We start from the raw sequence: 63,607 nt of genomic DNA on the forward strand, positions 1-63,607 counted from the left end.
TGTTTGCCTGTGAGTCTGTGTAGGGTAGGGTGAGCTGGGTTAGTGATTGGAAAATTGCAAGGACATTTCTGAAGCTGTTTTGTGCATGGACGCGCAGTCTTTGGCCTGATGCTGCTTTGCAGGCGGCTTTAATCTACTCAGAAGAACAGAAGAATGGGACAGTGATTTTCTCCAATCACTTGAGTGGGACGTTGCTCTTCCTACCTGTAGCAGTTAAAAAGTGTCCAAGGCTAAAATCTGAAGAGGAATAGTCTCGATGGGGTGGGGGTTGTGAACTCAATTTGAACAGATTGTGTCTTGTAATTCGTTGTGACACAAATATTGAGGAAGGAGAGAAGAACATGCCCAAACTACATGGCATATATTTAACAGCCAAGAGCAACTGCTCTTACATTTGTATTTCGTGTATAAGATATTGGTTCATGTTTTGAAACACTGGATCATCAAACATTGCTTTTCTCCACTTGGTGTTGAACCATTAGTGGAAGGAACTATTTACAGCTTTTTTAAATTGCTAACAAACGTCGGTGAATACTGAAGCCACTTTTTCAAAACTCTCCATACACTCTGCATTACCAACATACATCTTGGCCAAACAATTAATCTCACCTCCAAAACTCACTCAAACCACCAAAACACTTCATATATGTCTAAAAATAGGGTCGCTCAACCATAGCACTGACAGCAATTCCCTCTCAGAAAGCATATACTGTCACTCATAACACACTGACCTAAAAACACTAAGAACAGGGAGCATTACATAAATGATGAACTTTTATCTTTGAAGTTTGAATGATTTTTCACATAAATCAGTACAGAATAAGACCCTTTCAGTTTTTTGACTGTATTAAAGTATATGTAACAAGAATGAATCAGAAATGCAGCAATTTGTTTCAATATCCTTTATTTTTTTCTATATATTTGTGTATAGGCATTTACTTGTGAAAAAGTAAAGTTGAAGCAAATTCCTGAAATTCCAGCAATAATTCCTGCAATAATAATTACAAAAATGAAAAAAAAAAAACAGTGATTCATGCTGTACAGTACTGTCAGGGTTCATACGATCCAATTCTGTTTGAACCAGTTACACACTGCTGTACTCAACCTAAAACACTTTTAACATTTTTGCTTTTCTAATGATACATTCTAGGTTTGATTTTACATTTTTTTACGATTGCTTAAGCATGATTTTGAAAACAGGGCTCATTTTGTCAAGACACTACACTCAATTCACACAACCACACACACAAGTGGCAGAACACCTCAGATCTTTTGCAGAATGAAACAGTTCATTCAAAACTATGCAATAATTTATAAAAAAAACCCCGGTTTTATCACCGTATGGAACACACATGGTTCATACGATCCGATTCTCTTTGAGCCAGTTACACACTGCTGTGCTCAATCTAAAACACTTTTAACAAATTTTACTTTTCTAATGATATAGCCTGGGTTTCATTCTTTTCAGAGATATTGTTAGAGTAAAGTACATGAATATATTGACCAAACACAACAAACAAGACCAGTACTGCACACTGATGGAAATATTTATTTTTCTCCACATTGAAAATCAGTCAATTCAGCCATGTATTTCCAAAGGTTGCCTTTTGCACTGAAAATCAGAACAGGACATATTTTAAATAGGATATAGTACATACCATAAACACGGCAAAAACATTTGTGGAGACAAAAAAGAAAGCATGACTTGAAAAGAAAAAGAAAACAAAAACCCTAAGCATCATCTCTTCACCTAGCTGGATCTGGCCATAGCACTTCATCCACATCACAGGCTATACCCTCTCTCGCCTCTCTCAGTGTCAGCCCATGGTTTACAACATGGTCAACCAATGTTGCTCGAATCTCATCTGATAAACTTGGTCCTCATGGTCTTTGTCCACATCCTCCTCCAGGTCTACATCTACCCCCCCCCCCCCCCCCCCATCACTCTTCCTCCACAGGCTCCCCCTCTCATCCTCACTCTCCCTCTTCCTCTTACTGCCACGTAGCCTTCCGTTTTTGTTGAAGACAGTACTCACCTGTTGCCTTTTTTATAGTGCTTACGCCTGTCTGGTGAGTTTACAATAAGCACCTAAGTGTCTGCACACCTGAAGGCTGTGTTCAATCAATTGGTTCATAGGTGTGGTATTTTGAAAGGCAGTGCCTTGACATGGCAAAGCAGTGACATCATGTTGGATTTCTGTGTCTAATGTAGAAAGGTGTGGGTAGTGTTTTGCAAAACGCTGTGTGTAGTGTTTTGTGTGAAAGCAATGGAAAATTATTCACAGTTTGGTCCACATAGACTTCTGTGAATTTACCAGACAGAAAAATTGACTGACAATAATATTTGCATGTGATCTCAGAACAAATTCTGCTTTGTGTGTTTTCTTTGAGTGATGGTTATTAGGGCTGAAAGGGATGTTGGTAGTGTATGTGTATTGCTAAAAATACCTGTTGCAGACACAGGGAGTGATGATAATTATGGTGGACTATTTCTCTCTCTCCAATTGTGAGTGTGCGTGTGTTTGCTTGCGCGCGCATGTGTGTCTATGTGTGCGTGTGTGTGTGTGATTATAATTGGAAGGCCAAGAAGAGTGACACAAGGGCCTTGTCAACGGTCCTCCTTCAGTGCTAATGTCAATTAAGGCCTTTAAGGCCTGACTGATTGACCTAGTGTGTGTGTGTGTGTGTGTGTGTGTGTGTAGGGAAAGTTCAAGTATGCACATGAGTGAGTGAAGTAAGAAACGCAGATTTTGACAGAAAGAGAGAGAGAGAGAGAGAGAGAGAGGGAGAGAGAGAGAGAGAGAGAGAGTGAGAGAAAGAGAGTGGGAGATTTTTTTCCTCACAAATCTCCATTCACAAACATTCAACATGATCGGACTACTGAAGGAAGAAAGGGGATAAAAGAAAAAAAAATGAAAACCATCCGTTTCCCTTTGAGAGGACCTGTTTTACATTCTTTACATGTGCGTATGGTATGTATATCTGTTAACTGTTTGTATGGTTTAAGTGCGTGTTCATTTATGCATGACATCTTAGATAAGTCAGGAAGAGACTTTGCAGAGAGCATAGCCATGCTTTTCTCTACCCTTCAGTCTCTCTATTCTTTTTATTCTTTCTTTCCTTCTCTTTTGTTTTATCCCTCCTCACTTTCTCTCCTCCCACCGTTTCTTTATTGCCTTGCATTTCTCTCTCTAGCTCTCTCTCTCTCTCTCTCTCTCTCTCCGTTGGCCCTCTGCCTGCTCTTCCGCTAACCCCTATGTTCGCAAATCACTTCTTCCTGTGTCAGCAGGTAAATTGTTTTGTCCTTTCATTCCCCGATTTCATTACCTTGTGTAAATTAAGCGATATGTCGTCCATCGGTGCGAGCCACAGCCTCTCCCGGCACTGGCACGCCAAAATCATGAGATTTGGCATAATAAATGAAGACAAACTGGTGCGGGGTACTGTGCTCTCTCTCTCTCTCTCTCTCTCTCTCTCTTTCTCTCTTTTTCTCTCTCTCTCTCTTGTTCCACACTGCCTTGTTTTCATTATTCGCTTAACTTGCTGGAGAAAATGACTTAACCCTGACCCATGCATTACGTCTCATATTCACTCCAGATAAAAGCCTTTTTACAGCGAGCCTCCCCTTCCTCCCACATGCAGTTATATATATATATATATATATATATATATATATATATATATATATATATATATATATATATATATATATATATAGCCGAAGAGGCTGCTTCTCTCTTTCTGTCACTTTTCCAATCTCAGGCCACCCTCACCACACGTCATTAAACATGTCGCGCCTTCCTGTATTTGTCCATCCGTCCTTCCGTTTACATAAAAGCTGGCAGCATTATTCTGGGCTTTGATGGCGTCCACTCATTTTTCCCCCCCTATAGAGGGTTTGATTGGAAGAAATATTGCCAGATTGCTGGCCCTATCTCCTCTCTTCTCTTTTACTCTCTCTCTCTCTTTCTCACTCTCTCTCTCTCCCTCTCTCTTTCTCTCTCTCTCTCTCCCTCCTCTTGTGGAATCACGCAGGCAGTCGATGAAATAGTGTTCCCCCAGCAAGAATAATAAAAACAGACTTGTGCATTACAGGACCCTCTCAATCTGCCAGCCTAAGCGAGACCCTACCCCCCTCCTCTCTCATCCTCACCCCACAAACACCCCTCCTTCACAGGCCCCTCTTTCTCTCCCCACCCTGACAGATTTTTATAGTTATCCCAACAGATAAATGGAAAATGGTGACCAGGTTGGGTGGGGGGTTTGGGGAAACACTGCACAGGGCACAGGCAGAGCCATTATCACCTGGTTGGGTGCTCACAGATGTAGTGGTGGAAAAAAAAAGAACCTAATTCACTGTCAGTCTCAGCAAATCACACAAAACACACAAAGAACAAAACACATAAAACACAGTGGAGCAAACCATGAAGTACACCAAACAAAGCAGAGAATAACACAAAAACTACACAAAGAAAATGAAGCGCATAAAATCCATAAGAGTAAAAGACACAAAACAAATAAAATACATTAAACATAAAGTGATGTGGACACACAAACTCTCACAATTATTTTTTTTTTTAAACTGCATGCACACACACAAACACACACACATGCACACATACAGACAGACACATGCACACGCACCCGCACACCAACACACACACACGCGCGCGCACACACACACACACGCGCGCACACACACCACTGAATTAACAGATCAAACCTGTTTTTCTTAGACCAGCGTTGACATCTCTCCCAGGCCTCCTGGCCCAAAACAATGCGCTAGGTGTCTCCAGGCAGTTTAGATCAAACACAAGCACGGTATCATCTCTTTGACAACAACAACAAAAATGAGACAATAACACCCTGGCCTCATTCAGAGCAGGCCTTTGTTTGTTCATTATTGTGTTGCTGTCTGCTGATGTCCACAGGGAGCTAGAAAGCCCAGTCTTGTGAATCCTGATGTCAGAGCAAACATCCCTGTATTTCCTCCTAAATATCTAAAGCCAGTGGACTCTTTTGGTGGTTTCACATACCAAACAAATTCTTCAGTGTTCATTCAACACTTAAAAGTTTTCTATTGTCTCTTACTATTCATACTATCAGTGTAAGACACTAGTAACACTCTCAGAACAAATTTACTGCTGGAATATTAAAATCAAAATGGCTCCAGCTTTTGTGGTACTTACTTGTGTGTGTGTGTGTGTGTGTGTGTACTTCATTAGTCAATGTCCTCACACACCCTGGAGTTGGAAGAAGGCAAAGAAAAACTCATCAGAAAACTTTTAATTTCAGGCTGTTGATATTTCAATTGTCCACTCTGGACCTATCATATCAGCGCTACCACCCTGTCCTGCTGTAAACATGAAAGAATTAACTGTGCAAACAGTGAAAACAACCAGCAAGACAATTCAGAACGAGAGTTTAGTGCAAAAGAATTTAAAAAGGAAAAAAATAGCCACATATTCGCCTCATTTTTTTTACAGTACAAAAGTTTTGCAAGGTCGTTGGAAGAGTCATATATAGCAACACAATACCCGCATACCAATATGCCCCACTCGCTTTCACTAGTCGCGGCACTGCAGCTCTTTAAAAGCTATCATTATTACCATACAAATAGACAGATCTATTTAACAACCAGCTCTTTTATCGCATAACACTCATTCTTTAGTGTTGCGTCTTGAAAGGCATTGAAATGCGCCGGCTCCTTTTCTTGCTAGGGAACGTCTCAGAATTGATAAAGGCTCCCGAAGCAATAGATGGAGCAAGGCTGACATCTTCTTAAGAGCCGATAGGAGAGCCAAATCAAATGGGATGGAGCAGTCACTCTGTGTGCAGATAGGTAGTTCATTTCTGCCGGCTGTGCGTTGCCATCCCCTGTGACTCCCTGCCCGGGGAAGATAGCTCACTCGGACTTCATTCATTATTCCAATCCCCGGCTCTCTGCTCGCTTCTAAATGCTCCCTTTTTTGTTTTACGCCATACTGCATTTCCGTTCCATTTTGATGAGAATCTTTAAATTTTGGCTTTCAAGACCAATGCGCATTATCGCTTGTCTTTTTTTTTGTGTGTGTATTGGAGAGGTGAAAATCAATTATTTTTTTGTGAAATCCTAATTGATTGCAGATGAATGGGTTAGAGTTGTGGTTTGAAACAATGGATCCCGGGTTAGCTCAGTTAAATGTTTTTCTCCCCCCTTGAGGTAAGACGTGTGGTTTGGGTTCTAATATTTTTTTTTTTTTCAGCCAAGAACTTTGACTACACTTGCTGCTTCATTAATGTGTGCCACACCCAGAGTACTCACACTCACAACAGTAACTGGTGTGGAACCTGCTCATATGTCAAAAACGCATATAATTCAAACCTACTTAATATCAAAATATTAGGCGATGAGGGTTTGGCCAGGTGACCACTTGTAGGTGAAGAAGAATTCTTAACTTTCACAAATCTCATAAAATCATGGACTGTGAGCAGTTAATAGCCTGATGTGAAATGCTAATAATTCATGTGAAATATTTTTGATGTAGTTTTAACATTTTAGTTGGTGTATTTGTGTACATTTTTGTATGACTCAGCCACAGAGAAAAGAAAACACAGTGACTCTACTAGAAATTAAACCCACATTCCTCAGAATTCTCATTAAACAGGATAAGAGTATAAAAAGAATCACCTGAGACATCAGGTTTTTTATTTTAACTGATTCATTCATCACGCTTCCATTTTAGTTTTCCATCTGGAAGTGAGGAGAAAACCACTTTACCTTGCCATGTTACACAAATTCTAATCAAAACTATTTGTACAATATTTACTTTTTTTGTGGAGGGCTTGATGAACAGAAGAATTACATGGAAAATACAGGGAAAACCCTTTATCATCAGTTAAGAGACAGATAATGTGGAATAAAGAAAGTAGTGCAACCATAGAAACAATTAGTGATACTCTGAACAGCCCTGCCAGAATAAATTTAAACATACATCTTATGAGGTTTTCAAATGACTGATTATAGCCCTTGAAAAAGAACTGTTCTTTTTTTTTTTTTAATTTTTAAAATACGTTTTATTCTATATTCTATATGTGTTGTGTTTTATATATATGTATATATACTTTTATATATATATATATATATGTTTTCAGTTTCAGTCAGTTCCCTCTCTCTGGATGCCCTGACTTGCATAGAACAATAGGGGCCCAGGAGCCTGTGTGTCCCTGGGGCCTAAGTGAGCTGAAGCCTTGGGGCCTGAGTGCTGGGAGAGGCACACAGCACAGCGAAATGTGGAGGGGACAGATAAGAGTTCAGTGGCTCACTGAGGCCCACTCCCTGGAGCCTGAAGGGAAAATTTGCAGTTATTAAGAGGAGGAAGATGAGAAAGATTAAAATGGCTTTTGTGTTAGCTTTCAGTGGGCTCCCATTTTCTCTTTTTTTTTCTGTTTTTGGGCCTACTTCATCTCTGTGATGAAAGAAGCTACAAATTACTTTTCCTTCCTGTTCTACAGACAGACAGATGGGTATATTTCTGTCAGTTCATACACTAGAACTCTGAAACCAAGAGAAAGCAGTGTTAATACATCTGAAATTGATAGTATTGTGCATTAGAGGAAAGATTAATCTGACAAATGCTGGTTTTGAATGTGTTTGAAATGAAACATTTAAAAAATAAAAGCCTTAGGTTTGAATCTAACCAATGATTTCTTGAGAGGTCATCTGCTTCTGTTTCCTATTTCTGCAGGTGATCTGGTGAGAATATCTTTTTACAGGTCTAAGGTATTTGAGGCCATACTGCAAACTGCTCCGTTTCCTCGTTTCTTTTCTTTTTTTTTTTTTTTTTGATACCGAGAGGGGCGGATGTCAAGACCGTTGCGGGGCGGAAGTGCTTCCTGTGTTTTCACAGGCGAAACCTGAAATAAAAGCAAGAACTGCGACTGGTGAGTGGAGATAACAGTTACAATGTGCTAACTTAATATGAACTTGAACATCCTATTTCGAACAGGGAACATGATTCTGAGAGCATTTTCATTAAGCCAACTGAACTGTTTTTGATTTTATGACATTGTTTTGACCCACTGTACGGATATACAGGTGATACTTTGTTGTTGCATTCATGTCTGTGCACGTTGTTCTCGGATCAAAGCGTGCGTTACTTTTATCAGAGACAAAACGAATGCGTTTACAAATGGAGCGTCTTTTGGATCACGTCGTGCTAATGTACATGAACTTGTCACGTTTCGAGATCTTGTTTTTCCCCATGATGTTTGCATCTAATAGTCACGCCTGTCCTGCTTAAGTCGACTTATATGACATATATTTCGAGTGTACTTTTCATAATGTGACGTTTTAGCGAACGTTTACTTGCGTGCAGCATATCTAGTTACGGTTCTTGAAGGGCAAGTAGGTTATGTAATCCTGATGCGGCGTGCCTGCTATTGTTTTGCTCTCTGGTTGGGGACCAGTGACGTCATTTTCAGATGACGATCACAAGGCTGCAAGCCCATTGCAATTCGTGTACAGCAGTTTGTTATTGAGGGTAATAACAAAAACTGTGAATGACGAATAACAGTTAATACCATACTTTACGTTTTCCCTCTATATTCAACTGGACATGAATAAAAATGGAAACCCAAGGTTATGTGAGCCCCAAACAGCAAATACAACTCAAACTGAAGGCAGCTGTATTATCTCACTTTATGATGATCAGTTTGAGAATGTGATGTAAGTTATGTATGATATATTTAAGATGATACATTTAAGATTTAGGTATTTATCTGCATTACCTGTCCTCACTTGGACTCTGTGACTGTCTGGTGGTCAAGATATGCTAACATTTGTCTAACCGAACAGTATGGGTATCCATAGATTCACTGTCCCTTACTTGAAGTATAAGTCTTTCCTTATCCTTTTCAGCAGTTCTATCCAGGATTCAGAGAGGGGTGTGCTAAGCAGCTGGATTTTTCATTAATGTGGTTGGCATCAAATCAGTTGTCAGTTTTGTACAATTTAAACATTCCCACCACTTTCTCCTTCTGGGCAGTTTTATCCAACTATCTAGAAAATCATGCTTTGTGGTGTGCTTCTCAGATGAGTGAGGAAGAAAATGGTAACAAATTAGCAAATAATAATAATTTTCAAGTTGATTTGATGACAAGGCTGTCAGAGTTGAGGTAATCCCCTTTTGCCTATTCCACCCCCTGCTCTCCCCAGTCCCAGTGTTCCAGAGATGGAGGAACTGGTTCAGGACTTGGTGTCAGCCCTGGAGCAAACCTCAGAGCATGCACCGCTAGATCAGCTGTGGGAGGAGATGATCCTGAGCCCCCTGCAACAGCGCAGGCAGATTCGACGCAGGAGGGGCCGCAAACGCCACTGTGACTTCTCCCTTCACCTCCCCAAACACCCGCATTGCCTCAGCGAAGCCTCTGAATCTAGTCTGGATGAGACTGCTGGCAGGAACCACTCCAAAAGCACAGCTGCCACATGTAACTACAGTGATTCGGATGACATGGTGATAACCAAGGGCTGGCCTTCAGCAGCAGTGTCTTTTCGATCGAGGCAGCATTCGTGGCCAGAGTCAGATTCATTCACAGAAAACACAGCAGGCAGGCCCTTGCGTAGACGACGTAGAGTAAAACGTATGACCTCGGATATGACAGTTCGCCTTCAGAGGAAGCTGAGAGTGTCTGGGATGCAGCGAGGTGGACACTCCAATAACCACGAACATTATCAGCATCCACATCATCATCACCATACTCATCATTATTATCATCATCATCATCATCATCATCATCAGAGGCCATCTAAGAAGCAAAGGCTTTACAGGATGAAGAGGCGATCGGCAGGCTGCGTGAGGGAGGCTGAGGGGTTAGCGTTAGCCAGTGTTGGAATGAAAGGATGGAAAAATGGAACTGTGACAGAGGAGGGCTGGAAAGACAGGATTTTGCAACAGGCCAAGGAACACAGAGTGGCATCAGATGACAACATGTCAGAATGGTAACAATGTTTTTGTTTCTCAAGTCTCTCATGGCTAGACTTTGGTTTTCAGGGCCTTGTACACTCTGTCATTCTGGACAGCAGACAGCTGAAGTTTTGCTGATCCATCTGAAAATATAAAGCCAGTAATTTTTTTTGTAAAAGTTTGGGTTTCATATTCACTGATGCGTTGCTCTCCTCAATTACTAAGACCACAGTCAATCAGTTTTTAAACAGAGAAACTGCCAGCCATCAAAAGTTTATTCCTCGTAAACCGGCAAGGCCTCCAAAAACAGAGAATTCAATGTCTGGCCATGCAAGACCTTTTTAATTAACTCTCCAAAAAAGCTTATCTGCAAGTAATTTTATTTCTGTACAGATATGAGGCTGTCATTTTGTAAGTAAATATTTATAACACTCTTTTCACGGTTGAGTAAAACTGACCCATGTTCAAATGAATCTATTAACAATTGTTCTTACTGCTGTATTCCAAGTCTTACACTGAGAGATGTTTTAATCTGCCTCGTGAATTCTCTCACTCAGTGAACTGCTGAATGGTCTTCCTCAGTAGTTCTGCAGCCTGTGATATGAAAGATACAGTCATAACTACTCTCCGACAGAAACTGTTAACACAAATGACTTTCTAGATGAATTACATAGCTCACCTAAATCTGGTTGTCAATACTCATTGTAGCTCATAATAAAGTAATTCGTATTCATGGATAGTTCAGGTATTGGTTTGATATGAAAAAGAAAAAAAAAAAACCAAATGAACAAGACCTCTTATGATATTCACTGTTGCTGTGGTAATGGAAAATCTTGATGTACTTGTTACCTCTAGGTATCAATCAGCCCATTATGTCGCCTTTCAGAAATTATAAATAGTAAGTTTGGCCGCTGTATTGATTGCTGGGAAATGAAGCTCGATTCAGTCCCAAGTCAATTTAATTTAGCAGTTTCCCAGCAGCATGGTGAGCATCCACTCCCTCACATGACGTGTGTGTCACACAGACCTGTGAAAAGTGACAATAGCATGGTAAATGACTGCCGTGTCAGTGCAGCCAACGATTTACTTAACTTTGTGTGTGACACTTCCATTCAGAAACTTCAACAACGATGCCACATCCCATCTCTCACTGAGAAGTCTGTTCACACCAGATAATGTAAACAGTTACTTAAAAAAGGGCTCCTATTTTAATGTGACGAACTGTAATTAGGACAGACACATGTCTCATAATAATTTCATGGCTGAGTACCAGTATATTTCCGTTATAAAAGATGTACTGAAATCAACATGGTAATGTGAGTTTTTAAAGCAACATTAGACATGTGATCAAGCAACAAAATTATTTAGTGCCTCAAGAGAAGGTATTCTCCTAACTGTTAAAATATTAGTGCATGTGATATGGTCAGGGCAGACACCTTGTGGAATTCACCGGGTCTGCGCTTGACTTTGGGGGTAAAATTACAAACATGAAGGATACAGAAATTTTAGGCAAGCAGATCAACTTAATGGTGCTAACATGCTTACTCAAGAGATTTCAATTTGGCAAGACAATAAAGTGTCCATACACAGCAAACAGATAGGTGAACTCAAGAATGATTTTAAGAACATCATAATGAAGTCAGACACCCTTCGTGGCCGTCCTGATCACCAGCTCAAAACATCAGTGAATCTAGACAAGCAGTTCTTGAATCTAGACTGGGAGGTATATTTCAATCTCTTTCATATCTCAAATATAACAGAGAGAGGGGCTAAGAAAGGCCCAAGCTGTCCTGAACGCGATGGTGCGTCCATCCCCTTAAGTTTAAAACATATTCACATAATGTCTGGTGCTTCTATCAGTTGTTTTACATCTTGCACATCAGTGTCTCTTTGTATTGTATGTCTTTGTGAGGAGAGGAAATGACTGGTTTGGTATGTAAAGCTATGTATTCCTTTTGATAAAACATGAAACATCCCTTCAGAACAAACTGTTTAGGAAAGTTGGCCTTTTGTTCTCTTCTTCAAATTATTCTTGTGGTTTTATTATTTAGCCATGACAGTTTATGTAACGTAAAACGTTTGCTCACTGAAAACTCTCCAGAATAGTCACATATATGTAACTCCATTAAAATCTAGTCAGAGCTCCAAACTCTCTCAGCCATACCACTCCCCCTACCTTCCGAATCCTTTGCTTCCCAATTCCATGATGATCAAATTATCTGTTGGAGGGTAGAAAGGAGGGAGTGTGGGTTATTGTGAACAGCAGCCAATAATGGGGCAACAGCGGGCTATACGTCTCTTTGCTTTAATTTGCGATGACCTCGCGTGGCCCCTCAACGGTACTTGTTTTCTTACTTTATGGAAAAATCAATAGGCTTCCTGACAGAAAACAGCTCCAGAGAAGAAATAAATGGGAACACTGTGGCGTGCTGTCAGTCATTTCTCACTTATGCTTGTGGTGCCCTTTGTGTCTGATTGCTGCATGGATGGATTGGATAAAATTGCTACAGTATAGGAAGTCACAATTCTTAGGGAGTTTTTACTGAATAGTGTTGAATGGAATGGAACAGTGTGCAGAGTCAATGCTGACTTGAGCGCTAGGATGGCTCATTGAGGTCATTGAGACTACTCAGAATGGCTCTGCCTTGAGGATTTTACCCCATATATCGAGGCCAGAGGTTTATTTAACTAGTCTACTCATGTGAGTTACATCCTACATTCTCTCCCAACTCATCTGTGCAGACTCTGCCCAGGTTTTCCTAAAGCCAACCCAAATGTGTGCTAGGCAGCTGTCAGCAGCTACAGCTGGGCTGCTCATCCTTCATTAGTTCTGAAATGGGCCGGTTGTTGAGAGACAGCCTGGAGCTCATGCTGTTGTTTGCTAAGACACCCTGACCTGTGGGTACGTACCCTTCTTTCACTGGTGTCTGACTAGAGACCTCAGATCTTACTCGTTAATACCGTCTCACCTGTCTGTACCACAAAGCAGAGCTGTGCTTTGTTCTTACAAGAACCAAATTATTAGAGCGAAATCTTAATGTTAAGTCTTGTTAGCCCCCACCTTTTTTTTTTTTTTTTTTTAATTTTGACTTTGTTCTACAATTGAAAGGGCTCTGCTGTAGCCTTTATAAGCAAACTGAAAAAAAGACAAACCACTGCATTCTACTAATAGGGAGTTAGATTTTGCCACTTTAACCCTTCTCAATTTTGTAATTTTCTTTTTGGGGAAACTAAGCGAGGAGTTTAGGAGGGTATTCCAACTTGCCCTAGTTCGCTTCCATAAATCCCTGGGACTAATCCAATTACTGGGCTCAGGGAGTCTGGAACAACCTTTTAATCGGACACCCATGGAAGAGGCTGAGGACTTTGGAATGGTGATCTTCACTATCACTGAAATGCCCCCCTGATTTCCTCTCAGCCCCCTTTGTTCCCAAGTTTGGATTAAGACAGAGCTCAATAACTCTCCCTCATGTAGTAATCTGACCATAAACTGGCCCACTGCTCCCAGGGGAGTGGGATTATATCCTAATGATTAGGTCCTGTCTCAGAAGTGTGTTTTGGGTTTACCTCTCTGGAATGGGTGTTGACAATAGGGACAAGGAGGAAAGCAGATTAGCTTGTCCAGTTAAGTGCCAGAGGAGGATGAACTATGGAGAGATCTGCTCTGCACAAGAATTCAGTTATTATTTCCATGAAGTTTCTTTCATAATTGAGTGCCACCGCAGATTTTTAGGTTATTAATATGACTGTTTACTGGTGACTGTATGATGCCCTTGTGTAGAGAACAGGACAATAGATGTAAGGGTACAATAGATGTAAGGGGAAATTTAAAGTGAATTAAAAAGTGAGTGAAGTGACACTGAAGTACAGCCTCTATTTTTGAAGTCTCAGTGATTTGTGCCTTTCATAAAAACTTCCATTAAGATTAAAGATTAGATTTACTTACATCATTTGTAAATGTTTATGTGGAAATGGTTCGAGGGAAATCAATAACATGACCAATGATAGATGTCTAAACCTATGAATCACTATGCATGTCGCTGATTTTATATGAAGAAAAAAGAAATGCACACATGGATCAAGCTTTTTGTGTCTTAGGTATTTAGGATTGAATAGATTACAGGTTCATTGTGGTCTACAGGTAATTTCCCAAAAGAAGTAGCAGAAAACAGAATTTTAATAAAGGTTTCTGTCACTGAACGTTAGATTGTGGAAAAATGTGTTTTTGACATGTCGGAAGACAAATACTAGCACCAGTAGTAATGTATGACATTAATTAGGGAGTACTTAATTGAAACAGTTTCATTCTGGCCATGTCTTTTAAAATAGCACCACATTACACCACCAGTGGGATTAATCCTTAATGTGTGGCTCCTATGAGCTGTTGATTTCCCATCTATTATTCTTTTTCAAACTTCACCAACAGTCTTCCTTCATTCAAGACTCTTCACCAACAGTCTTCCCTCATTCAAGACTAAGACATATTCATCATTTTTGAGGATACCTCCGTCCATCACTTCCCTGTGGCTCCATGCGATACATTTTTGGCTTTACTCCGTTTAGCTTCTCTTGGGATTCACTCTGTCTTTGTCGGTCCACTCTTAAAACAGTAACCAAGTGCTTACAGAGCTTCTAATCAGCAATCTTAAGGAGCAGTGAGATGTTATCAGTCATTTGACTGTGCAGAATGCACATGGTAAGACTACAGATGTGTCAGAGAAGGTGATAGCAGCTAGAACGAGAGTCAGGTCAGTTAGACTGAGCAGGCATTAGACTGTGGCGGTACATGCCCGCCGTTCTTTCAGCACGATTAGCACTCATTATAATACTTCAACTGCCAAGAGGAGCCAGTGCTGCAGTCTGTTGACACATACGGGCCCATCAAATGGTCCAGATGCACAGCCTTCCTTTCCAGAGGCAGGATAGCAGCTGTGGAGTGTCTGTGTGGGTCTGCATATATATGTGTGTGTGTATGTTTGTCTGTTCAAGAATGCTGGGCTAAGTTTGACTATTCCCTTGAGACACCAGAATCCCCTGCCTCCCGCCCCCACCCGACAACATCTGCTTTTTGGGTATGTGAGGGTTCGGCTGCGTGGGGGCCATCTGGAGAGGGAGGTGGGCTGAGGGTCGGCAGACTGGGCCGCCCGTCACCCAATATGGTGAAACCCTGCATCAGCGTGTGTCTGACCCTCCTGATCTCATGTCTCTCTGAAATCCAAGGTCATCTCTGATCACCACAAGGCAAACTGCAGTGCAGACAGGACTGCCTGTCTCAAGAGCTCCACATGGAGACATGGCCTTCCAGGGCTTTAGACCCACCCAACACATCTGCATGATCAGCTGACATGTGACGCAAGATAATTCGAGATTGGCACAGTTTATGTTAGTTGCTTAACTGGTAACCGTCGGCAAAAAAAAAAAAAAAAATCCTTCGTGGAGACAGTTTTTTTTTTTTACTGCCAATGTGGCCAATGTGAGAATAAGTATCCTCTGGATTTTTGAAAAATGTCTCAAAATTGAAATGATCCCAAATATGAAGGCTTTGTTGGAGTTATGAGCTCAGCTCCTATGATATAGCCTAACTCTAAGCTGTATTATTATTGTAAATTAATGTGCAACTACATTTCTCTAGACCTCCAACACTTTAGGTGGGATTGAGTGAGTCCCACTGATTGGGACATCAGCTGGGAGGGGGGCATCACTTAAATCCCTAAGGGAGCAGGTGCTCCAGGCAAGACTGGCACACAGAGCAGATGCGAGACAGTTGTTGTGCAGGGCCGCATCCTGGGGGCCCTGTCCACTCCATATCCAGAGACCAAACACTCCCAACAGACGGAGAAGAAGGGAGGGAGGAGTCTGCAGTGTCCCTGTCATCCTTAGAAAACGGCAGGCAGATTAGATTGGAGCTGACAGGGGGGGATATTCAATTAGATTGGGCATGTCACTCACAAGCTTCGATCCGCATATGTACTAGGGCCCTCCACAATGCCTTTGTGTTTGTAATCGTGAAAAGTGACTTGGGGAAAGAAAAGCCTTGTGTGTTTGTCTTGTTTTAGTTCTTTTGACCTCTGCTTTTACAGACTTTTAGGATTTTCACAAATTTTGTCAAAAAACACCATTGGAAGTTGTCTGATCCTCCACTTATGGCAGTACTTCTGAGGTTTTTGTCCAATATGACATTACCTTAAAAGTGCATATTGCTGTAAAATTTTAACAGAGAGACACCAGTCTGCCCAGTCTATACAGTTTAATGCATGTCATTTATTTTAATTAAAATATAAAAAATAAAAAACATGTATAAAAATATAAATGTTTTCTTTCTTCTCTGCAGCTGACAGCTGACTTGTATTTTTTGCTGTTTCACTGCAGTGAAACCAGCAGCGTGTGCAGCAGTGATCCTGGATTGTTCACCACTGATGAGGGAAGACAAGGTAATGGTAAAATCAGTCATACATCAAATAAATGTATCAGTCATTTTTTTTCTAAATTGAATATGTTATCACATTTAAATATTATTATGTAGTCTTAATCATTTAATAGGCACAATCTGCTCTCAGTGATAAATACTGGCTGTAAAATATTTATACCTTATTCCGTAATCACATCATGAAATCTTTGTTTGTGCTATATTGTGTTATGACTCAATCTGCCATTATCAGCGTTTTTGATATTTTATGATATTTTGTTAGCTGGTTTACATTTTACCAGTAAATGAGACATGAAAAATGAAAATGAACAAAACATGAAACAAGTGATCTGCGAAACTTACAAATTCAAAAAATGCAAATGAAGGAAATACAATCATTGCACAGAGTGATCTTGCATAGATTTTTATTTCTAATCACTGCCTTGGAAAAATAGAGAATACTAACTTTATTATTATACCATCAGCCTTCACTGAAATTCCAAAATAGAGCATTTGATTAATTCAGATTTCGTTTCATTGGTGAAGCCAAATGTAGATGCAATCTTGGTTAATATTGCGATGTATATTTTATGTGGTTTGTAAGTGAGCATTTTACTGAGATTCTGTCTCTAATGATGTATCTGGTTAAAACTTAGAATAGTGCTAGAGAGTATTTTCAACCCATTTAAGACTAAACAAAGCAGTCAGCTCTCTTTGAAGCCTTTCCTTTTAACAGAAATAGCAATACTGTTGACAAAATCGGTCACAACAGTAACATTCCTTTTAAGGCCAGAACCCGTAAAGCCTGAAATCTAAAGCAGTGATGTCACAGTGCACCGCTGGTTGCCAAGCTGGCTCCTTCTCTGGTTGGTTACTGAGCACCCATGCAGTGCTAATGAGAAGTTGTCATGTTACGTTAATGAGCGCTGAAGGCTTTTGCTAATCTCATTAGCCGCGGTGGTGCTAGGCATCCTCTGATTTAACAGTTGTCACTACACCTTGACTGTGAGAGGCATGGCCTTGCCATGTGGGTGAGTGACAGGTCCGTGGAGAGCACACCATCCGGGACTTCAGTGTCTTCTCAGGTCAGGGGAGGGGTGAGAGAGGAGGTTGGTTTTCCCAGTCAGTGGAGCTTCACCATTACGCGGTTTTCAATTAGCAAAGAAGTCAGTGAGGTTGCGCCTTACTTAACACCCTCTGTCACAGGCCCAATATGTGTCTGTAATTAATGTGTTGTTTGCTGGTAATGACAATTTGTCAATTCACAGTACTGTTGATTGTCCAGGTAACCTTGACACCAATGTTTGAGCTAGGGTTTTTTTAGTCAGTGATTGGAAACAGCAAAATCAACTTCAAATCAGAAGTCTGTATTCTTACCAGCATGCTTCTATGAATTGTTGCCAAAATAAAATGTCACTGGCATGAAGTTAGGATTTTGTGCTGTGTGCTCTTTAAAAAATACACTCAACGGAAATGGTTACGTGGGAAAATAACTATATAAGATAAGCATCGCATAAGATGCTAACTACCTGTATTTTCTCTCTACTGTTATGTTATTTTTGATTTATTTGCTGTGTAGGTGATGATGAACAGAGTGACTGGTTCTTTGAAGGGGAGTGTGGCTCTGGAATTGGGGTCAAAGGCTTTCTGCCTAATAGGGACCCTGACACACCCCCCAGGCCTGGGGGACTGGACACTGGGCATGTGAAACACCCCTCTTCCACCTTCGTGAAACCACGCAGATCCAGTCTAAGAGGTATTATTCAGAATCCATGAGTTCTGATGTGGTATTCTCCCACTCCAGATGGAAGATTAGCCTTGCACCCTTTTCAGCAAATTTTATCACTTGATTCCTTCACTCTTCATACCTCACAATATATAGCGACAGTTGTGATGTGGAATAGGTTTAATTAGGCAAATCTTAAATGATGGAAATTTCCACATGTCCTTTCATGTCCATTTTGTCTGTCTGTTAGTCTGTTAGTACTGTAAACTACATTTTGTTTCTACTGTGGGACAGGCTGTCATACCCGTATGAGCCGTTTGCCAGCTGTGGCTGCCCGCTGTATTAGGAAAGGCAGAAGGAGACTGTCTGGCAAGGTGAGAATGGCCCTGCAAGAGATCAGCCAAGTGAACTCACTCATGTAAACTCAACTCTGAATTTCAAACTTCAGCTTAGGATGATTTAACAGCACCGAAAATTTCCTCTAATGTGATCTGATTTTTGTGATCAGTGCATGCTTAGCATTACTGGATAATTAATTATTGTCTCTGTCTTAACTTAACACTGCTCACCAGTGAATTCACAGATGTTTTTGACAAATGAGTAGAGTAAGTGGACAGTGCAGTAAATGCACACCTTAACTTTTCTGTGCATGTTTGTGTTTGTTGCAGGATAACAGTGTGACTGTTTCTGTGGAGAAAATGCGATGTTTATCTCCAGATCCTTACCAGAAAGAGTGAGGACACTCTCCTATGTACTATTTTTACAAGCGGTTTCACATGGGCAACTCAGGGCATGCGAAATGAAAAGATTAGTTCTCTTAAACAAATTGAAATGATTTTAGAATAATCCTGAATCTCCATTCTTCTTCGATTTATTTGATTTATGAATGAATAAGTAAATAAACTGGTGAATGAAACTGAAGGACAGCAAGAGGACACTTATTTTCCATTTGAATCATGACATTAATACAGTATACTCTATTAAAAGACAGAGTAAAAGATTTTTCTGTCATCATGAATTGATTTTTTTTCTTGCATTATTTAAGGCTTTGGCTACCGTCCATTGGGAAACGAAACCGAAGTCAGGTACGAAAGATCTACGTAATTCAGTTATTTAATATTTCCTTAGTGCTCTATTTGGGAATAAGTTCTTTTGTCTGTTCACTGGCAGCCCCTTATCATACTTATTTGTATTTTCCAGCTGAATCCTCCATGCTCATTACCCATGTATCGCACTGGAATGATTCCAGAAAGCTCCCATCAGAGATGCTCCTCATTCAGCTGTAAAAACAGGTGGGAGTCGATCTGCTAGTCCCCAGTGACCCTCACTCTCAGACATGGTAACATTTACCATATTTTGTAATACTGTCAAGAACACAGTATTGTGTTTAGGGCTATATGCAAATGAATTCTTAATGTTTGGTGGGAATTTGGAAATTTGGTGCTGATCTGACCTGATAATGGAGAGCAAGATTTTGGTAAAACATGAACACTGATGTCTCATGATTTTTGGTCATAAAACCACTCACTATTTTTTTTTCTAAGGAGACCTGGCAGTTGAGTATCCAAGAGGATATATAATTTGTATACAATATGAATTTTAAATAAAGTATATCAGATAAAATTTGTGATCTAGATGTATATCTATCCACAGAAAAACACTGAAGTATACCAGCCTATCTCTCTCTTCTAGCTGTTCTCCCTTGAAAATTAACATTGTGAGAAATAGCAAGGTGAAACCTGATATTGTATTTATGCCACTCATATCACAAAAACCTTTTCTCCCTCTTGTCAGGACAGACAAGATTACTGAAGGTATCAAGAGATTTCTTTATTCTCCTGGGTCTTTGCTAACTGCCGTTGAACAGATTTGCAGTCAAAAGTTCAATATATTGACAGATGATCTTTTAGTTAAGTCTACTAAATGAACCGTGCACCAAACAAAGCAGGAGGTGTTAAACAGGTCATCCAGCATGAAAGTTTTCACCAGAAGGAGTGTGATTTTGATGTATGTGAGATGACAACATGGAGGAACTCCTCAGAGACAGCAGTTCATACTGTGACCTCTTAAGCTGTAAGGCTTGGATATGCATGTTGGGCCAATCAAAAGATCGATGTAAAATGGGGACGTGGGTAATGTGTTCTGGAGTGTTCTTTTTGAAAGAGCACTTTCAGAGAAGTGTTACATTTATGTCACACTAATGGATAAAGCAAGAGATGGGAAAGGCCATAGATGCTTGTCCTCAACACACACACGCATACACGTGCACACGCTCACGCACACTCACACACAAACACACGGCTGCTCCCACTGTTCAAGAGAAGCCCAACACCACACAGTTAAGTTGATAGTATAGAGAATTTTTTTCTTTCATCTCAAACTTTTAAACCGTTCTTTATGGGGTTTCTGGAAATGCTAATAGCTGTGAAAAGTTGTTTAAAAGATATTTTTCTCTCTGTCTTTCCCCTCCTGCATGTCAAAGGCAGGGAAATCCGATAGGAGCTCTCAGGGATCCGTGTCTTTGCTCAGAATGTAATTGCTCCTTGCCTCTTCAGCTCCACTGCATTGTGCCTTTGGTGCCTATTTACAGTGTATTCTTAATTCTCCCTCTTTCTCCTCTCTCTTTCTCTATCCCTTTCTCTCCTGGGCCATTCTAGAAAGCTCTCCCTTCTTCCTTGATGAGGGGGCAGAAAACACAACACCAATGAAGGGGCCACACTTCTTAGCGCTCTCTTTCATACTCTCAACCTTTCTTCTCCACCTGAAAGCTTTCTTCAGATTGGAGTTTGCAGCATTGTGAATACTAATTTCTCACTATTAAAAGGCAGCTGGTATCATTGGCATGCTCTCATTTGAATGCGGGACTCAGGGGAGACCTCTTAATTCCTTTAGAGAAGAATTCAAGACCTCTTTTACTTCAAAAAGTAGAAATCATACTCCCAAATGAATGAGGGAGAGAGGGGATTCATGCTTGGTGCGTCTGATGTGTCTTGATGGTTGGTGTCAGGCGAGCTGAGGTCCCAAAGCTGCTCAGACTCAGCCTCTAGAGAGATCACTTCACTGTCCTCCTGCCCAGGTCCTCAAGCTAATCACCTAGCAGCAAGTCTGAAAACACAAACTTTCACAACAGCATATTTACATGCATGCGCACACACAGACCCACGCACAGACCCCAACACACACACACACACACACACAAGTGCTTATATGTGTACCGCAAATATACACATGTACAGACATCATGAATGCTCATATATATGTGTACACTGACACACACACACACACATATACATTCATATGCTTATGTCCATGTGTCCCCCACACACACACCACACGTAGAATGAGTGTGAATAATATATCTTTGTTAACTGTTATGCGATAAAGTCCCCACATTACAGCATCATACACATGCTCACACTATTGAGAAATATCTCTTCAACTCAGATATCACTGCACAATGCAGTAAATGCCAGCAGTAATTAAACATGTCCTTCATTTGTTTTTTACTGAATTGCTCGAGAGTTTTTAAACCATTCCTTCCTCAAATGAATTTCACTGAGAAAAAGTCTCTCCATGTAAAGAATTACCCTACACGGTGATTTAAGAGACATAATTTCTGTCAGTAAAATCTGTGTTTGTGTTTTGACTGGTAGAATAATCTTCAGATACAGTTAGTGATAAGGCCTGTCATCAGGTCTGTGTGATTTATCCACGTATTACCAGGGGAGCAGGAATCTGACTGTTAGGGATTTGGCTCTGATATCTTGTGATGTGCCTCCCATGTTAAAATGCATAAGCGCATCCCACCTGGGTGCAAGTTTTTCCCATCGACTTTTATTTATTTCGAAATGACACCAGCCTGAGCGAGATAAATCATAGTCCTCCACTGCCTCTCTCCCCTGCTCTTCATTTTAATTGTGAGATCTCGATGTCAGCAGTTAGTATATTGGTGTGAGTGGCCTATTGATTATTGATTTGCTGCCATTGATTGCAATCCCACGGGAACCTAATCCTTTTTGATTCATTTGAATAGCTCTATTCATCTTTAGATCCCCTCACACCTGGACTGCCCAGCGGCCTAATGAAAATAGATGGTGTTTCTCGGAGAGCCTGCTGCATCTCTCACAGCTCTTTGATTTATTATTTTTAATTGATATATCTGCTTTTTAGGTGAGAGCACCCGAATGTCAATTGACCCTTGTGTCGGTGTAGGGATTTTTTTTTTTTTTTGTGTGTGTGTGTGTGTATGTGTGTGTGTGTGTGTGTGTGTGTGTATGTGTGTGTGTGAGTTTGTGTGTGTGTTGTGGCTGAGAGACAGCATGCATCAGAAATGTCTTTAGATGACTCTATTGACTAGACAAATGTATGAGTTTTCTCTAAAGTCTGCTTGTCATTTTAAAGACCTTTTAAGTTGTTGTTTGGTTAAAATAGGTGGCTGGAGACTGGATAATTTTTTCCTTTATCTAAAGGGAGCCCGGACGCTAGCAACTCTCAGTCATAGACTTATCTTCTTCTATGCTGAGTTCTGTGACCTCTTGCTTTTGCATTATTGAACAGTTTTATCTGTATTTTGAGGACATTTAAAGTGGTGTAATAGATTTTATAGACTGTAGAAATATAAGGAAATGTGAGGAAATATAAGAAGTTTAGCTTCTCCTATTATGTAATATACACAAGTTACATATGCCCTCCAGCAGAACTGTGGTGACACACAGTCTCACACAGAGCACACCACCTGTGCTATGTCAGTTCCAACGTTTCCTCCTTCAAAGCTGAAGTTATATGCTGGTATTTTTGAATAGAAAAAACTGTGAACCAAACCTAAATCAACTGTAAACATTATTTTAAAGTACTTTAAAGTGTTTTAAAAAATTTTATATTGTGAATGTGTTGTTCCTTTTAAAGTGTTAGAAGAGCTGATGTTAAATCAGAAAACAGTCCGAACCCTGTAAAACTTCAGCTCCACAGGGTTTCCTCTGTCGTCCTGCAGGGGCCAGTGAGAGGCCAGACAGGGAGAAAAAGAGAAGGAGTGAGAGGGGGACGAGGGAGAGATAGATAGAGAGGCCTAGAGAAGGCCCTGTACATTAGATGCAAAGGCATCTGGGTATTACTTTTAATACCAGCCCTGCGGGCAGCGAGAGAAATAATGTGGTGTTTAAGCGTTCATCGATTTTGGAATTAAAAAGTTAGTTTGCAAAGATTTACTGTGGGGAGTTCAATGGCTGAGCTCTTTATCAGCGCGGCAAATGGCTGGTTATACGCTGTCGGACAGAGCTACGATTGAGCGATCGATAGACGCGTGATTTACTAACTGAGCTACAGCTAATCAATAAGTATAAAAGTAAATGAAATATGCATTACGGGGATTTTATTAGAGAGAGGGGGAGGGGCGCAGTAGCAGAAAGAGAATAACGGTCAAGCCATTTATTCTTATACCTATTGATTATACAACACAGAGAGAGCTCTTGGCTCAAACTGAGACCCCCCCCCCCCCTTCAAACCCCATCTCCCACCCCACCCCTCACGGTGTGTCTGCACGTGTATGTGTGATTTAGCGTTTGTGAGGTCAGAGAATGCTCAGGCGGTTAAAAGCCGGCCATGGCAGGGTCCTATCTTTGCACATAGGGAGAGAGAGAGAGAGAGAGGTTTATATGACTGCTAAGGATGGCCCAGACACTGGCAGGCATCAGACATACAGGGGCTCAGCAATCACTGTTTGTAGTTGTACGCCCTGGTGAAGAGATGGTTTTTATTGCTGGCTTTATGTGGTATACAGCCTGCTAATTAAGCTGTTGTTTTGATGGTTTATATAAGTGAGAACTGAAAAATACTGAAAGACTGTTATTTGTTTGTAATAGGGCAGAAATTCATTAGAGATGGTTTAGTGCTTGTTATGAACTACTCATGCTAATACACACCCCGTATTACATACCATTAGTGTCTCTCTCTCTCTCTCTCTCTTTCTCACACACACACACACACACACACACACACACACACGTACACACACATACTGCTCTCTATTATGCACCACCAGTTTTCCAGTTTTCTGTCTTTTATGCACTCCCTGTGACACCATCCACATCCCACATCACCAGTCTCTCTCCCTCTCTCTCTCTCTCTCTCTCTCTCTCTCTCTCTCTCTCTCTCTCTCTCTCTCTCTTTCTCTGTCTTACTCACTCTGGTCTTTCATCTGCTTTTTCCCTGGCTTATTATCCCTCTTTTCTGTTCTCTCTCTTTCTCTCTCTCTCTCTCTCTCTCTCTCTCTCACACACACACACACACACACACACACATTTCAGCAGAGTTCCCTGCCCACCCCCCTTCTCATAGTGATGGAGAGGACCTTGACCTTAACTTTACATCCCAGTAAACAGGGTTCTCTGAGAGAGGGTGGGGTGGGTTGGGCCTTCTGAGATATGACACAGGGGGTCCACAGTTGGGGTAATTTGTTTATCTGTACCCCAGCAGCGACAGAGACACAATGCCCCCGCACCTCCTGTTTCCCTCCACGCTGATATTTCTGTTAAAATTCCTGCAGTACATCTCAGGAGCTCATGCCTGCTACAAAACTGTGTCATATTTCTCAGGAATGAGTGTTTTTTTCCCGTTCCCTCTGTGTTTCTGAAGTGTCAAGCTCCACAGCAATACAGCTAAGCTATTAAATTGTATTTGTTTTTTTTTTTGGAAAGGGAGGAAAGAGCATTGTGAACAGAGGAAAGATGGTTGTTATATTGTTACTTGATTTCATTGTTTGGTTAACGTACACACACACACACACACACACACACGAACTGAATGAATTCACTGCACCTGGATATGAGATATACTGAGATATATTTTTTCTATTGTCTAAATTTCTGTTCATGCTGAAAAACAGGACCCATCAACACGGTTATCAGCAGCAGGATCGTGCGCCCCTGCACAACACAGTGGTTAATGTGTTCTGTAATTCTTTTGTTCAGGTTGTCATGTCTCTCTCCTCCCCTGCAGACAAACTAATGTTCACATGGGACCTGTGTGTGTGGGAGACATTAAAAGGAGGAGGAGGAGTATGGCTGCTCCCAGTGTCTCAGGTACTGACCAACAGACTGTCAAACACAGCTTTAGTTTTACAAGATAAGATATAGACCATATGACTGTAAGTAGCATGCGTTAACGCTGTATTTGCAAAGTAGTGCAGGAAAACACTGTATTTGCATTGCATTGTGAGTTTACATTATTATTATTGTTGTTGCTGTTGTTGTTGTTGTTGTTGTTAGCATCATCATCATCATCATCATCATCATCATCATTTTTGATAGTAGTTGTAGTAGAAGTTTACAGCCCCCTTGTGAAAAAAAATCTGATTTCTCCACTGAATTTGCATCAAATGTATTTGAAATTCCTGAATTTCTGAACGTGTTTTCAAATATTTACGTATAAAAATCAGAAATGTGGGCTCAGTTGATTTGTAGCGCAAATCTTTTCATTTCTGTAGTGTACTGTCACAGGACTATTGATGAGTAAACATGGGTACCGAACATGGTGCCCAGCGGCAGCTCCGAGCTCCACTTGGTTGGCCTGTCATGGGCCTTGGCCCCACGCTCCTTTACTGGAGTGAAAACTGAATTGTTTTGTCCACCTCCTCTTTCAAAGTCCCCTCTCCTCTGCGTCTCTTCCCTGGCTCTGCTGTTTGTCATTTAAATAACAAATGCTCTCAGTTTCCTGATTTAGTGAGGGGCTCTGGCCTCTGATGTATATTAATATTGCCTTACAGTGCCGTGTACCAGGCTCCATCATTCATTTGGATAAAAGAGGTGGAATTTTAAAAACAGCCTATGTTCTGCAGGGGGGGGGGGGGGGTGGATACAGATTGCATCCATTTATTGCTCTGTGAGTGATGGAACGGTGGCCACTCTGTCCTTCACCTTCCCCACGCTACCCCACGCTGGCCGCTTCCCATAAAACCTAAAAAAAGACTCTTCCTTTGACCCTTAAAGACCCCCCCTTAGGGGCGGGGGTGTTGCTGGCATCCCTGACAGTGTTGAGCACATGTAGCCAGTGATGGGGCAGGGAGGTGGGGTTCACCTCATAGTTTTGGGGGGGTTTAATGGTCGCTAACCCTGCAGACAGTCGATAGAAAATCTTTTTTTTTGTGTTATTTTAGCTTGGCAGATTGTTTTTTTGTTTTTTTTTTTCATGAAAGAGAAATGTTAATGGTCAAACTCAATACAGACCACAAAAAGCACGTTTTGAGACCAATAGAATTAAGAATGAATTAATTTTAGCTCATTCTTCCTCTTTCTCTCTCTCTCTCTCTCTCTCTCTCTCTCTCTCTCTCTCTCTCTTTCTCTCTCTCTTTCTCTCTCTCTCTCTCTGTTTATTTACTGACACTGGAGTCTGGTGTGCTTTGCCTGCCGTTGTTTGTCATGCAGTGGGTGTCATCTTATGTCAGTTTCCGTGGCTGCATCTGCTCTGTATAAATCTTTACTCTCTCGTCTCTCAGGACAAGGTTTCTCTGTGGTGATATTAGAGTTGGGGAATGCAGCCTTTGAAAAGATATTGTCACTTTGATTGTTTAAATGGTAATTACCTTTCTGTTCTTAATTTTGTGCGAGGAATCCTGAGTGTGGTGATATTTGACGAATTCCCTGAGAGAGACTTATCGGTTGCTGTTAGCCGTTTTGTGACAGGTTGATTTTCAAGTCTGTGTTAAGCGATGTCTTCGGCGGATAGGATGAGGTGTCTTTCAGGGTTCCTCTGGGTATTGTAGTGGCTGTACCCAGCTGTCGCTTGTTCCTTCTTCTTTACATCTTTAACACATTGTAACACTGTGTTGAAGCTAGCTGTGAAAAAGCTCATCACCTGAGGTTTGTGTTTGTATTGGATGAGCGCCTCACTTTCCAAGTTCAAATTGGCTGCTGAGAACCAGGTCTCACTGTCACTAACCTAGCAGTGCAAATGTGTTGTTCCCAGAATCTTCTAGAAAATTCAACCAGAATCTCACCACACTCAAAGGTTTTAAAGGTATGCTGTAGAAAATATGTATGTCAGAGATTTTTACTGGTACTGGAAACATCACATTTCCCCCAAACATGCCATTTAGAAATTCTGAATAATGTTCTGTGCATAATCATGTACAATGTAATGCTGTTATTTCATGAAAAAGAAAGAAAAAACCCAGAGAAAACAAACAAGAAACATATAATATAATATAATATGATATAATATAATATAATATACATTGGCCCAGTAGTTAAGCTGCAGGTATGTGTATTTGCGCCCATTTGTGAATGCTAGACAGATCAATCCAGTTGACCAGTCATGAGATTTTGATTTCTTCAAAAAACAAATTAGCATCATGCCCCTCCACCAAGGGCACGCCTGTGTTCCGGCACATAAAAAGCCATGCCAGCGTTCACTTCTTCTTCTTCTTCTTCTTCTTCTTCTGCTTCTTCTTCCTTCTCTCTCTCTCTCTCTCTCTCCGTCTTTTCTTCTGTTTCTGTCCCTGTCTTTCTCTCTTTCCCTTGCTTTCATTCTTTTGTTAATCTCTCTTTCTCCCTTTCTCTCTCTCTCTCTCTCTCTCTCTCTCTCTCTCTCTCTCTGTCACTCACTCTCTCTGTCTCTCATGTCTTTCCTTCCTGTATCTGTCTCACTCTCTTACCCTAGCCTTTCATCTCTGTCTCTCTCTCAGCCTCTCTCTCTCTCTCTCTGTCTCTCTCACTCTCTCTCACACTTGTGTTTTTCCTTCCTTTTTTTGTATCTGTCTCTCTCTTACCCTTGCCTTTCATTCTTTGGTTAGTCTCTCTCTCTCTCTCTTTCTCTCTCTCTCACTCTCCTCCCTTTCGTGACAGATCACCTGTGTCTGAGTCCCTGGTGTTCGTGCCCGGTGGTCCGGCCCCCTCTCATTAATGCCCATGCCGGTGCGAGGGCCATATGGTAGAGCAAGACAAATAACGCCAGCACTCAGCCATCACTTCTGCTGACAGAAATGCAGCCCACCGCACTATTTCGCCCTCACTCGCTCCTCTCTGCACGCTCCCCTCTCCTCCCGCGTCCTTCAAAAGCCCACCGCTGAGACGAGACGCTAAGCTTCTCTGAACTCCGCCGCTGTCCTCTGCTCAACTCCACCCTAATCTCTCTGGATGATGTTTGGACACTGTTGACTGGCCCTAATGGCCAATAGAGAAGTTTATGGTTTATGGTAGACCTTACGTGCTGGCCATTCTTAAAACTTTATTAGTTCTCACTGCTGTGAGAGGTGATTTTTTTTGATGAATACTAAACTAGAATTAGAAAAAATACTACAGTTAGCATCAGCAAACCTTCACTGAAATGACTGCTCCAGCTTCAGGTTTGGTTTTGTTTGGAGCTGGTTGTAGATGTTACCTGATGGAAAGCATCACTGTGTGTTATGTGGCATTGGAGAGAGCTAACGGAAGAGATCTACATTTATTCTTAGAGTTCAGATGTTACTCATGGCATCAGTGTGCAGAGTAGGCTTAAATAACATCACAGGGTGCTCTCTTATGATTCCACTGAGTGGCACTGTTTTAGTGGCACCTTAACTGGCTCTATTGTTTCATTTAATCAATTATGTCTGCCGAACCTCAACCAATTCATGCTCGTGTTTCCTATCGGCATGCTGTTGTTTTTATGAGTACATTTCTGGCGAGAAATTCCGTGTTCTATATACTGGCACCACTTTATCTCGCAGGATCTCATTTATTTCACTCAGGTTTGATTTGGAACTCAAGACTATTGGTTAGAGGATCACCCTGTCTGTATTCTCCTTGAGTATGTACCACTTACCTGTCTATATCATGACCTTTCTGTATTTGATATAGCGCTCAAAAGCATAGGAGGGATGGGAGGTGGGGGTCGGGGGGGCGTTAACTGTGGATGGCCCAACAGGCAAGTGTCAAGTGCCCCCCCCATCCCTTTTTTTCTGTCTTCCCTTTTTCTTCAAGTGGATTCTGCCTTGCTATAAGGAACCACACAAAGGGCTAATCATTAAACACCCATTCACTGCTGTTCATTTAAGTGTATGAATCAGCAGCCTCATTACTGTCAATGTGTAATTAGCTGATTAATAAACAGGGACTGAGTGCAGCTGCAGGAGGTGCTGGTGAAATGATTGTTTTTTTGAGGGCCCAAACACAAGGGGCTATTAAGATGTTAAGACGTGTCCAGTCATCCCAGTTCGTTATTTAACCAAATCAAGCACTTGTAGACCTGCATCTACATTCTGTGTCTGAAATGGACTGCACACAGTAATGAAGCAAACTAAGAACAGAAAGAATGTTGATCATCATGTAACATCGTTAAATTATAATTATAAATAAAAATAATAGGTACATTTCTTAGCATCTTATAATAATACTATAAAAACAACATCAGTCACAATAAGTGTTAAAAATGAACCCAGGCATGGAAAATACACAAATAAATCTCAATGAAAACATAAAAGTTTAATGCTGAAAATGCAATCCATTTACGGCACTCATTGTAAAGTATAAAATTCTGAAACAGAATGGTGTTTTTTTTTGTTGTTTTTTTTTTTTAACAACAACAACAAAGTAAACAAATCTGTTCTACTCTCATCATTTTTGCCCTCTTTCTGGTTTTGTTTACCCCATAGATTATGCAGCATAGACAGCTGATTACTGAACTTAAGAACTGTGGCACCGTCAGGTTCCACTCAGATGCATGGTGTGTGTGTTATTTAAATGGTTACAGAAACCGACACACTTTACAGATTCCTTATGAGTGCACACATAAAGAGCTGAAAATGGGGCTCAAAACAGTCATCTTTGAGGAACTCCAGAGCTAATATTTTTTTCTTTAAGACACCATTGTTAAACATAAAGGTGTGTAACAAGAGCCAGAGAGACCAGTTCTATTTCTCAAAATGGATTAGCGTGCTGTGGATCTCGCAAATAAAGGGATAGAGGTTAATACATTATTTCAGTTGATGCTGAGTCTATCAGTTTGCTACTTTGACCGAGCCTCTGTACTATAACTTAACATGGAGATTGACTGGATTTTTCTGTGGATTTTTAAGAGATCAGTTGTCTGAAAACGTTCTCATGAAGACAGGAATGTTTGATTTGACTCTGTAGTTACACAGAATTAGGATAATGTCCTCCAGTAAGCCTGTCACCTAAGTGTATTGCAAATTAAAATGACAAAATTGAGAGACAGTACATAAAAAAGAAACAAAACAAAACAGCTGCCATTTTCTCTTCATATTACTGTCACCGGTTGTTTTAAATTACCAGTGTGTATTTGTAAACCAAAACCTCTATCCAAACAGTGAAGGCCAGTATACTGAAAAAGGCCCTCAAAAGGTGTGAAAAATAATTTTGACCTTTCAATTGTATTTGAAGGTCAGAGAGTTCTCATGGTCATGTTTCCCGATTGTTTTGGAATGTGTAAACCTCAGCGTCTGCATTTGACTTAAGATTACTCACATGTTAGGTTTTAAGCACTGCGCACGGTTAGCCATCATTCCCTCCAGAAATATTAATCAATTATCCTCCCTCTCTACTGCGGGATCAGTTTGGAGGGGAAGTCATCTGGAAAGAGGCACAAGCAGATATAATGGGAACTAGCAAAAGCACATGCCAGTGACTGCTGTATTGCCTAATTCTGTGAGACAGCCTAGAGGCACAATGTCACTTTTAGTTCAATCTGTAGTCTTCCATTCCAGGGCCTCATCTCAAAATGGCTGGGTAACTCAAACAAACTTCTGGAGTGACTTACAAAGACAGCCAACACAAAATGATGCTTTTATTTTGTCATTTTTAGCCACAGGTTAAAAATGCTGAGTGATGTGTTGTGGCACATCCCAAGCCTTTGAGCTGTGTCTGCTATACAGGTTCTTTGCTACTTTTCATGTTGAACGGAACACTGCTGTAACATAGACTTTTAACGTTTACTTTTTTGTGTATGGCATTATTAGGTAAGCGGGTAAGATTTGTTATCATCCTGACTGTTCTAGGCAATTATAGTTAATACCTGTTGCATTTTATTGCCGCACATTTTTACTCATATGTTAAATATACAAATATCAAAATCAAGATTTCCACTGAAATTCAAATTGGATACAAAAATTCAATGCTAGTTAAAAGTAGTCTAGACTTGGAACACATTCAGAACTATACCCTATTCCCATGGAGGCATTACTTATTACATCACTTAATATTCAACACTAAGTAATGTGATAACATGAAACATTATCATAACACAAGGTACATGGAAACTGTTACCTGCTCACAATTTTCTCGATGTGCTAAACTCACTGATGTGTTTAACATCAGCTTTTTTTTTTGTTTGTTTTTTTGCTTCACAGCACACCTCCCCTTCTGCAGGGAAGACACAAGTAAAGAGGCTTGTCAAGGGCGCGTCGGGACAAGTTCTCTTAGAATTGAAAACGTTGTCGCCGGGCCCTTGACGTCTGGGCACCAGAGCTCCATGAATCATGGATCTTTACTCAGCAAGCACAGAGAGCCTGAGGACGACTGACAGACACTCGCAAAGTTGGGGCTCCCCCTGGATCACGGCTGCCTAGGATGGGAGGCCAAAAAAAAAAAAGAAAGAAAGAGGAGAAGATGGGTGAGAGAAAAACGGGATCTACTTACATGAAACAGACTGCTCACACTGAATCACCATTATGGATCAAGTTGTTCCAGCCAACTCCCACATTTAAGAGACAAAATGCTAATGCAATCAGGCATTTTAATCACCCCTCAACCAGCCATTTTCTCAAGGAGGTTGGTGGGTTCAAGAGCTGTGCTCATTTATGACTCAAGATGTAAACTCAAGGCAGCTTCTATCTTTAACCTTTAAGCTTTTGGACCACCTGCCCTCATCTAGCCTATCAGTTATAGACAGTACAGTCCAGTGAGAATCTACTGTGAGGGCCTCCTAATTGAGAATTAGTTTGACTTATTTTGTAATCTGTGCATATTAGGGAAACTAGTCTCCAGTTGCTGACAGATTTTGGAGTTACACAAAAGCCTCGCTACCTCACGCTTGTGCAAGGTTCACAAAGATGACCACCGAACGTGCAGCACACAAAAGAACAGGCCCCCTATTAGCATGGATATGAAAGGATACACTCGTTCTAAAGGTGGTCATTAGCACTACAGTGTGTGTCTGTGTTTCTGCTCCCCGCGGGGTCTACTCTCTCCCCCTCCTTTGCCCTCGATATTGAAATTTCCTCACATGAAAGTTTGCCACAGTTGCATGCATGTTCAAAAGCAAAATTTGAACTGCAAAGCAGATTTTTAATCATATCTGTGGACTTATGCAGTTGAGCAAGATGGTTGTATAATGGAATTAATGCAGATGAATGAGATTGAATGGACTACACTGTTAAGAATCTATGATTGAGGTGGGCAAGGTTGAGTTCAGCAGTTCATAAATGCGCATGACAGTTCTGTATTATTGTAATATTTTTTCAGCATGAGCCATAACACTGGAGAGACATTTTATGCCATTTTAATCCATACTAATAACATTTATGAATGCTGTGTGTGCATGCATTTATAAACGCATAAATGATTCCCTGTATTTAATGTCCAGTTCATCAGTTCACTTTGCTTTCCAGAGGAAAACCACTGGTATGACCACCAAAACCCAGTTAGCCACAGTCATGTCTTCTCTGTCATTGCAAATGTGTTGCAAATGCTTTACAAAGGCACAGTGGAATACATCACACATAATCAGGCCTAGGCCCCTCTTCACTTGTACTGACGTTTATAAATGGATGGAAATGGAAATGTGGGCAGCTGTAGAAAGAACCACATCTCCTCTAACTGCACCTGCTGACATCATAACCCGCTGGCTTTGTGATAGCGAAGGGCTGACCGATTATGGTCAGAAAGGTCTTTATCATATTTTGTTCATCGTCAGAATAATCACCTCACCCGCTGAAATTAGTTGTAACCCAGACAACTAAACCCCTTGGTACCCTGCTCCCAAATCCCACACGTAGGGTGTAAAATCAGTTTCCAAGGCGGGGGAGGAAACAGGAGATTCGGGGGGGGGGGGGGGGGGGGGGGGGGGGGGGGGGGGGGGGGGGGGGGGGGGGGGGGGGGGTGCACATTTGGTGTGCCCAGCCAATGGCCCCAGTTACAGTTAAGGAATCCAGTGGGTAGATGCTGCTCATATTTCATCCTTGGTAAAGATTACCTGTCAGCCCCAGAGGAGATGCATTGATCTGTTTTCCCTTTTTTTCTGCTAGCAATCACCTGACAAAGGCACCTAGGAGTGCTGGGAGTGAGTGATGCCTGATCATGTCTCCACCCTAGTGTGGAGTATTGAGGGAACTTCCAATGACCAGTGACACTGGGAGATAATGTAACCATAAACTCTGCATGAACTTGAGCTTCAAGTCAAGCTTAATACACACGAATCATCCATTCCCCAGCCATTGGGGATGAGAGCTGTGTTTTCCAGCTCTGGTTTGACATAAAACATGAGAAGGAAGGTTTATGAAATGATGAGTATGTTTGCAATGGCTTATTGTATTTACACATGGAGAAAAAAAGAATGAATACCTACATAGCTCATAATATCCTCTCATTTATGTTCACTGGGGGCATGTTTATCGGCAGCATGCTGTAAAGATGGTAACATGCTATTTTTTTAAGGTGTGGCAGTTGTGCTTATCAAGGAGAGGAGCACTGCTATAGTCCTGTGAAGTAGAATGTCCAAGCGTACAAATGTTAGATAATCATTTTGCAAAAATATAACCAGTCCAACTGATGAATCATGTTCCTTTTGTAAAATTTCATGAATAGTTTTAGTTGATGTTTGGTTGGTTGCACTTCTTGGAACATGCTCTGTTTTACATACTGATGACAGTATTTATTGTGAGATGTGAGGAATGCATAGATTACATTGAACATTTGCCTGAAAAATAAACAGTTTCTTCTAGGAATTTGAAATTGTTACCGTGTTTTACCTATGGTTGCTTTTCTGTAGTTATGAAAGTCATACAGTTCTTATTTTGGTAAATGGCACTATATATGATGAAATAAATGAAATAAATCATTTTACTATAATACATAAAAAAAGTGATCATTGTCCAAAACTGAAATTGTGAGCCTTACATCTGTATGCGTTTTAAATATTTGGTATATATGTGTATAAGTATTTCCACCTTTCTTTTCCACTCTTGTCTCATGCTCAGGTCATATGATGTATTTCATCTTTGTATTTGTTGGTTGTATGCTGGGAACATATTAAGCCTTGTGAATTTGTACTGTAGAGTATAAGAAACAGACAAAAAAATTGAGTTTTTGTCTCATCTTGCTTTAGTACAAGGATGCAGTCCTCTGTGCACAATGGAAAAACAGTGTTAGATAAGGCAGCTAGCCATGCAGTATTATGGCACAGTGGTGTAACCTTGCTGTAAACCTTACCCAGCACATATGCAATACAAAATCCTGCAGTGTCATTTAGATCTCTTAGGTTATCTGAGATGTTAGAACAGAGTGACTATAAAAGATTTGGCTTGAAAGCAGTCAGGCTGTGGAAATGGGAGACTTTGTGTTGTATTCCATTTATTCATGTTTCATTTCAATCTTTTACCGAATGATTGTAAGGAATGTAAACAATGAATAAATTCTGAAAACATTTACAGTTTTGGCTTTGTGTCATGAAATGCTGTCTCTGTAATTCATTGGTGACCCCCCACCCACACATAAATGGCTGAAATGCTGAACACTGGAGGATAAAGTGCTGCTCCGTTTCAGTCTTGAACAGATGTCTGCATGCATTGACTTAACAATGTTCTACAAATGTTATGTTGAAGATTAACATTAGTTCTTTGTTAACAAAAGGAACTTCTTGCATTTTGAAAAATAATATTTGTTGTAATAAACTGATAGAAATGGATGAGTCCTGCATTATTCAGTTTCATCGCAATGATAACAGTAACTACGAGCATACTGTAAACCATCTGAATTATTATTAAATTTTTGTCGGTGAACTCTGGAAGCTTCCGCACATGTTTGTCATAAATCAATCCCTGATCCGAATGACGTTAAATCACTTGTAATCCTACAGTGCAACCCTCTGTTGTGAGGCAAAAGTACATTTTCTGTGGTTGTTAAATTGCTCTGACAGAGAGAAAACTCCAGGCGTTTGGCCTGAACTCAATCATTAGGTGCCCCGCTGTTAATCACGCTGGCCCTGGACACACGCTAAAGGCTTCTGCCGCCACTTTACCCTCCGTCAAGAGCCAAGCAATTCTCTCTGCTCGCCACCATTCAAGAGTTACAAATCACATCTTCAGCTGTCTCTCTCTCTCTCTCTCTCTCTCTCTCTCGCTCTTTCTCTCTCTCTCTTTACCCCCACACTCCCTCCCTCTTTCTCTTTTCTCCTCCAGTAGATTGATGGAGCAATGGAGGAAAAATCAATGCTTTCCTGCAGGTGGAGCGAGTCAGTTTTGTCATGTTTCGGACTGGCTGATGTGCAGGCATGGGTTTTTCCTGCCGTCTGATGCTCCGTACAACAGAGTGAAAGTGGCATGTGGAAACGAACATGACAAAGTGGCCCGCTTTGATTCACTCTCTTTTCTGAATCTGTTTTTCTTTTGGGCCTTTCATTTCCCCCATCTTTCTGATGGTCTCTCTCTTTCTTTCTTTCTCTCTCTCTCTCTCTCTCTCTCTCTCTCTCTCTCACCCTCTCTCTCTCACTCACTCTCTTTCATACACACACACACACAAACACACAAACTTTTCTTTCTCTTACTTTGTTAATCTCCCTATCTTTTCTCTTTACTCACGACCTCATTGTCAGTAGTTGGTGCATTACTTAAACAGAGTGCTTTGTTCTGATAGAGAGCATAAAATGCTGTGTTGAAACTCTTGGTATCAGACAGTAAGTCTTCCAGGTTTTGTGTATTTTTGATTATTCCCTGAATTGATTACATTTTGTATTTAAAAACGCTTGTGCTTTGGACCAGCTAGAGGACTTAAATAGCAGTTGACCATCTTATCACTGAAAAAAGAATAGAATCAGTATTTCATGCCTTGCTGATATGAGCAAAGGTACTTTAATAATTACTTTAATAATTTGATTTTAACTTAACTTAATAATTTACTTCATAACAGTACTTCAGTTCTTGATGACAACAACAATTATTGTGAAATGTTAGGCGGTTGGTCACTGCTTTGTTCATTTTACCACTCAGTTGCAGTGTCACACCTTCATTAATTCACTCAGTTACTCACACACTCATTCTTTCACTCACTGACTCAACTGATCATACTGTCACCACTTCATTTACTTACTCAGTTATTCATGCTTTCCTTCCTTCATTTACTCACAAGGTTACTCACTGTATAATTCCCTTTTTCATGCAGTTATCTCTTATTTGTCCTTTCACCTTTTTGCTATAGCAGAACCCCCCTTTCTCTCTCTCTCTCTCTCTCTCTCTCTCTCTCCTCATACTGTGCATTAGTTCCATTCTTTTTCATTCTTTCTGGCATTCTAATCAGAACTCTATGAGCTCTGGTGAGTGAAGTACAGAAGGAGTTGTGTTTCCTGACAGCCAATAAAAACCCAATAATCTCGTAGATTCAAGCGGGGGCTGTTTTTTAAAAACACTAACTAGCATTATCACTCAGGCCTCCCTCCCTCGCTCTCACCCTCCTTTTCACTCTCTTCTCCTTTAATGCCTTTTTTTATTTAATATATAGCCCATGAAAAATGAGAGACTCCCGTTTCAGTGTGTAGATATTTTGTTGCTGATGAAGCGTGACGAATTCCCATCACAGCTTTGTTTCCAGCGGGTGAGCGGATAATCTTTTACAGCAGAGGGAGGGTGGGAGGGAGGGAGGGAGGTAGAGAGAACGCTGTGTGTCCATCAATCTCCCTCTTGCTTATGGCTGCCACAGCACGACGCCGGCCAACCAGAACACACACACACACACACACACACACACACACACACACTGGGCTACCACACACACTCACAAGGGACAGGCTGGAAACATGGACAACGGTGTAGTGTGACATTCAAGTCTAGCGAGCCTGTTCAAAAGACACTGCACACTGTATACACACACTGACATCTAATGAATTCAGCTATGGATGAACTTTGATGGTTAGATAGATAGATAGATGTCTTAAAGCGACAGCAGACTCAGCCGTTAAGCAGTTTTGTAAAGTACATTTGGAACGTGCACTGACCATTGAGTTGAATAACTGTATAAATCCCTAAAGGGAAATACAATAAATAAGTTTTCAGAGAGGCTGTGGTGAAGGGGGACTAGAGTGGCGTGCAGGCAGAAGGGGATGAAGGAGCAGTAAAGTAGTCTTCCTCTGGGCCTCAACTCCTCCGCACCTCTTTGTTCCCACGTTTTCCTCTCCTTTTCCGCCTGGACCCCCCGGTCCTCTGATTGACAGTAATGGGAAGTGGCAGGATCGATGGGAGACAAGTGAAGGGGGGCGTCTGTGTGAGAGTAGTGTATGTGTCGTTCTCGCTGGTTGGTCACAGACTGACGGGTTTGTTTCCCCGGGAATGGGGTTGCAGGGTGACATGGCAACTCTGTGCTCCTCTCCTCTCCTCTCCTCTCCTCTCCTCTCCTCTCCTCTCCTCTCCTCTCCTCTCCTCTCCTCTCCTCTCCTCTCCTCTCCTCTCTTCTATATGTGTAAGGTGTTGATGATCTGCCTATCACTATGCTTGATGTAGGCCCTTCTCACACACACACACACACACACACACACACACAATAGACCTACAGCTCTAGCAAACTACACACGAGGAATATGTTCTCTGACTCAGTCTTTATGAGATAAGACAGAAAGCAAATATGTTGATTCTGGACTTTATTTGTATTGCATGAATGACAATGTGGATGCTCTCCCCACTTGTATTTTTATCTAAGTACAAGGCCTTATTTCAGAGCTATTCCTGTTATCACGGCTCAGCTTTGTGAAATCTGTGCAATGTGTTGTGGTAAACACACCCATGGTGCTGTGCCTTTTTCTGCCTCCTTATGCCCCATTTCAGTGATTAGCCTGTCAGAGGAGTTTGTTATCCTAGCGTCAAAAATAGCTGAGCAATCTGTGTGTGCTCATGAAAGGTTTGTGTGTGTGAGTGTGTGTGCGCGCTGTGTATGTGTGTGTGTGTGTGTGTAATCAAGAGTGAGAGAAAGACCAAAATGGGCAGAGCGATATGGCATAGGAGGCTCTCCATTCTCTAACCAATGGCGCTGAGATGCACGTGAAGAAGACGTTAAGGCCAAATGAAGTCAGAACAGTGAATGGAGACATTTATTAGGTCAGACGCTGGATCCAACCAAACGTTGAGATTGTTTATTGATTTTTATGTTTTGGCTGGCTGCTTCTGGGTAATCGCTCTCGCTGTCTCATCTCTCTGCTCATCCCAAGACTCCAGTGGTGCTGGCATCATGAGTAGAACAGGTCTTTACCTGCTGCCACAGTAAACTGCAATTATACGCGAAAACGATCATTACCATGTCCGAAACTTGTCAAACATACTTGACCTGTCTCAACAAACTCACCTGATTAGGAAGAATGAGATCTGATAGATTTGTGAAAACATACATATATATGTAAAAATGAATGAGCAGATATTTATTTTTTCCATTATATATATATATCTTCTCGTTTTTCTAAAAAAATAATGTTTTTGTTGTGGTTGTTGTCATTGCTGCTATTGTTGCTGTTGTCCTAATAAAGGCTTACTCAGATTTCCCACATTTCTGTTAACTGAAGTACCACGTTCCAAACCACTGGCTGTGTTTCACACACTCATATGAAAAATACATGAGAGCACAAACTTTAGCACCTGTATAGCAATATTGTACATAATTACAGTATAATTGTACAATGTAATTGTGTGGTGAAATTTCAGAGAGATGGTAAAGACGGCCTTCCTAATTAGCTTTGTAAAGCATTCCTAAAACATTGACCGTGCTGGCTAAGACATGAACGGTTATGAGCTGTGTCATAGTGGCATTTCCATCACACACAATCAGCATTTCATAAATGCCACATAACCAGCCGCCACGCCGTGTTTGTGTGAGTTATTTTATTATTACGGTAATGAAACTTAATGTGGAATATAGACAGCTAGAGCTGGTAAGACCAGCTTAATCAGGCATACATGAGTTTGCTGTCATATAAATAATCTCAATTCAAATTCACATTGATCCTCTCAGGTTGAAGCTGATGACATCTTAGAAATGAAATCCTTCACCTTTGCCACCCCACCCTATTCTGCAATTGTGCTGAACACACACACACACACACTCACACACATGCTCGCACACAGCGGTGTGGTATGAATCTGCCTGTAGTTTATTAGCAGGGGCAGTGAGCTGTAACTGACTGTATTGTCCACAGATGGACTCGAGTCCACAGTACGCAGGACCTCAGGCAGCCTCTGTGACAGTACAATCAATAACCACACTCTCATTACACGACCCCTCTCTCTCTCTCTCTCTCTCTCTCTCTGTCCGTCTCTGTCTCTTCCGCTTTCATGTATTCCTTTTATCTACCATTTTTTTTCAATTCACGTACTTTTTTTCTCATTCTTTTCTCTCTTTCTCTTTCACTCACTCCCTCCTGCTCTCTACCTTTTCATTCCTCCCTTGCTTTGTTGCTCTGTCTTTCTTCATTTCCCTCTCTTATGCTCACTTATCCTTACTTAGTCTCTCTCAGACTGTGGAATGGAAGCAGGTTGGATGCTGTCACTACCAAAATCTCTCTCCCTCACTTTCTCTTACATTTGGGGTCATGCATTGAGGACTAGCACACACATACACACACATACACACCAGAGTCTCAACGTGGACCCTGGGGCCCATAAATGCTAATGTCTTCCACTTGCCTTCCTCGTAAAGCCAATGAAAGAGAACCATAAATCCTGCCAATTAGCTGTGTCCATCAGGGCTGTTAATTGGAGAGGGGAGACTCGTTTGCGGACGACCTTCCGTGTCAGAGGTGAGGCTGATGTCTGATGGAGATTTGTGTGCGTGTGGTAACACTGGACCAACCAGAGCAGAGCTCTTAAAGAGCCCTGACTCACTCAGGTTGTGTGAAAGTGAATGAGCATCATTCATACATATACTTAATGAGGTCTGTGCAAAAAAGACCTCTGAAAAGTGTCTGAACTGGAATTTGGACAGACATTGACATTGTGGTTTCTAAATTACATCACTTTACTATACAGAACTTTAAGCATCAGAAGTTAATGTAATTATGAATGGTTCGCTTAGCTAGATCTGAGTGGTAGTCTGCTGAGAAATAGCCTTGATGGTGGAAACTCTCTTTGTCTGAACATACACAACTTCACATGGAAGGGGTCATTGTGAGGTGAGAGAGAGAGAGAGAGAGAGAGAGTGAAAGAGAGAAAGAAAGAGAGAAAGAAAGAAAGAAAGAAAGAAAGAAAGAAAGAAAGAAAGAAAGAAAGAAAGAAAGAAAGAAAGAATCCTTCATTCTCTGATCCTGACTCAGTCACCGGTAGACACTACTCATTCTTTTCTTCTCTCTATCAATCTTTCTGCAGGTGGATTAGTTGGAGAGGCGCATTTAAACAGGCAGTTGTGGAAGGAGAGTTCTGCTCGCCTCCATGTTGAGAAGGTGCAGACAGCCGTTTCCTTTCCTCTGTCCCAAATGCAGATAATTCAGTCAACAGCCTTTGAACTGCAGATAAGGGAGTCAAAGGATGCTCCTGTGTGTGCATGCATTGTCTGTATTTGCTTGTGTGCCCATGTGTGTTTGTGCTCTGTGTACGCGTGTGTACCTCTGTGTGAGTGAGTGTGTGGTGTGGGTGAGTGAGAATGCATGTACAGTATATGTGGTCATTAGTTTACTGTAAATTTCAGTAAGATGCACAGCACTGACTTGAATGTATGAGCTGATGTTAAAGTAAATGTATCACATCTGTGTAGTTGCTATGGAAAGACAAAAACATGATAGAGAATAGCTACAATTCTTTTTCATTTAGAGGGAAATGGTTGTTTTCCAGTGCCAATAATGGTGTGGTTTGGTTTGATAAGAGCTCCGTGGCAAAATCTCCTTAAATCATCTTTCGCCAGTTGTGCCCAAATTTCCTGCCATAATTCATCCTGTTTTCCTACACTGTGGCTGTGTGGTCTCCTTCACTCTTTCTTTCTCTCCCACTTTCTTTCTCGGCTGCTTTTCATGAATGCAAAAGAGACAGAAGAGCGGGGCAGAGGAAATTAATTGGTAATAAATGTCTGAACAGAGTGGCTTTTGTTTTAGCCTGTGGCACATGCTGCAGTGTACCTGCCAGGTGTTTTTGGGCCGTGACCCGCACCCCTCCGCTTGGGGCAGCAGCGGGGGTGATGAAAGACCTTAGGCTGTCCCATCAAAAGCCCCATTCAGACTGGAACACAGGCAGCATACAGGGACACAGTGTGGAACTCCGAAACACGACACCCCCAGACAGCAGCGCAACATGGTACCAACTCCAGACACACTGACAGTCTGGGCAGGACACACCACAGGCCAGGAAAAGGTACAGCACACATGTGCACACACACACACACACACACACACACACAAACAAAGGCTGATACACACACCTAAAGAAAGACGTACATATATGGACATACATGCATATACAGGCATGGGCACATACGCATATTCATATTTTCAGACTTACACACAAACACACAATACAGAGAGAGCCTGTGATTTAGGAAGTTGGCTGACAGGAGTTGAAGGCATGGGCTAGCACTTCAGAAGCAGGATAAATCTCTCTCTCTCACACACACACACACTCTCACATACACACACTCACACATAAAAGGGTCCCTCTCACACAGGAGCAGGTGTGGCTGAAGATGAGGAGGCAGTGAGTTTCGTCTTCTAGAGTCTGATGGTGCGATTGAAACACATTTCCTCTATCCTGAGCAGAGCTATGAAACTTAATGACATGGTCTTTGATATGTCAAGTCTCAGAAATGCGTTTGGATTTCTACTTCATATTCAGAGGACAGCTTGTTCTTTCAGTTTATGAATATTCAGCACTTATGCTAAGCAGGAGTTGACTGTTGTCTGTGCTATTCAAACTCTATTGTTATTTTATACATTTTAATGATATTAATTAGATCAATATTTCTTGTCCATTCCCTCAATCTTTAAATCCATGAGGAACACTCTGCTTTTGATCCCAGGTTAACTCTGAAGTTGAACTGGTGTAACATTTTAGAATCTGAAAACTGAAAGTCAGAAAACAAAATGTCTCTTTGTATGTGGTTGATGTTTAGACTGATTAGGCTGAGTTCACTATGCTCTCAGTTGTTTTGGTTGTTCAGATATCCTACAACAGGATTCTGCTCTGGAAGCATCTTCACATTACCGGAATAGTAGAAAAGTCTTATTAATACAATAAAAACAAAGAAAGAAAGAAAGAAAGAAAGAAAGAAAGAAAGAAACAAACAAACAAACAGATTGAACTAGAAAAAGTAACAGCAAATATCTAGGCTCTCAAACCATCATCTCTTTTTTAAGATGGCATGTTACTTCCATGTGCGTCAGTATGTGTGTTTATGTATGTATGCATGTTTGTATGTTTGTTTATGTATTCTGTTTGTATCTTGGTGCAGAGACAGAAGGAAGCAGCTGTCTCTCCAGTTCACCTGTGTTGCACACTGTGGTCAGGTGGCATCATAAATTGTCTTGTGTACTTTAAATCACACTTCTGGAATGTTCTGTTGTCTGAACTATAGAACCCTTAAGGTCTTTGTCCCTCTGCGTGATGTGGCACAGGTTGAACTGAAGCATAACAGTCCGTGGCTTTGATATGCACCGCGTGGATTCTTTGGCTAAAGCCTTTGTTGTCCCGCTATGGTTCTCTGGGCCTCCATTTCAGTCAGGTGCCTCCACCGTGTGTGCATATACAAATCACCCAGGCTTGTTAGCATAGTTTAGTGAAGATGTCAGTTTTATGATCCTCGTGCTCATCTCATTGGGGATGGGTGTGTGTGTCTGTGTGTGTGTGTGTGTGTGTGTGTAGCATGTGTGCATAAGGGTGTGACCTAAGATTGTGGGGGTGTAGAGGCAGAGCTGTAAAAGGGTAAAAGAGGGTTGGTGGTGGGATGAATGGAATCTCCAAACACACACTGTAAATTTTGTGTGTGTGTGTGTGTGTGTGGCACGAGTCTGATGGAATGACAGCCCTTGGTCCACAAATAGGCTTTGTGCTGTGGTGATTTAACAGGTAGTAGAGAAACAGAAAGAGGCTATAACTTATGCACATTGTGTTAATACAAGATTGCTTTTGGCAAGATTCATTAACCTGAAAGCAAACATACCCATATTATGTTTGTCTTTGCTTTGGAAAGTTAAAGAATATTTAAATGATGTGTTAATCAAAATATATCCTAATGTTTTTTTTTTTCCTTTGTGACAGAAAAACAAGAGTTCTGGTATTCTTGTAAAAAATCACAATGAAACATATCTAAAACAAATATCTACATTTGTAAAATAATGATCATAATCTGTGTTTCATGATTCTGGCGTTGTGTCGGTGAGATCCGAGGTCCGAAATGGCCATCTGACTGGTTTCTCTCTGCGTCTTGTTGTGATCAACGGCTCGTTAATCTAATTTCCCCCTTCTGTGATTGAAAGCCAGCCACTGCACTTATTTTATAACCCAGATAAATCTGCGACCCGTCTTGAGAGAAAATGTAATCTGTCACGCGTCAAGACCGTCGCTGCTTACCTGATGGTTGTTAATGACAACGTCGCGGAGCAATAGCGACATTAGTGACATCACATGCTTTTGTTTTGCCTTTTACCAAACACCTGATGCTGAATTAATTCATCGTCCGCAATTAGCTCTGAACACCAGCGTTGCCAGGTGGGGTCTTTTAAAAGAGAATTATGGCACATTAAAAAGCAGGGAGGGACTCCATTAGAGCTGACCTTTTCCTTTAAATTACTGATATTTGAGATTTAATTCTAGATTCAATGAAAACTTCATTTTCATTCTCATGACGTGGAGACATTTTTTGGTGCAGCGTTAAAGCCCTCTTCAGCCTGGAGGTCATTAATTACGATCTTTATAAATTAAATTAAGAAGATGTCAGCGCTCGAATCTTTTTCCTTTCAGTCCGTTCTTCTCACAGGTTGGTGTGCGTGCAGATACCTACCGTACCAGGGGAGTGAGAGAGTTCTCGCGTATGAATTATCTTCAAAGCCTAATTTAACATATTTTAAAACGTATTTTGAAAGTCTGTGAACGAATATATCGTGTGATTTTTTTTATGGAACACTCTTCTGAGAAAATGAAAAGTACAGCGGATCAGGTGACTCTCATTCTGGAACGATATTTAGCGGAATAAGAAAATAGATTTAAAAAATGACACAGACAAGCTGCCTTTTTCTAAATGAGGACATACAGGACACAAACATGTGATACTTCTTTGTTGCAAAAAAACTAAAGATTTTTTTTAAAATCTGTAGGATTATCATTTTTTATGGGACGCGCTCTCCATAATGCTTTCTCTGTAGGGTATTTTAAAATACGGTTTCTCCGCACCAACAACTACTGTACCCACACCGAGCTCGCGCTAACAACGGGCAGACATACATACAGCACACACACACCGCAGATTCTCACACGTTCTGCGCGCACACACACACACACACACACACACACAAACTTCCACCTCAAGCCTGACTTGCATTCATTTATTTATTCGTTATATTTCCTAATTCAGTTTGACGAATGAGTGACAGATTGACACCTCATTCAGCAAGATTAATAGAACGACACAATATTTACGTCGCCTAGACAGCCAATTATCCCACCATCTATCTCCAAGATTATCTTTCTGATTGAAAACTACTCGTCCATGTAATCGGAATTATTTGGAATTAGAAGGGAATTTATGGCTTCTTGTGTCACTTTTCCAGGCCCGTGCTAAATTAGAAACGTTAGATACAGAGAGAGAGAGAGAGAGAGAGAGAGAGAGAGAGAGAGAGAGAGAGAGAGAGAGAGAGAGAGAGAGAGAGAGGCAGGAAAGGGAGAGTATTAAACAGTATTACACACACACACACACACACACACACATGAAAAATCTGTGTCATTTGTTTCTTATTTCATTTATATAATTTTGCTCTGGTTAACCCATCACCCCTGGGAGAACAGCATGTATGTATGCTTAGATTCTTAGTTTGATTTTTACAATTGAGTTTAAATGGTTAGTTCTGTTCAGTCAGAGCTAATGTCCGTCATGTACAAGCACTGAATACAGTAGAGGTGAGCTGAACAGAAACAAATAAAGCCAGCAGTTTGAAAGTACTCTCTGTCTGCACAGCAGTACTATACATTCTGCAATGTCACACTCTGTTCATAGGCATTCACAGAGAGGAAGCTGCCCTGTGACCTTAGCATGATCCTCCGGCTGCTGCGTTCACAGAGCTTCAGCAGAAAACTATATCATTTGCCACAAATACTTTGTCCATTTGAATAACAAAACACTTGTTAAAATATCGAGTGAAATCCGATGTATCCATGTTTCTCTTCATTTCTCCCATGATCTTTTCAGTTGTTTTCCATGATACAATGTCTTTTTCACTGGCCTGAAAGTTTTGAAGCTTTCTGTGAGCACAGGAGAAATTACATTTCATTCAATTATGTGACAAACTATTGATCAAAGAAAGCCCTAAATAGACAGACTGGTTCTTTAAGAGCACAGTAAGTGGAGATGGGTATATTTCACAATTAAATGAATTGACCTGAGTGATTTTTTCCGGAGATGTAATGAAATTTCTGCTATGACGTTTGATCCTCTTAGGCTTCACTGGCACTGAAAAGCTTTTGGGTCAAGTGTAGCTCGCTTTTAAAAATAGTGAAAATTGTCACATATAAGCATGTTGGGCTACTATAATATCATTGCCAGAGACGCGTTCAGACTTGTAAATAGGATTATACCATCCCGATATAGAGCTTTCACAACTAGCCTGTTTATTTTTATCCTCCTATTAGGGGAGTTGTATCCTTAAAGAGTGCCAAAAATTATCCTGCGAATCGCTGACAATGAGAAATGAAAGGTCTCTATCGGTTATTATAAGCTATCTGTCTGCATCGTGGCACAATGGGAGTGCTGTGCTTGCGATACCACTGAGGGTGACCTCAACAAGGTGGGAGAGAGAGAGAGAGAGAGAGAGAGAGAGAGAGAGAGAGAGAGAGAGAGAGAGTCAGCATTTGAGCATGAGGCCATGAGTTGGATGTTGTGGTCACCAGCCATACTACCTGTAAATCTTTAACTTAAATCTGGAAGGGGCTACTAGCTATGCATTTTGCACCTCTACTCAAGTATATCCACACTGAAAGAAATCTACTTTCTCCTCAGAAATACTTTGTCATTACCTTTGCCAGATTTCTGTTACATCCTTTTTAAGTTGATGTTCTAGCCTCACCATCTGGTTGTCAGTCTTTCTTTTAACATCATTCACCAGTCAAGCATAAACATAAAAATGACAAACATGTCCTCCAATAAAATATCTGGCTATTTGTCCATAATTAATCGTAATTAATGAACAGAGTAATTTCAAAGGTTATGGACAGAAGGCTGTAACAAGCTCTCAATATCAGAGGGCAGAATTATGTAAGCAAGACGTGATAAACTTGATTCTCTGTTTGTCATTCCAAGAAGAAAAAAACCAACTGCATTTTTAAGCATACCCCTACCCCAAATCTATACTTCTCAAACTCCTCATTTAAAAGAACTGTAAATATGTAAACCTCTAAAATCTGATAAATGTCCCATCAGTATTCGATCATAGTGAATTCAAATCAATAAGTTAGATTCGACACAATAAGAAATGCAAGCAATCCAGTCTGTCCAACAAGTCAGCATGATGTGTCACATACTTAAATCACTGTTTTATTGGACTGGAAAAATGTCTGTATGTGTGTGTGTGTGTGTGTGTGTGTGCGTGCATGTGTGTGTGATTTACACATGTGCATCCCTAAACCAGCTCCCACTTCCTGAGTTGAGAGAAAACTCTGCATTTCTTAGTCCTCTCCACTCACTCCAGGGACCAAATTAAGAGTTTTTCCACATCCCCCTCTTTCTGCCCTTTTCTCACCCTGAGTGACATTTGTATTCTGACCGGCCTGGAGGTAGTGCAGTGTATGTGTATATTATGTGGTGTGTGTGTGTGTGGGAGAGAAAGTGAGAGAGATGCTGCAGAGATGTTGCATATGTAAATAGGCAGCACTGTGTGGCATTTTGACATGTCCCTGTTCACTGACTGAGGGCTTCCTGCAGCGTGGAACTGAGACTTCCAGGTGAGGTTGCCACAGAGAGGTCCTGACCCTTGAACGTGGCACAGACTCACAAGCCTGTCTGATTACCTGCTGAGAGAGAGACAGAAAGGGAGAGGGAGAGAGTGTGTAGGAGGTGGGAGGGAGGATTAGCAAGGCCTTTGTGAAAGCTTTAGAAAACCATGTGGAAGTTTGGATTGAGATGCTCGGATGGTAGTGAGATATTTAATATAATATAATATAATGTGGCTGCAAGTTTTGCATCAGTTTTGAAAAGTATCTGATTTTACAAACTATTTAAACTTTCCACATGTTTCTTTCAGGGTCCTTTTATTTGTGTTTGCTGTGACTGTACAGGATGTTACCCACCGCAAAAAACAAAACAAATAAACAAGCAAGCAACAAAGAAAATAAAGTTCATAGATAAAAACATACATACATAGGCAACAGCCTCTACGGCTCACTCAAACTTTGCAGGTCTCTACAGGTCAGTGAAACACTACAGTCTCAACAGCTCAATCAAACATTACAGCCTCTATAGGTCAAACACTACACTCTCTACAGCTCAAACATGAGAGTCTCAACAGCTCAATCTAACACTACAGCCTCTTTAAGTCAAACACCACATTCTCTACTGCTCATACACTAGAGTCTCTGCAGCTCAATCAAACACTACAGTCTCAACAGCTCACTCAAACATGACAGCCTCTACAGGTCAAACAGTACACTCTCTACAGCTCAATCAAACACTACAGCCTCTATAGGTCAAACACTACACTCTCTACAGCTCAAAAACAAGAGTCTCAACAGCTCACTCAAACACTACAGTTTCTACAGGTCAAACAGTACACTCTCTACAGCTCAATCAAACACTACAGTCTCAACCGCTCACTCAAACACTACAGTCTCTACAGGTCAAACAGTACACTCTCTACAGCTCAATCAAACACTACAGCCTCTATAGGTCAAACACTACACTCTCTACAGCTCAAAAACAAGAGTCTCAACAGCTCACTCAAACACTACAGTTTCTACAGGTCAAACAGTACACTCTCTACAGCTCAATCAAACACTACAGTCTCAACCGCTCACTCAAACACTACAGTCTCTACAGGTCAAACAGTACACTCTCTACAGCTCAATCAAACACTACAGTCTCAACCGCTCACTCAAACACTACAGTCTCTACAGGTCAAACAGTATACTCTGTACAGCTCAAGAAAAAGAGTCTCAACAGCTCAGTCAAACAGCACAGTCTCTACAGCTCAAACACTACAGTCTCTATAGGTCAAACAGCACAGTCTCTACAGCTCAAACACTACAGTCTCTATAGGTCAAACAGCACAGTCTCTACAGCTCAAACACTACAGTCTCTATAGGTCAAACAGCACAGTCTCTACAGCTCAAACACTACAGTCTCTATAGGTCAAACAGCACAGTCTCCACAGCTGAAACACTACAGTCTCTACAGTTCCAACACTACAGTCTTTACAGCTCAAACACTACAGTCTCTACAGTTCCAACACTACAGTCTTTACAGCTCACTTCAGCACTTCAGACAGAAAATGTAATCACCATCTGTGTGCGTGTCCATACTTGGCCTTCTTGAATCAGTCTGCTGCATCAAAATGTTGCCGGGAGGTATTGGCCCACAGGTCTACATCTAAGAGTTAAGTTGTAGGTTTTTTTTTGTCTCTCAGTCTCTTTTTTCATCTGGTAGCCTGGGGAATCACAGCGGGTATGAGTCTCATTTCCTCATCAAACACTGAGAGAGTGATTTGGAATATTTATGAGGCTCCCAATTTAAGTTAAACATTTAACAAGAAAGCATCCGATTAGAATTATACCCGCAGAAAGAGTTAAGGCCCCTGCGGGGAAGTGTCCCAGTAAAAATTAAACTGCAAAACACACCAGATGGATTAAAACATAAATGCAACGAGTGAGACAGGAGCTCTCCCCCACTCTCTCTCCCTTGTTCTTTCTCCCCCCTCTCTTTTTGTCTCCCCTCTCTCTCTCTCTCTCTCTCTCAATTCTGTGTAATCTTTTTTTTTAAATGTGTGATTTAAAATGTGTTGGGTGGTTCAGTGTGGGTACAATAGCTATAAAATATTAGTAAATATCAGCTCAGACAGATTGCTCAATGAAACTGTGTGTATGAATGTGTGTGTGTGTGTGTGTGTGTGTGTGTATGTGTGTAAGAGAGGTATGAGAGAGAGAGGTATGAGAGAGAGAGAGAGAGAGAGAGAGAGAGAGAGATATTGTGCCCGTTTGATTTTCCGACGCATCATAACATTTATTATATGATGGCTTTGAACCTGAACATTGTTTAATTATGGTTAGATAGTCAGATGATATCTTGATAGGGAGAGCAGATTTTATCAAAACGTCTTTAAATTGCTGTCCTCCCAAACAGTCCCTTTAAAGCAGTGTGGAGACTACACCATCTGCTCCAGGTCAAAAAAGCTGAAAGGTTTGAAGTGTACTGTAACTCAAACCTATATTGACCATATTGATTATCCATAACAAGCTGCTTACTCGCCTCTCTTTCCCATTTTCCGGTCCCTCTCTCCCTCTCTCTCTCTCTCTCTTTCTCTCTCTCTCTCTCTCTCTCTCTCTCTTACTTGCTTTCTGTTTCCCTGTGGACCTGTAAGTGGATGGGCCTAACTGTGTCTGTATCAGGTGACAAGGGGACTCCTGTCTCCTCTGGTTTAACTAATCTATACATGCATTTTGATAACACAGGACAACAATTTTTACAGTTCATTTTTTTTTTGTTCTTCTCAGTTTTTACTTCTGTCCCTCATTCTGAGTTGTGTATCTAATAACCAACATTGTGGATGCCATGCCATGCATCCACAATGATCTTTTCTTCTGGGAATTCCAAGAATATATTATTCAGTAAGTAAGGAAATCTTGTCACTGGCAAGATAAAGGATGTCAGACAATGTGGGGGATACAGGAGTCACAAATCAGTGGCCATAGGTTTAGATATGACAGGCTATGCCGTGTGATGGAGGCTGGATTGACAGTCATAGAGGCAGATATCCAGGTGAAAAAGCACTCATTTCTCTGAGTAACTTCATAAACAGGAAGTCTGGGTTACAGTGCTAGCCATTTTTACTGATAGAGCTTAAATGACCGGCAAAGCTGCGACTCATTGTACGCAAGTTAGAAAGCAGTTATTGTGTGAAATTGTAAAGGCAGACTGATTACCTGTGAGATAGATGCCTGGCTGGTGTTGAGCTGGTTTTAAGAAGCAATGTGTATGAAGGCTAAACACAGTTGAAAACTGCATAAGCCCTTCGCAGTGTACTATATATTTCTAACAGGTCTGTATAAAAAAAAACATTAACTGGTATGTGATTCCCATTAACACTGCATTTGTGGACAAATCTGTTTATGAGTAAGTATGTAGTACCAACTGTTATACATGGCTCATGCACAGATGACATATCCGTACACAGGACTCTAATTTTTCAAGGAATGATTATTTGCTCAAATGGATATAAAGCGTGAGAATATTAACAGAAATACATTGACTTGCAGTTAACTGGATGGATTTATGTGCCCACCTCTGAGATCTAAATAATTTTTACTTTTTTTTAGTCAAATGGGATTTAGTAGCGTTTGTGTGCTTTATCTGAGTGTATGTGTGTGTATGTGTATGTGTGTGTGTGTTCATGTTCACCTCCAGGACAGGGGCTGATACCAACTGCACTGTCCTTTAGCCTGGGGGTATCATATGCTGCCCTCCCAGTGTGTGTTTGCATGTATGAGTGTGTGTGTGTGTGTGTGTGTGTGTCTGTGTGTGTGTGTGTGTGCGCGTGCGTGTGTGTGTGTGTGAGAAAGAGAGAGAGAGAGTCAGAGTGAGTGGGAGAGTGACATAAGATTTGTGCTTATCTCCAAAGACAAGTACTACACAACAGCCTTAGTGTTAGGTACGCCTCACTGCCACACACAAATCCCGCAGAGATAACACACTCTCTTGTCTGGCTACACATCTGAGTGAGAACATCACCATTTTCAGAATACGACTGTTCGTGTAAATATTGGTTTAGTGAACTCTGCAGAAGAAACAGGCTACTTTGAAAATGAAGAGTGGGGATACTGTTGGCTGAAGGAGTGAAGGTGCCATAAGATTCAGTGTTTCAGTACTCATCATATCTATCCACTCTTTTACTAATAATAAACCAGCGAAGACTTCATTTTGGCTGAATGGTTTGTTTCGATTGAATATATCGTTATGATTGAATGATAACAAAAGAGTATATTTTGAGTACATGTCTAACAGCATAATTATCATACATTTATCTTTGACAGATTACCTGAGCATTTACCCGCTGGGATTTAAAAGCAAAGTTAAAAAAAAAAAAAAAGGTGAATTTATTGCCAGTGTTGCACAGCCTAGAGTTCAAAACATCAACTTCAAAGAACCTGCTTGTAACCATTCTTATTTACTGCTTCCGTTAGTCCACTCTAAATACCCCAGCTTTGCACCGCCCAAGAATACACTGAAGTCAGCCGGACCTTTGGAACATTCCGAAGCCCTCGCCATTTGTAGCGTGAGCCAGAATAATTGAACGACAGTTGTAAGCACCTGTTGCTTGTGAGCTATTTAGCGACTTACTCCTCTTGACTGATTTACTGTAATGATCTCTTACTTGATGCCTTTGGCTTTGGTCAGATATCTGGTATGAAGCAGGATGATCCAAGCACGGCAAAACCTTTGCCTCATAGTTTCCTGTGGATCTCACTGGGGGCTCCCCTGAGGATCCTGAGTGTCAAACTATCTTTTGATCAAGATGGCTAGAGGGATAGGTTATGGGGCTCCCACTGACCTCAGGGTAATCTCCTCCATGCCTTTTGCTTGTTGGGGTGTCCGCAGGCGTTTGTGGGCAGGGTCCAGATGTCTCTCTACAGCGCTAGGCTTGTGATTAGCTGACGGTGCGTGTGGGTTTTGCAAGCTGTACTATTCTTGAACAGAGGGGCGGTCAAACCGAGATGGGAGACAATATATTGATCTCTTTGCTTCAGTAAGAATGATGCACCACAAGCTATTTCTGTAAGCAGAGAGGGGAATACGCCACATCTGAGTGTGTGCATTTCTGCATGATGACGTGGATAAGCTCTCCAAAATAACTCAATGAATATTGGCAACAACACAAATGGCTGTTGTATCAGATGACCTTTGCACTCTCTGGGGCTGAAATAGCATTCTTCTCTGTCCAGATTACAGAGACCTGAGCCAGCAAATTGGGCACAACCTACAGCCACTGTCAGCTGCTCTTACTTAAGTGTCTCCCTTAACACAATGTATCGATAAAAGCTGTGCTCAGTAATCTGAGGTAATATTTACACAGTATGCATTCTCTGTTTGATAAAGTCGACAAAAACGTTCATGGGAAACAGAAGTGATTGGTTAAAATTTGTAAAAAAATTAGGCATAAAATTGAGACGGAGAAAATCCTCAGACAAAAACAGTTTGAAATATATCCTACAGAACAACAAGGAAGTTTTGTTTTGTGGTGTGTTTCAGCGTCACACCTTTCTATCTGTAGTTCAACCTAAGACGTTTTCATTAATGTTATATACCTGTGAACTGAAGCCACTAGAGCGCTAGAGATGACTACAAAAATATGTAGCTGGGCTGACAATGATAAATATATGAACAGAAATGTGTATTCCACATAATGATTTTTCTTAATGAAAATGGATTCAGAGTGTGGTAGGGGAGGTGTGGTGAATGTTGACTTCTCTGTTTGTGGCTGAAAAGGTTCAGCGATCATAGACAAAGGCCATTCGCAGGTCAGTGCCTCATATTCACTCCATTTCTCTCTTACAGAGCTGGCCCTGGACAGGGCAGTGTGTTTGCCACAATTCAGTGGTCAATAAATTGCACCCAGATCACACCTAAACCAACAAATGGAACAATCAAATAATCCAGTTGTGATCAAATAGCTGATTATTAGTTTTCTCATGCACCAGCAGGTTTATGTGAATAAAATATATATTTGTGCTTGTTTGTGTGGCATACCATTAACTTGACTGTTTTTTATCATATTTGTTGTTTACATGTTTAAAAATTTATCCATTTGCTTTTGGCTACAGCATTGCTACCAGGTACCAAGTCCCATACTGCCTACTCACACACACACACACACACACACACACACACACACACACACACACACACACATACACACACACAACACACACACACACACACACACATACACAAATGCATATGTATGGACCTGCAAAAGCACCTGTTCACCTGACATTGTGGCAGTTTCCTCCAGCAGCAGTATTGTCAACAGGCAGCAACAATAACAGATGGCATAGTTTGAAAAGCGATGGCCTCCAACATGCCTGGGGCTATCCCAGTGGTCTGTGCGTGGCCCGACTCTCCACATGTGACTGCCCTGCATGGACATTAATTGGTTAATGGTGTACTAGGTTATTGATATCATGCGTGTAGTTTTATGAACCACATCCTCTTTCTCAGAGTGGCTGGTTGAACATTCAGAAAGCCATTCTTTTCAAGTGTAAACCAATTTACTAACTTTAACAGACTTATGCACACATTGTGCAATCTGCTGTGAAGATTTTCCATCCATATGAATTAATTTTGACATAATGTGACCATTCACCAAGAATCAAGCATAACACAATGGACATTGTAAATGTTATGTATAAGGGCAATAGGGCTAAGGCTCATTACGTCGACAAGATCTTCTTTCTTTCTTTCTTTCTTTCTTTCTTTCTTTCTTTCTTTCTTTCTTCAAAGTAATCTTAAAATGAAAAATATTCACCAGTTTTTCAAACAATGGAGAATCTCTTTTCCAAATCTCTTCCTCATACACACTAGCTGTTTGCGGACCTGAGGAAGCTAATATTAACATAACTCAGGTTTCATAACCTGTAAGATGCATCAAACATTTGTGTTATTCTAAGGCAGAAACACCATGATGAAAAGTGGTGGTTTTTCTTGAAACCACAAAGCTGCAGCTTTTCTTTAGACCATGTGTCATGTCATTCAGAACTGACCCAAGATGTAGAGATAGAGTTCCTTTAATATCCCCCAGTTCTCTCTCTCTCTCTCTCTCTCTCTCTCTCACTGTGATACAGTGGCTGGCAGAGAGCTGTGTGTGTTGACAGCAGGGCTGGTGAGCCCTTGGAGGGGAACATGACCCTGAGGACAGGGACAGGGGACATGGAGCTGGCAACTTTAGTCTCCTATTCACTGCTGACAGTCCGAACAGCCGTGCTTTTCTAACCACTGTTACAGTCAACAACTGTTAATGTGACAATTAATTAGACAGACAGATAGATAGACAGACAGACAGACAGACAGACAGACAGACAGATAGATAGATAGATAGATAGATAGATAGATAGATAGATAGATAGATAGATAGATAGATAGATAGATAGATAGATAGATAGATAGATAAATGCATACATGCATACATACATACATAGCGAAGGTTAAAGATTAAATTCAGTCAGGCTCAGAGTTTGAATTTCTGGGAGTGGATGTTACTCTGCTGAAATGATAGCCACACATTAGCTATTTCTGTTTGAATCTTTCCAAAGTGATTAGAGTGTTGTTGTTTCTCGTCTGTAAAATAATGTGTCAGAGGACACACTGAGAGCCATTTAACCACTTTGGAGGCTGTATTCCTAATTGGATTTTAACAGTAGATCCTATCATACATCCAGCACTAGCCATCATCTTCACTATTGGATTTTTTCAATATTTCTTATGCACCAGGACTCTTGTCTGTATTCCCATCCTGTTCGAATGACACGGTTTTTAATCAAGAGCTGCATGTAAAATGTCTCTACGAATTGCAGTCATCAAACCTGGCCCCACACCGCACGCCCCCCCCCCCCCCCCCCCCCCCCAACACACACACACACGCACACTCGCACACACACATACACACTGAGCAAGTCCATTAGAAAGCGAGACAGAAGATTGTCTCTTGAAAATGAAGTCATTAGTTACGCAAACCGCCACGACCTATGTTGCGTGTTTAGATAAATCGGATCGATATGCCTGCTACTCCCTCCCCAGCCTCCACCGCCATCACCCCCCGAAAAAGAAAAAAATTGAAGGCATGATGCAAAAAAAAAAAAAAAAACACAGGCAAACAAACAAACAAACAAACAAACAACAACAACAATGACAAGCAGTTGAAGGCATGGGCCTGAAGGGTGGAGGTCGGTGGTGGGGTGATAAGAATGAATCAGATAAAAGGCGCAGCCTCCCTCCTCTTTTACCATCCTCACACACCTTCATTTGGAGGATTACCTCAGGTTGAGTTGTTGGGGTTAGCGATGAGTCCCTGACTGAGAGGAAACCGTGGTCTGAACAGCACCCAGTTAAAGGAGAAATTACGGGGCCGAAGAGAGAGGCTAATAACTGTTATTAACCCCGCGCCGGAGACATCACCACGGTAACGAGGGCCCACTGTCAGGGTTGGGAGGCGCCGACGCCTTGCCACTCACCCCCTTAGGAGAAGCTAACTTATTAAAATAATGAATTAGCCCACCAGATTACTGCAGCCTGCGGCAAAGGCAATTATCCCTCTCCAAATCCCCGGACGGGGGCTCCCCCATCACAGTCATAAAACACACACACACGCATTTCGGAAAGAAGAGAGAAGCTACAGAGAAGCAGTGCTCCAATGAAAGGGCTGTTAATTAGGATCTGTCCCACTGCGGACAGCTCTTCACTGAAGCCACAACACAAACCCAAAGTAAAGGGTGTGAGAGAGAGAGAGAGAGAGAGAGAGAGAGAAGAATGGAAGAGAGAGATAGGAGGATGATAAGAAGACACAGAAAAAGATCGGAAGATTGACAGAGGGACAGAATGAGAAAAAAGAACCATTATAATAAAAGAAAAATGAGAAAAAGAGAGCAAGGAAAAGTATAAAAAACAGAAAGATCAGATTATTGAGAGAAAGAGAGAGAGAGGATGAGAGAGAGAAAGAGAGAGAGGGGGGGGGTTCTGGTTGCACTAAGCCTTACGTGTAGCCCCCCAGACAAAAGCTAGCACAATACTAAGCACTCCTGCCACTTCACTCTGTGTGTGTGTGTGTGTGTGTGTGTGTGTATGTGTGTGTGGCCTAAACTTCAGCCATGATTCCCAGTCCAGTAGACTGTTAAACCTCTTTCCCTTGGTATTTCTCTACCCAGTTTGTCATAGCAATAACTCTTTTCCTTTGACTGAGAAAGGACCCACATGAGGTACACCGTGGACCTGCACTCAGCTTCATGCAGTCCAGCTCACCCCAACTCTGTTTGTTCTAGATTTCTCCCAATGTCATTCCAAAGGGGACTTCAGAAAATGGCCTTAGCCACATAGAGTTTTTGGTTAGCTGAGGTTGAGGAGGACTGGTTCAAGCTCAAGAATGTTTTACCTTTGCTTTCATCTGAAGGTGAAAAGTAAATCTGTCTTTCCTTTCTTGGAATAAAAATCAGACAGAACCAGGTGACAAGTGAAGTAGGCCAGTAACAACACTGACAAAAGACTTCCACTGTATGCCATGACATACATACACTTATTAATGGTTATAAACACAAAAAAGTACCACTTGCTTGACGCGAATGAATCAAAAGCATGCCGTCTTCACCCTCTGATGTCAGATGAAGGGCTAAGTAGGTAGTTATGAGGGCTGTGTTCACCTTGTCCTGTATAGAACTTAACTCCTATTTTCTCCCCAGTTGTGTATAGACAAAAACTGGCCTCCCATAAGTAAAAAAAAGATTCAAATTTGCCCAATATTTATGTTTACAATAACAGTTATTCATAGCGACATACATATTGTGAACATGAGACCATGTCAGTTTTGAACACCCACCGACCCACCCACCCACACACACACACACACACACACACACACACACACACACACCTGCATGCATGCACACATATACACATGTACCATGTGTTCAATTATGTATAGTTGTAATTACTTTATGTACTAACAATCAAACATTGTATTCTATCAGTCAAACCTCCTCATTCCCCCGCTCTCTCATTCATCCAGTCCTCTCTCTCTCTCTCTCTCTTTCTCTCCACCCCTCTCTCTCTGATGAAATATACCTTCCAAAAGCTTGTTCTGTCTTTAGTTCCATGTCTGCAGTGTCACTAAGCCAATTCTATTAGCTTCATATTGTAACATGCACATTTACATATATCTGTGTCTGGATTTCCATATGCATGACGTGGTGTCAGGGTTTCCATATGCATGACTGGCTTACGCACCGACAATATCCACATCTTCCTGACTAGAGGTCGAGCCTGCCAAGCGCCTGCTCCGTTGTGAGGGGGAAACTGTATATCTGAGACACTGACATGGAATCGTGATGAAGAGCAGGGGTAAATACACTGTATCCGATCACTCCCAATGTGTCACCAAATGAAAAACGCATCTAAAATGTCAGCGCTCTCCTTATCCACAACACGGACTGATGCTGGTCTCCTCAAATACGTTCTGGCCTTGTACAATGACCCTATTAATGTTAAATCAACATTGTCCAAATGCATGGAGAGAACCCCCACCCCCACCACCACCACCTTGTACTCTGACAATCACAGACTGCCTGTGAAGAACAATCAAAGAGCCCCTCTCTCCCCCCTGTATTTATCACTTTAAGACATTAGGAGTACATGGGGGGGAATATTAACGAGCTTCTTTACCGCTTTAGAGTTACACACCAGAGGATCCACACATTAGAAACATCCATTTTCTAATCAGCAGGGAGATTTAGTTTCTCTGTGTCTAATGTTCCTTTGAGTTTAAGGAAAATACGCTCTCGAGATACCTCACAAACGAGCACGTTTATGAACTACAGCGAGTCACTGCCATCTCATATGAACGAACGCGTGTCGGTAGACTTCAGGGATGAGGAGCAGAAGTGAAATGAATTGAACTGAATGACGTGGATTCAGTTTAATGAGCAAATTGTCAGGTGGATGGTGTAAGCTTGGCACTGATGGGGAAAATGGACATAATCTACGGTCATTTTGTAAAAACTAGTCTTAAAGTATTGCTACATGAAAATATGTAGAAATATGTGAGATAGAAATAGTTAAATATATATACGGTTGCTTGAGATTTGAACATATTGTAATGGCAGGATACTCACACAAGTCTCTTTATCGATGTATACAGGTAACATTAAGCACTAACCTCCATATATCTGCAGAGGGTGTGTGTTAGTGTGTTTTGGCCTTTCGCTGACTGAGGTAAATAGCTTCATATAGAATTACAGCATTAAATGAGGCCCAATTACAAGGAGAGTCAATCTCTCAAAAGCCATAGGTAGACAAAGCTGAAACCAATAGAAATTTTATGTTTTATGTTATGATAATGTCACTTATGAAGTTCTTTAGTGTTATTATAGCTACCAAACGACATTGTTTAGTGAGGCAATAATACAGTTGAGTTAAATGAGGTAGACTGTGAGCAAAGGCATGCATGAGCAAGTTCTGCCAGTCTGTATCAATCTCAATCCACCCAAATTGAAAACTGAAGAAAGTCATTTTGTGCCCAATGGAAGTTTTTCCTTTAGAAAATTTGGCCCTCCATTAAGATGAAAATTAAGCACTGGACCACTGCTTTTCAGAAACTCCTATTAACCCCACACACACCCGCACACACACACGTACACGCATGCACACACACACACACACACACACTTTTAATTTGTGATTTATTAAGCTGTAGTGAGGGCAGCCAGGATTGGCAGGCTGTCGAGTGAAGGGCGGTTTATCCGTTGCACAGTGTTCCCAGTTTCTCGGGTGCTTGCTTGTGTGTGTGTGTGTGTGTGTGTGTATGAGCAGGCACTCATTGGTGGTCCCATTCGAGTGTGTATCCAGAGAGCGAGTGTGTGTATGTGTCCATGCACATATGCTTGATAATGTGTGTGTGCATGTGTGTGTGGTGCAGGTGTATGCACGTATATGTGTGTGTGTGTGTGTGTGTGTGTGTGAGAGAGAGAGAGAGAGAGAGGGAGAGAGAGTAAAAAGTGCACAACCATCATTCATGTTGCTGTGCCTGGTCTGTATATGATGGCTTGGTGACCAGGGTCAGACAAGGAAGGTCAAAGACCTGCAGGCTTTCATCTCTCTCTCTCTTTCTCTCTCTCTCTCTCTCTCTCTCTTTCTCTCCTTCTCTTTCTCAGGCATGCTCTCTCTTTCACTCACCCACTCACTCACTGTCGTAGCTCTCTTTTCACAGAAAAGTGATCAAATAATTAGCAAGTTTTTTATGTCTGGATCTCTTGCCTTTCCAGTACACAAGATTTGTGTTGGTGTGAGGAGCTGTACATCCCTGAAAGAGGAATTCATTACCACAGTTCTCACTCAGACACTACAGATTAGAAAGACTGTGAGGTCCTGTGGCAGATGGACATCCAGACTGGTATCCAAATTAACTGGCCTTAGCACACTAAATATCCTTTACCAGTGTAGAGACATATTACCATAAGAGCAAGGGAGTATAAAGTCACTGATAAATCAGTTGTGGTGTACTGTTCTCCAGAACACTAGAGTATTAATAGGTGTGTGTGTGTGTGTGTGTGTGTGTGTGTGTGTGTGTGTGTGTGTGTGTGTGTGTGGTGTTTGTAGACACTATTCACGGTCCTGTCAGTTCCACAGATGAAGGTTCTCTGCTGCGTTTTCATCCTCTTTGTAGCCTCGGGCCTAGTTCTTCACTGTTTGCATCAAATCTACTGAAATTCAACTTAATTAGCTGTGGCCATGTTTTAACTGAATGTTTGAAGAGTCTGATCTGAGGATCACACATACACACACACACACACACAAAACCACAAACACACTATCTGCTGAGAGAGATTTAAAGGGAAATGCAGTGTATGACAGAAATGGGGTGTATTACATATGACCTTACTGATGTTATCTGTGACTTCTGAATTGTATTATCACTTTTCAAAAAGGTGATTTATTTTATGCTCCCTATGATATGGTGTACAAGTGTATTAGTTATATTGATTTAATTGTAAATGTCTCTCTCTCTCTCTCTCTCTCTCTCTCTCTCTCTCTCTCTCTCTCTTGCTCTGTATGTGTGTGTGTGTGTGTGTATGTGTGTTTGTGATTGTGTTGCCTCTCACAAGTTCAAAACTCCAAATGGCATCTTTTCTGAAGCGCATTTGTTGTAGAAAAAGGCCACAGATAGGAAAAAAAGATAACACTGATCAATAAAAGGGACCCTCTTTCACCCCAGGCCTCCTATCATATCCCTTGCTTTTTTAGACGTTTCTTAGAGGGGTCAAGTCAATGTATGTGTGTCTCTGTGTGTGCGTGTATGTATGTGGAGAGGGTAAGTTGATTTGGGCGGTCTTGGGCCCCTTTATCAATCAAAAGTTTAATTATACACATCCCAGCGCCCGACAGCTAGATTAGAAACCAATCGACGCTATCGGCCACAAAATCTAATTACTGTTTATTGACAGATAAGGCCAGGCCCCCTTTCACTTTCCCAAATAAGATAAACCTCTCTTTTTCCACCCTCCCTCCACCTCAACATGAAGAACTACCAACAAGCTTACTGTCCATGAAAGATTCTCTAATGAATTGCTCATTAGTGGCAAATGAATGGTTGTGGAGTTGGATGTTTCTTGGGGAAGGGGAAGGAGAGAGTGAGAGAGGGAGAGAGAGAGAAAGAGAGAGGTTAGTGTTGTTAATGTGTCTAAAAAATGTTGGTGTGCAGGTTGTGTGATTGACTGTCACTGCTTTGACTTTCTCGATGACTCCACAAACGACTGGCTTTTTCTTCACTTACTGATACTCCTCACTTACATATAATTAGTACATTTTTTTCTGTGTTATTGGTCTCTACAGACCCTGTCAGTGTAGACATGTAACTACTGTGATAAACAAAATGTTAACATCAGTGGTTGGAATGTGACAGGTTTTCGCATTAGTGCTGAAAAACTGTGATTTTTTTCCCCCCATAGATCTCATGGCAATGGATAGTGGACAGAGAGATGGACTTAGAACACCAAGAGGAATTCAAACTCTCATCAATGAAATGGCTTAATCTTTATCTAAGGCAAAAAAGAAGAAAGAGAAGTAAAGTCAGAAACAACCCAATGAAAAAAAAAAATGATTCAAAAGGCCCAAGCCTGCTGGGTGGTAGTGTTTACCATTAGCTGAGAATCTCAACACATTTACTGTATAAGCTGACCAGCGATAACTTGGTGATCTCCCCATGATGTGAATGAGCTTTGTCTGATTGACTCTGATTGAGAGTGTTTTCACTGTGTTGTTATTTTTTGCCACTAAATACTGCGACCACAAACCCAGCTGTCAGTCAACTCACTGTCCCAAATGTCACACGCCTAAGGCGTTGTTCCTATGGCCGAATTCTGAGTGTGTAGTGAAAGAAGCGACTGCTTTCTCCTCTCTGAATAAAGGTTCTCAGGTCTTAACAGTGATGTGAGTCCGCCTGAGGTAAATTTGGCCCTAAATGGCTGGATTATTGTCCTTTCATTTGGCTGTGTATTAATGGCTAAATGATAAACATTGCAGCGTATGGATTTCCTGTCACATCCCATGAAGCGGACAACCTCATCTCGCCTCCGGACCCCCTAACCCCCTCTACCCCCCCCTCCTTGCTCTAAAACGCAGCCCCATCGCAAAGACGGAGGGAGGGAGGGAGGGATGGGTGCAAAGGGAAAGAGGGAGAGAGGGAGAGGAGAACAGAGAGAGAAGCCACTGTGGTGGCACCACACATCTACTCCAAAGCCCATTCAAAGATTTCAAAAAGCACTTAGGTCTCCCTGTCCATTTCTGTTAAGCAAGAAAAGCGACACGAGCCAGGTGAAGTGCAACCAGATACCCCAGATAGAGAGAGAGAGAGAGAGAGAGAGAGAGATGGCAGGAGGGGAGAGAGAGAGATGTCTTCCAAATGAAATTTGGGGGATGGGGGATGGAGGGGTGGAGAGGATTGAGAGGAGTGGATAGAGAGGGCAGCGAGTGAAGAAAAAGAGATCGGTGTCTGATTCAGTTTGAAATGCCGGACAAGAAAAATGTTTGGTTCTGAATTATGCAATGGTCAGCGAGACAGAGAAAGGGAGAGAGAGAGAGAGAGAGGTAGAGGTAGAGAGAAAGAGAGAGAGAGAGAGAGAGAGAGAGAAGCTCTAGATTAAGGCTTGATTCTTTTTGATCTGGGCCATATTTTACCCATGCCCCCTTCTCTGCCTGCTCCTCAGTCTGGGTTCTCCAAATTTGAGTGACTGTAACTGGATTTGCCATGATGTCATTATTCGTTTAGGGAGCAACATAGAACTGGAGCAAGAAATTAAATATATAAAATAACTACGCATCCGTGTAACTTATGAGCTTAGATATGAGACCTACACAAGCCTGAAACCCATACAGATATTGTATCAGGAAAATTAGTTTCAGGCTACATTTATTAATTCAACTTTGCATTAGCCATGACACACGGTGCAGGCATCACAGATAAAGTGGAAGCAAACATGTTTATGTATTTGTAAAGAGGTTTATGTCCCAAAATTACGGAGATGAGAAATGCCAATGAATGAACACACTCACTAGGTAAACATGAAATAACTTTGTTTCAGAGCCAAAGAAATATGTAGCTTCATTCACTTCAAAAATTGCATCTAAAAATACAAGACGAAAAAAAAAAAAAGTCAGGACTCCGTGGGTGCACTCAACAATAGATAGGAAGTCTGTCTTTGCTTTAATATGAAAGCTCTTCACTGTACAGCTAAGAAACAAGACTATCATTCTTCTGTATTCCAAACAAATTTAAACTGTAGATCATTGTTGCCCTTATTTAATCTCTTCTTTCATACCCTGTTTCCCTGCAGTATGTAATCTACTTCTTTAAATTTGATCACTGCATTTCACTAACCACATTTATGAGTGCATTTGACAATATATTGTATTAAATTTCAACACAGTGATCAGTTTCATTTAGCTGTTTCCTCTATCAGTGTATTTGCATTAACACTACACATGTCAATGAGTGAATTTATCAGAGTGTAATTACATACTTACAGCCTATGTAATTAGCAGCTATTTCCCCCTTGCACTTAAGTTAAATGGGTGAGCACTTTGTTTACACACTAAGACGAACACATTTATTATTGTAATCTGTGGGTCAGAATCAGTTTTTTTTTTTTTGGTATATATTTAATTTTTTAAGCACACATTTTTACACATTTTTATTGTGTTGTGCACTCTA

The 63,607-nt window shown here is 41.2% G+C and overlaps 1 protein-coding gene across 1 annotated transcript; it reads left to right on the forward strand.

Moving 5' to 3' along the window:
* The first annotated feature begins 9,212 nt into the window (after nucleotides 1-9,212).
* Nucleotides 9,213-31,585, forward strand: LOC115830228 (G patch domain-containing protein 2-like). The gene is made up of 9 exons (XM_030794374.1): nucleotides 9,213-9,979; nucleotides 16,314-16,375; nucleotides 17,930-18,106; nucleotides 18,371-18,450; nucleotides 18,745-18,809; nucleotides 19,122-19,161; nucleotides 19,277-19,368; nucleotides 25,070-25,152; nucleotides 31,413-31,585. The coding sequence occupies exons 1-9, from the start codon at nucleotides 9,213-9,215 to the stop codon at nucleotides 31,583-31,585; spliced, it is 1,539 nt and encodes a 512-aa protein (XP_030650234.1).
* The last annotated feature ends 32,022 nt before the right edge of the window (nucleotides 31,586-63,607 follow it).

The sequence above is a fragment of the Chanos chanos genome, chromosome 1 (genome assembly GCF_902362185.1).
Source record: "Chanos chanos chromosome 1, fChaCha1.1, whole genome shotgun sequence".
Lineage (NCBI taxonomy): Eukaryota > Metazoa > Chordata > Actinopteri > Gonorynchiformes > Chanidae > Chanos > Chanos chanos.

What these genes read in the sequence shown, in the direction of transcription:
- LOC115830228 (XM_030794374.1), top strand. Translation starts at nt 9,213, where the DNA reads ATGGAGGAACTGGTTCAGGACTTGGTGTCAGCCCTGGAGCAAACCTCA. An exon ending in GATGACAACATGTCAGAATG is followed by an intron (nt 9,980 to 16,313) that starts GTAACAATGTTT and finishes GTTTCACTGCAG; the next exon opens with TGAAACCAGCAGCGTGTGCA. An exon ending in GGAAACGAAACCGAAGTCAG is followed by an intron (nt 19,162 to 19,276) that starts GTACGAAAGATC and finishes TGTATTTTCCAG; the next exon opens with CTGAATCCTCCATGCTCATT.